Source organism: Carassius auratus, unplaced genomic scaffold, assembly GCF_003368295.1.
Source record: "Carassius auratus strain Wakin unplaced genomic scaffold, ASM336829v1 scaf_tig00018647, whole genome shotgun sequence".
In the NCBI taxonomy this organism is placed as follows: domain Eukaryota; kingdom Metazoa; phylum Chordata; class Actinopteri; order Cypriniformes; family Cyprinidae; genus Carassius; species Carassius auratus.
This window is the reverse complement of record NW_020524901.1, coordinates 1-72089: the sequence shown is the minus strand read 5'-3', so window position 1 is coordinate 72089 and position 72089 is coordinate 1. Positions and strand designations below refer to the sequence as shown.

Sequence of the window (72089 nt, the reverse complement as noted above, 5' to 3'; positions counted from 1 at the left end):
TGTTTACAACCCACCAAAATAAACGTTTGGTCCAACTCAAAGAAATTATGTAAGAAATTGCTTAGTAAAATTTACTTAAAAGATATACTAAAACGTTATTTTAAAGGAATATCACACAAGTTTTCATAGAAGTTTTAATTTAAACTTGCCAAAACAATTACACCATATTTTTCAAGAACAATTTCTAAAAGTACATTTGTATTTGTGCCTATAATGTTTAATTATTTATTATTATTGTCAGCTAATAAAACCTATGCTTCAGGGACCATATTCATATAACATCTAAATCTAAATGTAGCTCTTGACTGGTTGAGTTAGATGATGATTAACACTAAACAGCAGAAAATCAGTTGAGTCTCCCCAGCTGGAAATGTCATTGGCTGTTAAAATCTTGTGTTTCTTATAATAATTTGACATATTGATAACACTGAATCTTTTATAATGCTCTTAATTACATGTTGATGCATACTGTATGCATTAGTGAGTGTGGTGGTGCTTATGGGGTATGATCACTTATTCCTTATTGAACTGTTTCAAATACAAGACATTAATTGCATGAGAATAAGTTTGTAAATGATAGCCTGTGTCCTTTTGTAGTGTGCACATATATTTATCATCAAACTGTGATAACTGTGACTAAATTCAGTATATATACGCCTGCCATATGTTGCTACCCCTCAAAAATTCCTGCTCCCTTCTCGCCACCCCATCAATATTTTTCTAGATCCGCCCCTGGTCCCACCAAAAATCTTATAGAAAATTCTAAAGCGAAGATTTTCATTCTCTTTTTCTCCTAATTTTGATGATGCAGTTAATTGACCTGTCATGAGGAGCACTCCAGCGATTACATTTAGATTTTATTGCTTTTTCCTGAGTACCTTTCATCTCGCTCAAGTGATTCATGCTGGTGGAATCAGAAGAGGTTCGTTTTTCTTGTTTTTTTTGCGCGATGTGATCTTGGAAATCAAACACATTCATTAACTTGAAGACTGGTTTGCTACAGTGAAAATTTCAAGAAAAAGAACTCTTGAAAACTTTTCTTATGAGAGAACAGTATGAAAAAGTACAGAAATCTTAATAAACATTTTTTAAATGCTTATAAATGTACATATATTTATTATTGATGTAAGATTTATAAAGTATTCATATATAAATAAAACATATTTTCTCTTAGATTTCTGGGTTTGTAAAGTTTTTAAATCTTAATAATTTTCTTTATATAAATATAGATATCAAATCTTCAGTGAGTAAAAATGTCAGTATGAGCTCATCAAATATTTCACAGCCAAGTGATCACTAGTGGACTTTAAAAAGGTATGCACGTTTAAAATCTAATTTGTGTCACATACTTGAAGGAATTTTGAAAGAAACATGACAAAAGTGATGCATAAATGACAAATAAATTAGAATTTTTGGAATGGGCAGCATTGAAGGGAACAATTTTTGCGAGTTCTTGCTCAAAAATAAAAAATGGTTATATGTATCTAGCATTTTTAGACATCACTAATGAATATTGCTAGTTTTCGTCAGTTAGTGCAAAATCTAAGATGCCGTTTCATGACCACTTCCCCTTCAGTCGTGCAGAGCACTCTTCATATGCCAGCAAACAGACCAATTATTTCTTTTGGATTTTTATTTGATTAATGTAATCAGCTTGAGTTGTTCAAGTAGCTAGACCGTTCTGAGAAGCTCTTGAGTGCACTCCATTGACACTCACCTAATCAGGGCCTCGCTCTCTTCAGCTCTCACCTCCGGGACGCTCGCGACTCAGCAAACGCATGTGTGATTTGGGTGTTAGGTGCTAATTTAGGCCTTGTTTGAAATGCATAGAAATTATTATAGTTGGTAGGTGCTGGAAGTCTGCAATTAACTACAACAAAGTGTGAAACGTAACATTTTCAAATCAAAGTTTCAGATCAAGAATAACTACAAGCAAGCACATTCATAAAAGAGCAGGTTCGATGAGGGCGCATATATTTTCTGCAAATGTTCATTTTTGGATAAAATATTCCTTTATAATGATGCTTACATATACAGCATTACACTGGTTTTCAAGCAGATGAATGGGTGCCGTCAGAAAGATAGTTCAAACAGCTAATAAAATCATCACCATAATCAACATCTAGTATGAATATATTCACAAATTACTTTATTGATTTGGAGAAATGTAGCATTACATCACTTGTTCACCAATGGATCCTTTGCAGTGAATGGGTGCCGTCAGAATGAGAGTCCAAACAGCTGATAAAACATCATAATAATCCTCAAGTAATCTACATCACACTGCTCCAGTCCATCAGTTAACATCTTGTGAAGCAACAAACTACATGTTCATAATAAATCAATTAAGAAGTTTTAACGTTAAACTATCACTTTTGGTCAAATTATGGCAGATGCAATGGTTTGAACTTTAAAAACACCTTGATGGATTGGTTTCATACAAACATTCTCATTCTCTCATTCTGACGGCACCCATTCACTGCAGAGCATCCATTGCTGAGCAAGTGATGCAATGCTGCATTTCTCCAAATCTGTTCTGATAAAGAAACAAACTCATCTACATCTTGGATGGCCTGAGGGTGAGTACATTTTCAACAAATTTTCATTTATGGCTGAACTATTTCTTTAAGTCCACATGCCCCATTAAACGCCATTATTCATCAGAGCACCATTAAACGCCGTTCACATGCTCTTCATGCCATTTCACTAAGAAAAAAACCTGCTCTTTCCCCTTGGATAACCTAAGATTGTTTCAGAGAAACCTTACACACACTCTTACCTCCATCCTTTGTGTAAGTCAAGAAAAATATACCATATAATTAATATTTTCGTACTTTCCAAATGTATAGCAGTTCACTTTGCTGTCATTAAATCAGAGAACTGCTGACTCACTGAACCCAAAATAATGGCTGGCGAGGTCAGTGTCAGATCCTCTTCAAATGTGCCATAAGAGTGACAAGTGATAGAATATATTATAGCGGGCAGCTGAAAGCATGCTGTCAGCATTTGCCACACAGATTTGCAGGTATTATATATTATGTGAATTATAGAGCATGCTAAGCATGTCAATGAATATCACTAAGGGGATCCGTAGATTAAGAAAAAAAAGCAGTTATCTTCCAATTTGCTAAATTTCCTTTCCGAATCCATCCGTGTATCAGAGAAATCAAGTTCTAAATCCAATCTTGCACTTTCCTAATAGGAAGTTATTCTAAGCAGTCAAGTGTTAAAAAAAATGTAATTGGGTGAAAGATACAATATTAATGTGTTAACTTTGGCAGTCCTAATATTAATCTGAGAAACAAATATGAGAAGTACTTTTCCCAACATATGTCAAGTGTATTTGTCCAGGAAAAGCGCCTGGTGTCTTAGAATAGAGCATTGTGGATTTAATGATTCTGTACATTGTCTGAATTTTCAGCCTTGGCAAGCAGATGTCCAAGACTGCTGTATGAGTTCGTATTTTTGGGCCAAACAGAGACAAATTACAGCTTGGCAAGGCGTCGTGCATCTGTGATTTTGGAACAGGTGTTAACAGACCTGAAGATGCATTTTTATTCGACATCAATGTGAAAAACACAACCTGTGCAGGTTTTCTGCTGCAGACTAATGTAAATTAATGACCATGTGGCGTGAAAAAACATCCTCATTCCATTTTTCACAATACACATGCTACAATACAAAGACTTAAAGGTGTTGGTTTTAAATGTTTCTGCATCTGTATTCTAAAATGTCAACCAGTTTTCGAGACAAGGCATTAAGTATTGTGTAAAAGAGAGGAAACCTGGCCTTGTCACCATAAAATGCAAAAAAATAAATATATATTGTGGCGAGTGGGGCGGGGCCGAGAGGCGTGGGAACGAGGAGTGAGGCCAGGTGTAGTGATTGGAGATGAGCTACACCTGCGCCCCACCGCCGGTCTTGAGTCCCACGTAGGAGATGGAAGGATATAAAACTGGAGTGACGACCGTGAAGGACGAGAGAGGACCAGGCCTGGACAATAATGTTTTGGTTTTTATTTGCGCGCACCAGTCGTCCGCGAGGGGCTGGTGCGCCGTTTTGTATTTATTTTGAATATTAAAATTATGTTTTGATTGTGCGCCGGTTCCCGCCTCCTTCTTCCCGATGATTAGGGAGTTTTTATCGTTACATATATATATATACACACATTACAATTATAATAATTAAAGGGATACTCCACACCAAAATGAAAATTGTGTCAGTAATCACTTACCCTCATGTTGTTCCAAACCCGTAAAAGCTTAGTTCGTCTTCAAAACACAATTTAAGACATTTTGGATGAAAACCCGGAGGCTTGTGACTGTCCCATAGACTGCCAAGTAAATTACACTGTCAAGGTCCAGAAAAGTATGGAAGACATCATCAGAATAATCCATCTGCCATTAGTGGTTTAACCATAACGTTATGAAGTGACAAGAATACTTTTTGTACACAAATTAAACTAATATAACGATTTTATTCAACAATTTGTCTCCTCTGTGTCTCTCCCCATCAGCATAGCACCATTTTGGAGAATATGATAAACAATGCTTTTCATACCTTTCTGGATCTTGATAGTGTAAGGTTTTTTATTTTTAATTTTATTAGGTTTTTTTGTTAGTTTTTTTTTACCTTTAACCTTTAACTCATGCTGTTACTGTGAAAATATATAGTATTATTTTAATTGTAAAATTATTTAAAAATTGGTAGTATTTGTTGTAATGTTTTTTTTTTTTTTTTTTTATCACTGTAAGTGAGAATACGATGAGAATCATAGTCGAGAATAATAGGAATTACAAAAAATAAAGACATTTTAAAAAATCTGGGAACATATATTATTTGGAAATATGGTTAAATAATTTTAATAGTGCAAGAAAATCTGAAAGACACTGAAAAGTGACCTGGGCACATTTTGTTTTAAGATCATCCCTCTAATGAAATGAATTTTATCGAAATAAAGATGCAGCATTGATATGCCTTGAGAATCCAAGCTCCATATCAGTCTGTATTTACTTTTCACTTTCATGTAGTTACATTTTGAGAGCTGGACCAGGTTAATACAGCTGGGTGCTTGGGAATGACCCCTGCACAGCAGCTAGCAGTGCGAGACTGTTTGTCCCATGCTAGGCTAGGTTTTGCCCTCCAAAAGCCCTCAATTCAATCAGCTCCTCTTCCAGCAGCGGGTCCCTGCAGAGACCCGGAGCTGCGTAGGTGAGGAAGGTTAAGAGCGAGAGAGAGGAACCACTAATAATATACTGAGGCTTAGATCACCTACGCCGAGGCACTTTTTCCAGCCTGGGCAAATTAGCTTTTCATTTCCCTTTCAGAAATCAGAGCTCGTCACGGCGCAGGGACGCCACCGCCGCCGGTGAACACGCTGCATGCTAAACTGTCTCTCAATCCCTCGCTCTGTCACAGACTGTCACATTCAGAAAAACAGGTCTATAACACATGAAGATGAGAGGATGGTTTAAAACCGAAACGTTCAAGCCAACAAGAAATCCACAATTTCACTTGGATCCACGATTATCTGACGGGCAGGCCACAGTTTCAAGATTTTTTTTATCTGTCACTTTCATGGTTTATGGAGAGCATATGACCAGCAGTGAAATGTTAGTTTGTGAGATTACAGGGTTATTTGTCTGAACATCTGAGAAGTACAACATCAGGGCCCCCAGGGAACTCTTCTATCTCCTTATCTGAATTTGAAGCTCATTATTTAATATTTAAGAAGTTGCATTGAACTTGAAGCTCATTAAACTTATAAATTTTATACTTGTAAAAAAAAAAAAAAATGGACAGAAGTAATTCAGGTAATGGAAGAGAGTAAGAAATCAAATATAATAAGATACAAAATATAGTTTTGGGTATATGACCTGCTACTTAGTAAAGATGAGTTATTTATTAAGAATACTGAGATATTCATTTAGAATACTGAGATATTTATTTAGAATACTGAGATATTTATTTAGAATACTGAGATATTTATTTAGAATACTGAGATATTTATTAAGAATACTGAGATATTCATTTAGAATACTGAGATATTTATTTAGAACACTGAGATATTTATTTAGAATACTGAGATATTTATTTATTTAGAATACTGAGATATTTATTTAGAATACTGAGATATTTATTTAGAATACTGAGATATTTATTTATTTAGAATACTGAGATATTTATTAAGAATACTGAGATATTTATTTATTTAGAATACTGAGATATTTATTTATTTAGAATACTGAGATATTTATTTATTTAGAATACTGAGATATTTATTAAGAATACTGAGATATTTATTTATTTAGAATACTGAGATATTTATTTAGAATACTGAGATATTTATTAAGAATACTGAGATATTTATTTAGAATACTGAGATATTTATTTATTTAGAATACTGAGATATTTATTTATTTAGAATACTGAGATATTCATTTAGAATACTGAGATATTTATTAAGAATACTGAGATATTTATTTAGAATACTGAGATATTTATTTAGAATACTGAGATATTTATTAAGAATACTGAGATATTTATTTATTTAGAATACTGAGATATTTATTTATTTAGAATACTGAGATATTTATTTATTTAGAATACTGAGATATTTATTTAGAACACTGAGATATTTATTTAGAATACTGAGATATTTATTTATTTAGAATACTGAGATATTTATTTAGAATACTGAGATATTTATTAAGAATACTGAGATATTTATTTAGAATACTGAGATATTTATTTATTTAGAATACTGAGTTATTTATTAAGAATACTGAGATATTTATTTATTTAGAATACTGAGATATTTATTTAGAATACTGAGATATTTATTTATTTAGAATACTGAGATATTTATTTATTTAGAATACTGAGATATTTATTTAGAATACTGAGATATTTATTTATTTAGAATACTGAGATATTCATTAAGAATACTGAGATATTCATTTAGAATACTGAGATTTATTTAGAATACTGAGATATTTATTTAGAATACTGAGATATTTATTTAGAATACTGAGATATTTATTTAGAATACTGAGATATTTATTTATTTAGAATACTGAGATATTTATTAAGAATACTGAGATATTCATTTAGAATACTGATATTTATTTAGAATACTGATATATTTATTTAGAATACTGAGATTTATTTAGAATACTGAGATATTTATTTAGAATACTGATATATTTATTAAGAATACTGAGATATTTATTAAGAATAATGACATATTTATTAAGAATAATGACATATTTATTAAGAATAATGACATATTTATTAAGAATACTGAGATATTTATTTAGAATACTGAGATATGTTTTAGAATACAGAGATATTTATTTATTTAGAATACTGAGATATTTATTAAGAATAATGACATATTTATTAAGAATACTGAGATATTGATTAAGAATACTGAGATATTTTGTAGAGAGATATTTATTAAGAATAAAGAGATATTTATTTATTTAGAATACTGAGATATTTATTTATTTAGAATACTGATATATTTATTTATTTAGAATACTGAGATATTTATTTATTTAGAATACTGAGATATTTATTAAGAATACTGAGATATTTATTTATTTAGAATACTGAGATATTTATTTAGAATACTGAGATATTTATTTATTTAGAATACTGAGATATTCATTTAGAATACTGAGATTTATTTAGAATACTGAGATATTTATTTAGAACACTGAGATATTTATTTAGAATACTGAGATATTTATTTAGAATACTGAGATATTTATTAAGAATACTGAGATATTTATTTAGAATACTGAGATATTTATTTATTTAGAATACTGAGTTATTTATTAAGAATACTGAGATATTTATTTATTTAGAATACTGAGATATTTATTTAGAATACTGAGATATTTATTTATTTAGAATACTGAGATATTTATTTATTTAGAATACTGAGATATTTATTAAGAATACTGAGATATTTATTTATTTAGAATACTGAGATATTTATTTAGAATACTGAGATATTTATTTATTTAGAATACTGAGATATTCATTAAGAATACTGAGATATTCATTTAGAATACTGAGATTTATTTAGAATACTGAGATATTTATTTATTTAGAATACTGAGTTATTTATTAAGAATACTGAGATATTTATTTAGAATACTGAGATATTTATTTAGAATACTGAGATATTTATTTATTTAGAATACTGAGTTATTTATTAAGAATACTGAGATATTTATTTATTTAGAATACTGAGATATTTATTTAGAATACTGAGATATTTATTTATTTAGAATACTGAGATATTTATTTATTTAGAATACTGAGATATTTATTAAGAATACTGAGATATTTATTTATTTAGAATACTGAGATATTTATTTAGAATACTGAGATATTTATTTATTTAGAATACTGAGATATTCATTAAGAATACTGAGATATTCATTTAGAATACTGAGATATTTATTTAGAATACTGAGATATTTATTTAGAATACTGAGATATTTATTTATTTAGAATACTGAGATATTTATTAAGAATACTGAGATATTCATTTAGAATACTGAGATTTATTTAGAATACTGAGATATTTATTTAGAATACTGAGATATTTATTTAGAATACTGAGATTGATTTAGAATACTGAGATATTTATTTAGAATACTGATATATTTATTAAGAATACTGAGATATTTATTAAGAATAATGACATATTTATTAAGAATAATGACATATTTATTAAGAATAATGACATATTTATTAAGAATACTGAGATATTTATTTAGAATACTGAGATATGTTTTAGAATACAGAGATATTTATTTATTTAGAATACTGAGATATTTATTAAGAATAATGACATATTTATTAAGAATACTGAGATATTGATTAAGAATACTGAGATATTTTTTAGAGAGATATTTATTAAGAATAAAGAGATATTTATTTATTTAGAATACTGAGATATTTATTAAGAATAATGACATATTTATTAAGAATACTGAGATATTGATTAAGAATACTGAGATATTTTTTAGAGAGATATTTATTAAGAATACAGAGAATTATTTAGAATACAGAGATATTTATTACGAATACTGAGATATTTATTAAGAATACTGAGATATTTATTTAGAATACAGAGATATTTATTAAGAATACATTTTTTAAAAACAATAACACAATTTTGGAGAAGGCAAGAATCCCCAGTTTTACGTGATTGGTTAGATTTAGTTTCCAAAGTCCACTCTATGGAGAGGATATCATATGAAATGAAGAGTAAAAGTATACATTTATCAAAGTAGGGCTATATACTATAAAATAAAGGAATACATATCATATTAATGACCTTTTTATATAATTCTGCCTCTCTGTTAATTTATTCATTTATTATTTTATTAATTTAGTATTATAATTGATTGATGTTAAAGATTATTCGAGGAGTTATGTGTCAAGATAAGAGTTTGATATGAATATGTCTTTGCATTTTTCTTTTTATATAATGTTACAAAAGATTTTAAATTCTGTAATTTTGAACTTCCTGTTAATAATCAGAAATATTTCTTGAGCAATCAGCACATTATTATGATTTCTGAAGGAACATGAGATCTGTACCCCCTCGGACAACATGCAAAACCAAATCTTGCTATAAGTTTGATTGCAATATACTGTATAATCATTGGTATTGGTGCTCACCATCTGTTTGATTACATGTCATTAACTAACTGCTTGACTTTTACCATATATTTCTGCCATGTGGACATCAACTTGACCACTGATAAGCTCTTAGTAAATATAATGTAGAAACTTAAACTTTCTGTAAAGCTGCTTTGCATTGATTTGCATCATGATAAGCACTATACAAATAAACTTGAATTGAACACTAAAGACTGGAGTAATGATGCTGAAAATTCAGCTTTGATCACAGGAATAAATTACATTTTAAAATATATTGAAATAGAAAACCGCTTGTTTAAATTATAATAATATTTCACAATATTACAATCCACCCACCTCTAAACACAGTGAAGTTGTTGTGGGTTGGAAAGGGTTGAAATGCAAAGGGATTAGTGATGCAAACTGGGAAGGAAGGATGGCAAGGTGTTTTGATGAAAGATTATAAAGATGCATGCAGCGATGAATCATTCCCAATGAGACCAGGAACATGCATCACGAAAGAACATAGAGTCAGTTCTAATTTCATGCTGACATTGAGCCTTCATTAATGAGTTGAATAGACTGATTCAATGGCATTGCATGGCTTCTTTGAGATGTATGTAGAACAAGGCAATTCAAGCAGACAGCAATAGTAGAGATCATGAGTTCATGGGCTGCAGCCGGCAAAATGTTTCTGGCACCAAAAGAACGCACAAAGCTATGTAACCAAGGTGACAGTTATCAGATATTATATTAATTTCATCATAAATACCACTGTATTTAGCATATTCAGCCATGCACAGACAGATTTGCTCATCAAAGAAATATTGCAATATTGCAAACCTTAAAGAGACAATTATACTTGAGGTAAATCTCAGCCTTTGCAGAAAAAAAGCTTAATTTTTGTTGCTATAGCTGTTATGCATTATACAGGACAGAACATATAACTGTGAACAAATACAAATAGAAAATGTTATAATTTTCATTTTGACTTATATCTTGTAAACCTGCAATTCTGAAAGAGAGATCTCACATTCTTAAATCAAGATGCATTTACTTAAAGCATAAAATAGCGAGTATTATTTCCTGTAAAATAAATTAAAAGTGACTTTATGCTTATAACAAGAAAAAATAACTGCCAGTGGGGAATGTTAAATGTTAATCATGTAATACTTTCAAATTTAATTAATTTTTCTGACCCCACTGGCAGGTTTTGTTTTCTTGCCATAAGCACAAAGTCACTTAATTTTGATCTTTTTTTTTTCTTTTTCCAGTTTTTTTCTTTTTTCAGTAAAATAAGGCTTAAAATATCAAATAACTTTGCTTCACATGTAAATGTCTGTTGATTTCAGAATGTTTAGAAATTTGTAATGGAAAACAAGATAATAATACAGAGGAAGAATCATTTTTGCAGCATCTAAGTTGGTGGTTCTTAGAGGGCCATCCTCAAAAAATACTCCTCTTATATATCTCTAAGCACCTCTGTAGCATAATAATTTGTGCTTCAAAACCCGTATCACCCCGGGTGGCATATCAGCAGTCAACAAGATCCCAGACAAAGATGAAGCCCTGAGCCTCTGCTCAGTAAATAAGCTCAAGTGATTCCATCATGCTATTGTTATTTGTGCGGGTCTCCACACATGCAAACGCAGAAGAAGAAGAAGTCTGTCTGTGGAAGCACTTCAGTGGCGGCTGCCCGGGTCGAAACCATGGCAACAGCTGTCGGCCACGGCTCTGAAGGTGCCGCACATCCGTGCCGAAACAAGAGCCCTCCTGCCCTGTGAAGTGTTCAGCTCTCTGGGCAGATCGCGCGCTACGTGACTCTGGTTTCAAGTGGATTTTCAAAGAGAATAAAAAGAGGTTGTTTGCTCTTTATGGGCGTAATGACTCACGCTGTGTTCAGAAATGAAAGTTCAGTGTCTGAGTGTTGATCATGTCGCTCATCAGACCGGCTGCTAGAACTGGAGAACACCGCTGCATCTTTTACTAATTACAAATCAAACTGAAAAAGGTAGTTAGTAACTGATTTTCCCCCATTATATATTAAGTAATACATTCAGACTACTTTTCAGTTACTTTTAGATTACTTTTGACTTGGTTATCACAGATAAATAGGATTATTTTATACCATAATCATATTAGAAACTCTCTCTTTCTCTAATTAATATATATATATATATATATATATATATATATATATATATATATATACATACATACATATATATATATATATATATATATATAGATAGATAGATAGATAGATAGATATATATATATATATATATATATATATATATATATATATATATATATATATATATATATAGATATATATATATATATATATATAGATATATAGATATATATATATATATTAGAGACAATATATAATATGAACGTTTTAAAATATTAAATCTAGCATACTGGGAAGGAACTACAGAAAAAAAAAACTATACTCTTTAAAAATAAAAATCTATAAAATATAACACATAATCATAAAAAAGTAACTGCAGGGGGTTCATGAGTTGATGAAAAGCTAATAACATTTAATTAACTTTTTTTATATAAACAATCAATATTAAATTACCTGAACACTAAAAAAAGGTGAAATATCGTATTTATTTACATGCATGTCATTAACTAACATCAGATAGTCAATTATTATAAAATGTGTAAAATCATACAAAATTCAGAATAATTTAATCAATAGAAGGCTTACTGTTTGATTATGAGTATTGTAATATTTAATACTTTTTAGGGTCTGTTGCTGCAAATAATCATATTTTAAGAAATGTATTCTGACTACTTTTTGATAACTTTTAACTTATCAGATTTGAATAGGGTGTGTGTGTGTGTGTGTGTGTGTGTGTGTGTGTACATGTGTGTGTTTGTGAGCTGATGGAAAGCTAATAATATATAATGAAAATGTAAATTAAATAAATAAATACACAATTTTAAAATAATCAAAATGAAACACATGAACAGTAAGAAAGAGACATTTCATTCGTTTGCCTGCGTGTCATCAGAGAATTATAATTAAAATGAACAAATCAATAAAAAACATGACACATTTATTTCCATTTTGTGAATAATATAATACAAGTGAATCAATAAAAAAGTAAGTGTATTTAAAATATAAGTTATTTAAAATGTAATATAATCTATTTACAAGTACTTAATTTTTGGAATCTAATTACCTAATTAATATTGCATATGAGATAATGCCCAACACTGGTGGGTAAAGGCTTATTTTCAACACCCCACAGAGTTACATCCTACTTAAACGTGACTCTCGCTTTTTAATACCTCTGGAGGCTCAAGCTAAGCTAGGAAAAGAGAGCATTCACATACTGTTCAGCACTACGCCGGTTAAGCCTGTATTCAACACGTTCATCGGATTAATCTCGAGGGCATGTCAAAAATAGTAACTGGGTTATTGTTAATTATGTGGCATTCATTCAATAAAAGGAGGATGGTTTAAGTCTTTAGCACTCGTTGTGTCTACTGTCAAGGGAAGAAGTGTCAAAGTAAAATAAAAAAAGCATTAGCAAATGTCACACAATTACAGGTGACAATTAGACCTCTTTCTTTCACTCCTTCCCAGAAGCATTGATTTGGTAAAATGAGCAATCTACATTTCAACACTGACTTGAAAGTGACGTGACATATTCAAACTCATATAGTTTTGGAACAACTTCAGAGTTGTTAAGTAATGAAGGGATATTTTCTAAAAATTGGATTTAGATATCCTGTTTAATACTGTGAAACTGCTTCAGAACAATCTCTGTTATATAAAGTGGTAGTGTTTTTCTACTTTTTGTCCAGGCACTTGTCATTTCTAGGCTGGACTATTGCAATGCTCTTCTGGCTGGACTTCCATCAAGCTCAATTAAACCTCTACAAATGATTCAGAATGGAGCAGCACAACTGGTCTTCAACGAGCCCAAAAGAGCCTATGTCACACCTCTCATAAGGGCCTTTCACACCGCTTTAGTTCCAGAAATACATGTACAGTACTAAAGGACTGTTACCCGGTTTACCGGTTACCTGGTATCATTTAAAGTGTTGCATTCGCACCGACAGTGTGTACTAGGACGTGATGTAAGCCAGTCGACAGCGATGTCATTTGTGTGTGACGTTCAACAATGAAAACAAAGAAGAACAACGTTTATAACAGGTGGATGGAGGATGCTGTGATCGCAGCTGTATTTTTTGGTGTGTCTTGTGGATTACACAATAATGGACATGGAATGTCGGTGTATATAAAGTGATTGAAAGAATGGAAAGAAGGACTATGAATCTCCAAAGACAACTGGCAGTGCTGCATTTGCTACAAGTGCCTGCACTTCGCCGTTCGTCCATCTATCGGTGTTCATACTTGCGAAATAAGTTGACACAATGTTTACAGTATGTTTACATGGCATTTTAAATCATGGTAATTCCAGTTGGTTACACTCTGCTCTGGAGTATGAGCTAATTTGGTTCTCGAAAAAGGCAGTCCGGTACTAAAATCGCACTCAGTTCCAGCAGGTGAAAAAGCAAAATTAATTCTGGTACTATAAAACGTTTCTCGAGGTGCGAAAGGCCCTTTTATCTCCTTGCACTGTCTACAGGTTGTGGCTCGCATCAAGTTCAAGACATTGATACTTGCATATAGAACAGCCACAGACTCCGCACCCGTCTAATTCCACTCACTATTACAGATCTACATCTCCTCCAGAAGTCGGAAATCCGCTAGTGAGCGACGCCTCATGGTACCATCACAGAAAGGCTCAATATCACTTTCCAGAACATTCTCATTCACCATTCCTGTCTGGTGGAATGATCTTCCCACCCCTCTCCGGAATGCTGAATCCCTGACAATTTTCAAGCAACAATTGAAAACTCATCTCTTTCGAAGCTACTTGACTTCATAAAATAATTTCTCAAAAATCTCTTAAAAGCTCTTTCTAGCTTGCACTTTTTGAACGATGCCTAAAACTTGGTATTACAAGCACTTTCTTTGTCTGTTTGCCTCTTTAAGAAGAATCACTTCATGTATCCCCCAATTGTAAGTTGCTTTGGATAAAAGCATCTGCAAAATTACTAGATGTAAATGTGAATACTGAGTGGCAAAAAGATCTTGCAGGCTCTTGAGTAAGATTGTATTGGATTCGAGATAAATTGTTGATGGGGCCTGTCAAAACTTCATCAAAGAGGCCTCACTTAGCATAAACTGAACACATAATTGTCTGAATGCAATCAAGCTGCCTACAAATCTGATAAACGACAAAAAAAAAAAAAAAAAAAAAAAAACTAAGATGGATTCTGAATTCATAATCCAACCAACATTAGAGACTCTCTGGCCATTTTGTACATGCAGAAACATCTGTCATGGGTAAAATGGGAATATGTTTTCTTGATGTAAACCTTGCAATTTTCTATCTATTCATTTAATTATTCAATTTAAGATTTTAGAAACCATTTTAATTCTTTACTTTCTAAAGTTTGCTCAATATCTGTATGTGTGAATGTATTTATGTATTTGTTTATTTACTTATTTATGTGTGCATTGTGTCTTGCAGGAAATATACATATCTGAATTGTGGCCAAAGATTTGTATAGAACAGTCAATATTAAAACTATAATAGTTTCTGAATGAAACTAAGATAACTCTGATCCTATTATCTATTGATTTGAGGCCACATTTTCTTAATTAACTCTATCATTTATTGGCCACATTAAACATATTTGTTGCTAAAACAAACAAACTAAAACAAAAACAATCTAAAACAAAACAAGAAAACAAATTAAATTGCGGGATCAAATTTTTAATTCATGGCCATAATATAATTTTTTTCTCCCTCATGTCATATTTACTGGCAAACAAGAAAAAAAAACCTTTTTGTAGTGTAAAACATTTGTTGACTACTGTATTTAGCAATGATCTTTTGATCAGATCACTAAATCTATACTAAAGTCACATCATTCTCACCTGTTTTCATACTGTTTTTCTTCATGCATGAATCAATTTCAGAGCTTTTCCTGCTGCTAAACAAATGTACAACATAGCAAGAAACAAAAAGTCCCTAGTCACACAAGTTCAGAAATGAAAACAGAATGTTTCTTTGCAGTATTTTCTCCTCAACCATGACCGCTAAAGTGGTGTCTAATTCATTTTGAACACTGATCACAGCATCCAGTTTGGGTTTGTCTGGGTCCTAAGTCACATCTGTCTGATACCAATATTTTCAGATCTGACAAGCTTTTGAGGAGAACACGTTCAAAGAAAGTCACAGACCTGATCTTTCCTTCAAAGAGGGACCTTAAAGTGGCCCTCGTGTGTCTTTGAAGCTGTTTGCTGACTGAGGACATCTTCTATTGTCAAATCACATAATCTAGCGATCCATGTCCTGCTGTCAAACAGTATGCTGGTGAATATTTGTTATCACATAACTGATATAGAAAATCTTCTGTAAATCACTTTGTTCAAGGGAAATGAATAGCATTAGTGCAATAAATAATTGTATGTATTTATTCGTACAATTATTAATAATAATTATTATTATAGTTGATGTAGTTTTACATTACACCAACATTTACATTTAGCAGATGACTTTATCCAAAATGACTTACAAATGAGGACAATAGAAGCAATCAAAACCATCATAAGGGCAAAATGTAAAACAATAAAAAAATGCAAATAATTGTTTTTTTTTTAAACCATAAAATAATAAAAAAATAATAATAAAACTGGAACTTAAAAAAAAAAAAAAAAAAAAAATCATTGCTCAAAATAAAATAAATGTTAACTGAAATAAGTATTAAAATAAATGATTACAACTATTTTTGTTGTAATTTTTAGTAACCTGAAAAAACCTCTTAAAACAAACACTTGTAAAATGTTAACTAAAATATTGTTTTTGTATTTCTTCTCATATAATTAATAATAATAATAATAAAATGTAGAAAATTAACCAGTTCAGCTGTAAGGATTTCTGTGTTCCCTCTTAAACCCAGGGGTGAGTTCATTAAAGGGAAATATGCTTTTTGCATCTCTCATCCCTCCTTTATCTCGCCTCTTTAATGTCTGCTAAAAGTGACAGTATACGAAATGGGCTTTTTGTTTAGAGGTGATGTGTATGTAATTTTTGCGATGACTGAATACTTTCTGCAGCTTAATATGCAGAGACAACTATAAATAAGCCATTGCTAATGGATTCCCTGGCAAGTGTAAGATCTGTAACTCGGTGTAAACATTGCTTGGCTTGTTTGAGCATCACTATTGACCCTACTCAGTGATACGGACTAAACCTTTTGACTTTGGCCAGCAAGTAACCATACAGTATATAAATTATTTTAGTGCCATGTTAGCATGGAGTATAGAGGAACCTAATCAACTGACTGAATAATATCAAGCATGTCCAAGCTGTAAATGCCTCCAAAATGCAGAGTCACACAGCTGGACGCTTGGCAATTATTCAGCATTGACACTACGGCATTATCCGACCTGACATTACGTGTGTCCCTTATTTGTATGTGCATATGCATGCATTAGAGTCATGATGTGCAATTTAGACAATTATTTAAAAAACCTATCCCTATGCACGGTGTGAATAATAATGATGGGAGTCATTATACAGGCTTACTCCCCTCCCGAGCGGCTGAAAGTGGCTCAGCAGTGCTCAGATCATCACAGCGTTTTAATACCGTCTGACAAGACCTGAGTGGGTGATTGATGTCTGCGCTCTGTCTAGTTATGTGACCACAGCATTCATCTGAGAAAGAATACTTTGATGTATATTATGAGGATTTTTTTCTGAATACATGCATGTAAACGTCTATAAATGTATTTTTTATATCCAATTGCAAAAATGCAAATACTACACCTAGTGTGCATCCATATATTGTTTTTGAAACTACTATAAATATTATTACAATTTAAGATAAATCTTTTCTGTTTTAAAACAAATTATAATGTATCCCTGTTTTTGTTTTATTCACCTGTATTTACTCTAGATAACCTCCAAGTGGAAGATAAACCCCAACATGTCATAAAAAAAAAAAATAAAAAAAAAAAAGCAGAATCACAGAGTTCGAAAAAGAATCAACCCCTTGTGCCTGTATTTTGTTGAAGCACCTTTTACTTTAATTACACCCTTTAGTCTGTTGGGATTTGTCTCTACTAACTTTACACATCTAGACTTGGCAATATTTGCCTGCTCTTCTTTGCAGAACTGCTTAAGTTCAGTTTAATTTGATGGTGAGTGTTTGTTGACTGCAGTCTTCAAGACTTTCCACAGATTTTCAGTGGGGTTTAAGTCTGGGCTCTGACTATAGGCCATGCAAAGACATTCACCTTTTTCTCCTTCAACCAGTTGTGCTCAGTTGTGCTGTGTGCTTTGGGTCATTGTCATGATTGAAGGTAAATCTTCTTCCCATTGATAACTTCCTGGCTGAGGACAGGTATTTTGCCCCATCCATTTTTCCTTCCAGTCGCTGCTGCAGAGAAACACCCCCAGAACAGGAGATCACCCGCTCCATGCTTTACAGCAGGAATGCTGTTATTTGGTTGGTGAGCTGGATTGGATTTCCACCAGTCATATCGTTTGGTGTTGAGGAGTCATTTGCCTCAAGAGTCTTCAATGTGTGTTTTGGCAAAGCTCAGCCGTGACTGCTGTCCTTTCTTGAGGAGTGGCTTTTTTTCTTGCAACCCTCCCATACAAGCCACATTCGTGGAGAATTTGTGATTTTGTTTTCACATGCACACTATGACCACTCTTTGTCGTGAATTCCTGCAGTTGCTTCAGAGTTGTTTTCGGCCTCTCTGTCACCTCGCTGAACAGTTTTCTCCTGCTCTTTCATCCAGTTTGGAGTGACGTCCTGATCCAGGGTGGGTCTGTGCTGTACCAGGTACCTTGCATTTCTTAATAGACTTCACTGTGCTTCTAGGCATTGATAAAGCCTTTAGCATGTTTTTGTGCCTGTCCACAACTCTTGACAGTGCCTTGCCTCCTATAGTTGATTGTTTGCTTCAGTTGCACTACCGAGGACTGAAATGCTCCAGGAAAGACCTTTTCAAGCTGAGCTAGTAAAAATGAGCACAGCTGATCTCAGTTGAGAGTCAAATGATCTGTTGTGCCATTGAGAAGGTGATCAACACCTGATTGAGTTTACAAGTCATTTTTAAGAGGGGGGTGATCGTATTTCCAACTCAGTAATTCCGGGTTTTTTTTATGTTGGTGTTTTTATATTCACTTGGATGCTATCTGTTGCACTTATAAATTGTATTCAATATATGTTCCTGTAGCTCAACTGCTAGCAATGCGCTAGCAAGCAAGCAAGCGCAAGGTTGGGGGTTCGATTCCCCAGGAACACATGATATGTAAAAATTGATAGCCTGAATGCACTGTAAGTCGCTTTGGATAAAAGCGTCTGCTAAATTAAATAAATTTAATTTAATTTAATTTAATATATACAGTTGGATAAAACCAAAACTGTCCATCTTCATTTCAAATGTGATCAAAATGTGATTATATGTAACTCTGCATATGCATATACTGGTGCTATATATGTGCACAAACACACACACATAAGCTAATTTCATATAAATCAATACATACATGTAGGTTCATATGTATCGGAAAAAAAAATTGATAGATAGACCGTTTCAGTGTTTGCAGTGAGCTGGTCCTCTGAAGTTCCTCTGAAAGTCAGCATCTCAAGATAAGTGAACGGCCTTTCATTATTTTTCATCACAAACTGTCTGCACCCTTATGAAACAAAAATATATTGCAATATATTGGAAAATATCATGTAATATATTAGGCATATATTCTTATATATATTTATATTTTTGCAATATATTGCAATATATTAAAAGCGGCAATCATTTGTATATTTTGCAATATATTATATAGTATATGTATCATCAATATATTATTAAATGTATTCAAATATATTAAATATTAGAAAATAAAAAGGGAAAATAATATATTACCATATATCACAATATATTTTAAGAAATATATTGGTAAATATATTTTCCTTTCGTAAGGGCATACTCTGCATTTGACAGTTCCCAAATAAACCATACACAAGGTTTAAACCATGTTCAATATTTAACAAATTGTTTGTAAATTAATTTTACACATGCTAGTGTAGCATGAGAGATGTTATGAATTATAGATCTGACTCAATATGGATTTTACTCCAAATAAAATGTGTAAACACTAGACCTTTTATTATAATCTACACAAGGAGCTCACAATGTCATTGAGCCTGCAAGAATGTTAAACCTCCAGCCGCTTTCTCTGGTTTTGCGATTCAGTGGTATTTCCAGATTTTAGTATGGTCTTGTGTGTCAGCTGGCACAAATGGCTCTGGAGCAATGAGATCCAGCCTTTTCCTGAAAGCTGCAAGTAGTTTATAGACATTTTTACACCTCCGCTTCTATTTGTAATACATTTCAAATGGACGAAAAGCTAACTATAAAATATGTATTGTTTGTTGCTTGTGAAGTTTGAAGTAACCAGACAAAAATAAGTAAATAAAATAAAAAAAGTACAAAATTTGCATTGCTTTTTGATTATATTCAGAGCATGAAAATCATCTTGATTGCTGAGGGATGGTCACATGTGTGAATATGAGATACAAACATAGACATTTCTGCAAGCCTTTAACTCTTATTATATATTATTAGTAATGCAAAAAAAAAAAAAAAATTGTGGATGTTAAAATCATGAAGTAGATGATGATTAATAAACTGAAGTTTGATCACAGTACCAACACTGACCATAAGTACTAGTAACAGTGATATATATAGTTCAGGCATAAAACTATAGTTGTATTGTTTATTGGTTAGATTCCATATAACAATATAAGAAACCAGGCCAAAAAAGCAAACAAACAATATTTCATTTAAACTGTCATTGCGAGTGAGAGTATTGAGGAGGAATGTTCAAATGTGTGAAAATGGGGAAAAAAAATCTAAAAAATCTTTATAAGGCTTCAACATACAGTAGCATTTTACAGATGCTTTTCCATTCGTATAACATTGATACGGGCCAGTTTTGACACCAAATGGTAAGCGTGTGTGTTGCTGTTCCCAGACGTCACAATAAAGCCAAGTTTGCGGAAAAGCGAAAGAGCTGCGGTTTGCGGGGTGCTGATCTCTACGATAACTCGAGAAAGTCCCTGCTCCTTGCAAAACTCCACGGCCGTTTCGAGCAGCTGGGTTCCCAGACCTTTACATCTCTGGTTGAAGGACACGACCAACTGAAACACCTCTAGAGACGGTCCGTCGCCCGCATCTGCGTCCCATCCGTCTCTCTTCACCGCAGCCAGCAGCCCGACCACCTTTGACTTCCCGTTCACCTCCATCTCCACCACCCAGAATCCATTCGTCTGGCTGTCCATGAAGTTGGCCTGAATGTCAGCCATTTCTGCCTCTAGCTTCCTCCTGAGGAAAGCATCGTAAATCTCGTGGCAGCAATAGTAGACCAAACAAGCCCAGGCTCCTGCGAAGAGCACGGCCAGGAAGTACGAGGATCCTCCGAGCACATATCCAGCCACGGAGACGCTGAGGGTCATGCCGATGTGGTCCGGATGACTCATGGCTTTGAAGAAAGCTGGGTAGACGTGCTCCAGGATCCCAAAGCGGAAGAGAGAGACAATAGCTGACTTATCTGTGGGCTTGTAGGGCCTGATTATACTCTTCACTGCAAGAGAGGTACAAAAAAACAGGGATTCAATGACAGCTTCAGTCATGCAGAGTGACAGGCAGGAGGAAGCAAGTACAGAAAGAATGCTTATCATTAAAACCAGGGTTATTATCATTAACTTGGACCATGACAGCAGTTTCATAATTTGACAAAATTTGAAGGAGTTTAAGGTTTGTTTCTGCTATTTGTTATGGCAACATTATACATTTTCATGTAGTTTAAGTAGATGTATTAAGAAGTTACAGCAATGCAAACTATGTAGACATTTAAAAATGAATAAAAATATATAAATACAAATGACAAAGCACATAAAAAATGAAAGTGCAAATAAAAAATGTTAAATAAATAAATCTAATTCAAAATATTAACAACAACTGTTATATATAAATTAACTTTAGTAAATGAGATTAAAATAACCAAAAACTAAAGCTTAATAAACTTAATAGATTATATGTAATAAAATAATTTAAAAAACATAATGACAATCCCACAACAAAATAACAAACACAAACAAAAATTAGAATGCAAACAGAAAACATAAAAATTTGATCTACTTCAAAATTGTAACAAAAGTTATAATGCTATATTAATGAAGCTAAAATAACATAACTAAAACTTAATAAAATATGTAATAAAATAGAATAAAAAACGACAAATATACAACAAAATCACAAGTTTTAATACAAAAAAAAAAGATTGTAATTGAAAATATTAACAAAAATTATCATAGTACATCAATGATACTAAAATAACATTAAACATGAATTATCAGCATTAAAATAATGTTTGGTCATGTGTTTCACAGCTGAGAAGACCAAATGAAGCTTTAATTTACAAAGGTGAAGCATTTAAAAACTAATCTAAATAAGTAACTTGTGGTTTGTAAAAAAAATTAATATGTGTAAAATTGTATAAGATTTAATTGAAAAAAAATCACATATGAATAAAATCATAATATACTTAATTTAATAAGTTAAAAAAATAAAATAATTTATTTTCAATATATAGATTTTTTTTTTTTTTTTTTTTGAATGTCTGTATGTTTTATACGATCAACAAACTTCAGACAAACTTCAAAAAAATGTTTCACAATTGGGAAACATGACATTCAGTGTGAACCCCTCAACAGCCTTGAATTCACAATCTGAATCTGAAAAATGATGAATTGTGCCGCAGCAAACTGCAGATTTTAATAATACGCCATAGCATAAGCTATTCCAGTCCTAGCATGATAATTGCATTAGCACCTTTGAGACACCTTTCTCAACACATTCAGACAGAGAAAAAGTTGACTTACAGCTGCTTTTCTGTTCCATCGCTGCTGTTCAACGCCGCCTTACCTCCTCGCTCAATCTGTGAACTTTAGCACAGTATGAGACAAATACCCATTTACAGAGCGGCTTAGGGAAAGAAATGGAGCATGTTCAACACGCACACACACACAGAGGACCACTCATACCTGTCCCAAACACTTATTCATTTATTAGATTTCAAACTATCCATCATTTTGATGTTTTGTTTTCTCAAGATCAAAATCCACCTATTAGTAATAATTACCAGAAATTAAAACATGATTATGATAAAAAAAATAAAATCACAAATATTTGTAATTGTGAGATTTAAACTCAAAAACATTACCAATAATTTATTGCATTAGAGATTTAAAGCCACAAATATGGCAAATAACTTTGTAATTGTGAGCTATACATTCATATTGTGGAATGTTAAATAATAAAAATGAGAAATAACTTTGCAATTGCGAGATACTGTATAAGAGCATATTGTGAGATATAAACCCCAAAATATACCAGTTAACTTTGCAGTTGTGAGATATAAAGCTTATTGTGAGTAATAAAGCCAAAAATATAACAAACAACGTTGAAATTTAGATATAAACTCATATTATGAGATACAGTATATAAAATCATAAATACAAGACCAAATGTTCCAAATTGTCAGTTAAAGTGAAATTTGAAAAATATAACAAATAACTTTGTAATTGAGATATAAAATCATAAATATGAGAAGTAACTTGCAACTGAGATGTGAAATGACGAATATGAAAAATAACTTCGCAATTGTAAGATATAAACTCATATTCTGAAATATAAAGGTAGAATTTAAAGGAAGAGTTACAATTGTGAGATATACTGTAACAAACCTTTTTAAGAGATTACAAAACCATTTTAAGCGGGCATTGTTGACTGCATGGTCCTCACACTGTAGCTGATTGTTACATATGGATCGCCAGCCACACACAAACTCATATTCAGCGTCTCGCTAGTATTTCATCAATCAGCTCTATAATCTCGGCCCGACTGTGTAATGAGCTCCTCACATGCCTCGCTGGATCAGACATGGAGCTGCATATCTCCGTGACTTTGTAGGGCTGCGAAATGTGACCTGGGTTTTAATCACAAGAGTTCAGATTATCTAACTAGTGACATTTAATAAGAGCTGTTAAAGATGCATCACACCCAATACACTAGACTCAATATATGGCTTCTCGACCGAATTTATGATTTTTTTTGGCTTTTTTGTGTGTCCTATAGTAAGAATAACAATAAACAGGTTTTCAACAACATGAAGAATATTCATGTTTTTTTGGGTGAACTGTCGCTTTAAGAATAAATGATTAAATTCTGTCATTGAAAACAGTTCAGTGGAAACCCAGATAGATGATTTTTGTGAATGATGTGGCTTCAAGGGCAGTGACAATGACTCAGAAAGCACTCTGAGGCTTCTAGGACTTTCGGGCACCTTACACGAGATTTAAATTAGAAATACTTTAGTTCGTTCTGAGGTGCCATGGACCCATAAATTACACCTGATTGCTTGTCGCTCAATCACGCTGCATGCTGCAGAGCACAGACAGCTTTCCAACCCATGCACTTCATTTAGTAACCGGCTTAGTGTGCATGTTTTACGTTACAGGGGAGACCGGGGCTAGTTGTCACATAGGGAAGTTGCACCAGTGGCTGTATCTCAATAACTATAGGAGTCAAGTGATTTATGTATTTGGAATGTGCATAACAATTCCATGCATAACAAACTAATAAACGTTATGTGGTGCATGTTTTTCAATGCATAAGATTTCTGTAATAGTACTTATAAACGTAAAGTGTTTTAGATGCACAATAGCCAGGTTTATCATCAGTAAATCCAAATGGTTAAACTGTATATTGCTTATTCCACATGCAGTAACTTTTTTTTAATCACAATTAACAGATTCATGCAGATTATAGGCAATCTAAATAAATGCATTTTAATAAATGCATAGAAAATCAAATAGTTAAAACTATAATAAAACTGATTTTTGAGTGCAGAAATATATTTCTAACCTGATACATATGAAATTGAAATGTGAAATTTAAAGACATATTATGACACATAGAATCAATGTAACAAAACTTTTTATTTGTGATTTAGTCACAGCTATTACAAATAACTTTGCATTTGTAACATATAAAGTCATATTGTAAAATATAAAGACAAAAATGACGAGCAAATGTGAAGAAGTCTTATTGTGAACCTGACAAATATGCTTTGAGATTTATTAATTTATGATAAGCCTTTGTAAACTAAATGGATGTAAATATATAATGTACAATTCAAATACATTAACCCATGTAGGCCTTTTTGTGTGACAACATGCCCCAATGCACTGTTAGAAATCCCTCATTTTTACTAAACAGTTAATTTTCACTTTTTCTCGTTACATCTCTTCTGTTAATATTAGCTTAGTTTCAATTGTTCGTCAGTCGGGCCTGAGCCTGGCCAGCCCAGTGTTAAAAGATTTAACATTACCTTTCACCTCCATTTATAAGCGCATAAAATGCACTCCGATCTCAAAATCTCACTGGAATAAATACACGCAATTGCTGTTAAGCTATGATGGCATTTCACAAACCCATGTGCTTTCTGAATATGTCCCGATATATTTATGTTCAGAAATCCAGTGACCTATTTAAGGACAACCAATTTCAACAAGAGCATTGCAAATGTATCTCTTTGTGTGTGTGTGTGTGTGTGTGTGTGTGTGTGTGTGTGTGTGTGTGTGTGTGTGAGTGAGTCAGTGTGGTTACTTACAGAGCGTCTTAAAGCTCACTGCTGTTCTAACTAAATTTTAACCTCTGATTATATGGTAATGATTTATATGAAGCAACTACACAAGGATCATCCTTTATTCCTGATCTTAACATTGTCAAGGTTTTTTTATGACATTAAAGTGGTTCATTCAATACATTAATCACCCCACGTTCATTCTGTTTGTGACACTTGAATGAATTTCTTTCTTCTGGGGAACACAAAAGGAGAATCTTTTTCTATGCATTTACAGTGGAAGGGGACCAGTGATTTAATGCTTCAAAAAAGCAAAAGCTCCAACATAACAACGAACCAAATGACTCATGTGCTAAAGTTTTCTGTTGATGTATAACAGCTTAACAGACCTAAAGAGTCTCATTCACTGAAAGTCTTGACATTTGCATTTGCTCTACTTAAAGCATAAGTTCATAATTTGTTGCTGAGACAAGTAGCAATTATTATTTTGAGTCCAAGACAATCAATGAATCATTGAATTGGACCAGTCTCAATGATTAATTCAGATTTAATGTTCCAGTCAAGGAAAGGTAACTTTAATTTAGGTGTGTCCATCACATAAGGTTTTTTGTAATAATAAAAATTCTTACATGCAGTATGTAGCTCAGAAGTATGGGAGTTTCTGCCACAAAATAAAAAAAGGTAATTATGACCATATATATATTGTGTCAGAAGCCTGCTTCCATACAGAAGTCATATAGGCCACTTTTGATACTTTTATGGTCATTTTGCATCCTTTTGTAAGCTTGAAAGCTCCAGGCCCCATTAATTGTAATAGCATGGAAAAGAAAACATGAACAATGTCTGTGCAGTAAAGTCAGTCATACCGGTTTGGAACAATAGGAAAAGATGACAAAATGTTATCTTTGCATGTGACTTTCTGCATCTCTTTCTAACTTTTGCTCATGATCTCTGCTGTACTGATACACTCTCAGCTGTTCACTCAGTCCATAAATATTCCCTTTTCCTCTCTCTTCTGTTTTTGACACTTAAGTTCTTAAAATACAGAGTCTCACAATAGAAAAACTAACAAAACATTGAATGCTTAACTTTTATCCCTCTGGGGCTTCTCTTCTTTTTTTTTTTTGCCTGTAATGCTAATTATTTCTGGGGTAGTTAATGAGTTTTGCACAGAAATCTTGGGAGATAATTAAAAGCAACTTGCTGTGTACCAAATAATGATGAAACTCAGCTCCTGTAATATAAACACATTATTTTCCACAATATCTGCCCCTAAAATAAAGAATTTAGAACTTTTTGTAAAAAAAAAAAGAATCTTTAGTTAAAGTAAATAATGCTACAAATAACTAAATTACCTCATTTTTAAAGAAAATGTTATGTTAATTCATGCTGTAGAGCAATGTTAACAACAGACATTATTTTACACATAGCTATTATAAAAGCCAGAGGAATTTCCCATGGGATCCCATGATTTGAAAATGCCAATTCTCTTCTTGATTTTAGGATTACAAACTGAATGGCTCTATAGCCAAACAAGCACTTTGTTTTCCATGTACATTTCTCATAGACATCTTTTCACAGAAAATGTTTAAACTGAAATATTAAATGCCATTTGATATTTTACTATCTAATAGCATTCAGACATGTTCAAGTGTCCAAATACTTTCTGGGGCTGTTACAGCTACCGGAAAATACAGTGATGGAGTAATATTTGTTGGCGGATGACACAATGAGACTGTGAGATGGTGAATTATGTCATTTGTTTTGATATGTGAGCAGCACAGGTTGTTGTGACAGCGTCTTGAGCAATAAACCCACCGATGTCAGGTAAGATTGAATTTCCGCCGCGGTGAGACGGCTTTTCTTACACCTGCTTAAATCAATAACGGCCCTCATGAATCGCGGAGGAAGCTGAGGGTCAAGGGACTCTTGATGTTTTGAGAATAATTTAAAGCATGTCGATGAATTTGGAATTCCTCTCCAGTGACACCCTTTTTCCGTACCTTTAATCAGATCTTGAGCAAATCGTGTTAGATTTGGTGAGAGTTGTGTTATTTTTCCCTTTGCGGGACAACTATAAAACCAGACTAAAAGTATTTTTAAAACCAGTGATTAAAAGTAGTTCTAGACTAAATTGTACTGGCATAGATGGTTAAAATGTGAGAAGCTCTTCAATGCAATTCCATGCAATATCAATGCCATTTAAAAGAAACATTTGGGGTATTGAGGTCTAATCTGTCCTGTTGGTTGAAGCACTGCCGTTTTCTGTCGTTTTATTGTAAACAATGTAATACAAAAACTGTAATAATTTTCATTTCAAAAACTGACCTGCATTCAAACCCTTTTTGATTCTCAAGCTAGAGAATAATCCCTTTCTAGGTTCTTTGATCAAGAAAATGCATTTATATTAATCTTTAAACCCTCTTTGCCCATGCAACCTTGTCATTGAACAAAGAAGCAAATTTTAATAAATAATTCAGCAACCACCTTTAATAGCTGCAATATACATCTGCCATTAAATTTGATCATGTCATGATCTCATTTATTCGGAAATAAATAAATAAAGGGTTAAAATACTTTAAATAGTGTTACAGAATTTTTTTTGCGCTATTCTATTTCTTTCACTTTCCTTATAAATGTCATTTAGAGATGTAGAGGAGTTTGTTTCTTCACCAGAACAGATTCTGACAAAATTAGCATTATGTAACTTGCTCACCAATGGTTGCTCTTCAGTGAATGGGTGCCGTCAGAATGAGGGTCCAAACAGCTGATAAAAACACAATCCACACCACTCCAGTCCATCAGGTAACATCTTGTGAAGTCAAAAGCTGCGTGTTTGTAAAAGAAAAGAAAAATCCATTATTATGGTATATTTATCTTAAAATGGTTGTTTCCGGCTAAAACACGAATCATCTATAATTTTGCTTTCTTGCATTAAAAAAGTCACCTGAATAAGGAGAGAAGTCTGCACAGATCAAACACAGTTTACAAGGAAAAAAAACAGTCCAAAACAGTTCTTAACAAATATGTGGGTGGATTTTGATGTGAGAGACAATAGGAGATGGACTTTTTTACAGGAGGAAGTGTTATTATGGATCATGGAGCCAGAAGTGATGATTTACATTTAAATATATTTACATTATATTGAATACATTTATTGATGGACTGGAGTGGTGTGGATAACTTGTGGATTATTGTGATGTTTTTATCAGATGTTTGGACTCTCGTTCTGACGGCACCCATTCACTGCAGGAGGATCCATTGGTGAGCAAGGGATGCAATGCAAAATCTTTACTACAAAAACAAAATCAAAAACAATATTCTTTGCATTGAAACACCAAACATTTATCTTAATAGTGACTTAACACAGAGCAGGGTCAACAGCTCTGAGAAACCATTAATGACAGCATCAGAAAACATCCATTGCGTCCATATCTACTGGCTCAGTAGCTCTTCTGATTGGCTGAAATTCTGTAATCTCTAAACAGTCCCGCCCACTACCTCTACAGATGCACAAATCACTTTTGAACCAAATATCTCGGTGCAAAAGGGAGAGCGCGAAACTTGTCGCTTGAAAGCGAAAAAACAGTGTTTGAGCTTCATCGCAGCAGATTCAAGAAGCTGTAGTTATGTAGAAAAATATACAAGACATTCTGAGAAAATATTCTACAAGTGTGCAACTCTCATTTGATGAATTGACGTACTGATTTGCGGATGTTCAACATTTCTCCACGACTGCACATTTCTTGATGCGGGTGTGTAAATGCGTTTTGCACCACATTCACTGCAGCAATTGTTTCAAAAATGTGAGCGTACGAGTTTCTAAATGTGTGATTTGTAGAATAGGATTTGTGCACCTGCAATGAAGAATTTGAGAAGGTGTAACTGTTGTGTTGTGTTTGTGGGAGAGAAAAAAAGGCTACAGGTTTGCAACTCTTAAAACATTTCACTCTGTGACTTCAAATTTACTGATACACATGTGTGGCTTTTCTCTACAACTACAAATCGCACTGCCACAGGTGCTCAGTTAATTTGAATCAAAAATACCTTAATAATTGCGGTCCAACATAACCTTCACATCAATGTGAAAATACATAGTTTAACACACGGCAAAAGTTTTTTTTTTTTTTTTTTGATAGCCTTAGTCACCATTCACTCTTATCGTATGTGATCAAAAAAAAAAAAAGATGCAATGAAAGCGATTAGTGACTAAACGTTTACCATTTACCAACAAATTACAGGTTGCTGTAGTGTCCAGTAGAAGACTCAGATTCAGAATAGTGTCTTACTCAAACAGTGACATGAACAACATTGTCCAAGTTAAAAAGATTTACCTAAAGTTCAAGTATTGATATATTCCTTTTTCCTTCCTGACAATAACAAATGCTCTCTCTCTCTCTCTGTGTTTCTCTCTCTCTCTCTCTCTCACACACACACACACACACACACACACACACACACACACACACACACACGCACACACACACGCACACAAACTTAAAAGACCAAGAAAAATAATAATCATTAAACATACCTTTTGTCATAACCTGGCAGCTACTAAATAAATGTAAAAAATAAATACATGCATACATACACAACGACAATAAATAACGATGGAAAAAATTTAATTATGCTCTTGATTTGAATTGGAAATTTAATTAAACTATTTAAGTGATATACACAGACAAAGTTCTGTGAAAAACAATAGTATAATTTAATCCAAAAGGAAACATTCAGCACTTATAAGTGAGTAGCTGGAGGCTAAATAAGTCACAATTTGAACAGATTATAATATGCTTTAAATGTCAAACTATGGTAAAAGGTAGTGTTTTTTGTTGTTTTTTTGAACCATGTAATGATTGTACACACACACACACACACACACACACACACAGGTTGTGTCCGGGGTGAGAGGGGCCTTTGCTGATGTTACCTGCCTGTTTCTTCACTCTGGAGTTGTACAACTCCTGAAGACTGGACAGGTGCACACCAATGATCCTTTCTGCGGTCCTAACAATCCTGGGACAGGTTGAACTTTTTCATCAGATGAAGGAAGTACAACCTCTGAGAGATAGTGAGTGACTCCTGAATGAGTCTATGATGGTGAGTAGAGGGAGAGCAGGGGGGTTTCTCCTGAAGTCCACGATCATCTCCACTGTTTTGAGCGTGTTCAGCTCCAGGTTGTTGTGACCGCACCAGACAGCCAGCTCTTTAACCTCCTGTCTGTAAGCAAACTCGTCACTGTCTCGGACGAGGCCGACGACTGTAGTGTCGTCTGCAAACTTCAGCAGCTTGACAGAGGGGTCTTTAGAGGTGCAGTCATTTGTGTAGAGGGAGAAGAGCAGTGGGGAGAGAACAGAGCCCTGAGGAGCTCTGTTGTGTGTGTGAATGTGAGTTTTCCCAGCCTCAGACTATCCTGAACTACCATGTGTATTAGCCACACAGGCACACCATATGGGAAACAATTGCATGGAAAATATGTGTATTAAATTATCCAGAGGCTACATGTGTGTATGGTGAAATTCGAGATACCAATCACCTTTAAAATGCATATTTTTCATTTTCCAAATGGTGAAAATGGTGTAATATACGTGTCTCCATGAGTTGAGGGTTAAGACACCAGCTCACCAGCGGGTAAATTAGTGATGTGTTACATACATTTCAGCCTAATTCAGTCCTACAGAACCTTGTGAGACTAGCCTCTATGCAGCCTCGCAAGTGGCGGAAGATAGAGCTTTACTGGGAATAATTTTGAGCAAGAAAACACGTCTAATTTATTTGAGTAATGCGAAGTAAAGCTAGCGTTGAACAATGAAGCACTGCACTTCATCTTCAATAATCACGCGTCTCACAGGCACTATGTAGGAAGCCAATAAAAGCCTGAAACAATTGAGTCGCTGTAGATTGAGGGGAAACAAAAGCCGGCTGGAAGCATTATACTGCTATTCGATGGCAGTCTCTTCCCCTCCGGGAGAATAAGGACACAATGTGGACAGTCAAGCAGCTCCAAACTCCATCTATCATACTTAAGAAAAAAGCCAAAGGCCTATGTCTGTTCAACAACATGCAGGGATATTCGGAGGTTTACGGAAACACTCTGAAACGACACAAAGGACCAGAGCTGTCACTGTTACAGCGATCTTTCTAAAGGAGAACTGCATGTGTGTGTGTGTGTGGCACCTTGGTTTTGTTTAAGTGGAATTGTCGGCCGGGTACACTGTTGACTTTCCGTGAACGGAGACCTCAGGTGATGCTGTATTAATAATTGATGGAGGAAAGTGAAAGTACACTCTGAGGATCAGAGTGCACAGGTGCTCACTGAAGTTTGTGAGTGGATCTTCTCCGCTAAAGCACAACAAACCTGATGTTTTTGCTATTTCTGGATACGGTAAAAGCTACAAACCTCTGCGGCTTACGCTGAAGTGGACACTCAGCAGGACTGCACTTACACCCACCCTAAAATGCATTCAGAATCAGTTTAGTCCGTAAGGTAATTAACTTGCATGAATAGATGCAAGGGGCAGCGCTCTAGCAAGTACTGAAAAATTATGCATAATTATAGGTTATGTGTCAAAATTTGACTTAATTAAAAGTCCTAACCAAAACCATTTGGCCTACTTGAGTGAAAAGTAAAAGAGGCTCCATTTAACTGTACTTAAAAGTAAAACAGTAGGCCAAAAAAGACTGTTTTAATGCACAAACTTTGAAAAACATTTTTTCCTAGTGTCTTAATTATAAATACAGAAATCTGTCACCTGAAACTGCAATCATACTCAAATTAAATGTTAAATTGAGTGCTGCAGGTATGATATGTTTTTGTAGGCCAAAAGTGCATTCGAGCACTTCCAGTTCCAAAATGAATGCGTTTTTGGTTTAATGCCCATAATAAGATCTGTGGTTAGCAAGGGTGTAAAATTTAGTAGAAATGCTAGGGACATGTCCCAACCAATATTCAGCAACTATACTATTGTCTGTGACGAGTGGGCCGGTGGAGTAAATGATAATGAGCGAGGAGCTCCAGAAGATTAAAAGGAGGAGTGACGACAGTGAAGGACGAGAGAGGACCAGGCCTGGGACATTTTAGTTGTGTTTTTGTTTGTTTGTGTGGCAGTCATCCGTCAGGGGCTGCTGCTTAAGGCTTGAATACACTACACAATTTTTGCCCTGATTTTCCGCCAATTTAATGTCCGGAGAAGTTGACGCTAGTTGCCGAAATTCAGAGCCAGTCTGGAGATTTGAGTAGGATGCTAAAACATGTCCCTACATGGTTGCATGGTTTTAAAATCGGTTAAGTTTCATGTGCAGCCAGCTTAAACTATTTAGCAGCAACTGTAATGAAGTGTTAGCATGTTGACACTTGCAGCGAATGCTAATTTACAAACTCCTGATCTGTGCAGGCCCTGAAATTGTTTCCGAATAAATTCCTAGTTTCATAATTTTCCTTCAGTTCCCTAATGACCCAGAACAGGTATTATGCACTAAAAATGAATACTAACCACACTCTTCTACGATCTCATCTCCGAAATGAATTATGAACATGTTTCTCTAGAGGGAATTAGGCTTGGAATATTTAGTTCAAGCTGCATTTAAAGGAAGGCATTCACTGGTAAATGAGAAATGATGCTTGGCTCTAACTACCTTCTCACTTTTAAATGCACTCAATGGGAGGCCCGTGTGAGATCCAGGCAGCCTTTTTATAAAACGCTTTGCCAATGTTGACAACAGCTCTCAGAAACTCACATTACAACCCACAACTATTGTCAGCCAGGTCTATAAGAGGTGCAACGCACGGAGACTAATAATCAGAGGCCGGGTCAAACTGGAGTGCCTATTCAAATGTTTGTTTTACTCTCGCTGGATCCATTTCTAAATGGCACAGCATGCTTTTAAAGCAACCTGGGCTTTGCATTCCTTGAACAACAGCCACAAATCAAATACTGTTTTTTAGTTAGTCAATATGCACACTTTGGTAATTACTGTGGCTGTTGCATGCATACACGTATGTCATGTCTTCCTCAAACCGACATAGTCTACACAGAATTTGGTTTCTGAAGGCACATTTAATCCTTAATAATCAGGTATTACACAAAGACCGAACAGTCTCTTTGAAATGCACTTTTCAGTTGCAGGTAGAAATGGCTTCTCGTTTCATTCCCTTATCAACTTAATCAACAGAAACGAAAGAACATCCAAGGTTTTACCTCTAATCAAGTTGGAAATGTATTACCGGTGGAGACTTTAGGGAGATGCGGACTTTTCTCTCTATGCAAGTCATTTGTATTTCCATTAAAGTCTGTCGGCCATGCAGAAGAGAGCAGAAGTACAGGGAGACAAGTTTCAGATAGATTCACTCAATTATACAAGACAATTTCATGGAAATGAATCAATAAACTTGGCATTACAGGAATAGTTTGTCTAAGAATTTAACTTTTGACTTTACTTGTTAGCTCTCGTGTCATTCCAAACTTGACAAAAAGTGAATTCTATTAAAATATCTTGGCTGCTCTTTAAAATGAATGTGAAGTAGGATGAAAAAGTGGTCCATCAGAGTGTAGAGATGATGTATTTTTGCTGGCAAAAACCCAGAAACAAGTGCATTTTAGCACTTCTGGTTCCATTGTCACAAAGGTCAGTGGGTTTTTTGATTAAATGCCTGAAATATGCGCTCTTGCTAAACATTGTAAAAATCTCTTGTTTTCTAAAGCTTAGAGACAGTGATGTTGAAATCATGAGATTATATTTAATTTATAGCTTATATTTAGTTTTTTACTTCTAGTGATACAATAATACAGTGGGGATCGAAAGTTTGGGCACCCCTTGCAGAATCTGTGAAAATATGAGTAATTTTCAAAAAATAAGAGAGATCATACTAAATGCATATTATTTTTTATTTAGTACTGTCCTGAGTAAGATATTGTATATAAAATATGTTAACATTTAGTCCACAAGACAAAAGAATTGCTGAAATTATTAAAATAACCCCACTCAAAAGTTTGGGAACCCTTGGTTCTTAATACTGTGTTCTGTTACCTGATGATCCTCGACTGTCTTTCTGTTTTGTGATGGTTGTGCATGAGTCCCTTGTTTGTTCTGAACAGTTAAACTGAGCAGCATTCTTCAGAAAAATCTTTAAGGTCCTGCAGATTCTTCAGTTTTCCAGCATCTTTGCATATTTGAACCCTTTCCAGCAGTGACTTTATGATTTTTGAGATACATCTTATCACACTGAGGACATTTGAGGGACTCAAACACAACTATTTAAAAAGATTCAAACATTCACTGATGCTCCAGAAGGAAACAAGATGCATTAAGAGCTGGGGGGTGAAAACTTTTGAACACAATGAAGATGGCCAAATTTTTCTTATTTTGTTGAAATATTAAGTTACAATTTACCTTGATCTTCAAATTCCAAAAGTTTTCACCCCCCAGCTCTTAATGCATATATTAATACAATATGCTTTTAATACAATATCTTACTCAGGACAGTACTAAATAAAAAATAACATGCATTTAGTATGATCTCTCTTATGTTTTTAAAATTACTCATATTTTCACAGATTCTGCAAGGGGTGCCCAAACTTTCGATCCCCACTGTACATTGTTTTGATTTATTTGTGATTGAATAATTCGTTTTCAGTCAAATCTTTTAACGAATCAATTGATCCAGTTCACAAAGCCAGTCTGAATGATTAATTCATAAATCAAACTGACCTGATTCTCAAAATCAATTCTTACTGATGAGTATTAATTAATTTTAGTGTTGTTGGTCTGTTTTGCACAAAAGGCTACTTCAAAATAAATTGAATAATGCATTATACTTTATTATTTGTCTCCTAAATTCTCTGGTCTACATTTTTTTTTGTCATTGGAAAAAATTTTAATATTGAAAAACGTTTTTTCAAAATTTGTCCCATCTGTGAATGAATAAAACTTTAGAGAATGTTTTTTTTTTTTTTTAATCAGCAAATCAGTATCCGTTTTTAAAAGTAAATCAGTTTATAGTGCAAAGCTTAAGAACTCTGATCTACATTTATTGTTTTGGGGGGAAAACACAAATATTTAATAAAATGTATCCAATTTGTGATTGAATGATTCTTTTGAGTTAAATCTTTTCAGTGAATCAATTGATCCAGTTCACAAAGCCGGTCTGAATGTTTAGTTCACAAATCCGACTGATCTGATTCTCAAAATCAACTCTTATTCATTTAGTTTTAGTGAATTTTAGTGGTTTCAGTCTGTTTCTCACACAAAGCTACAAATGTAGCTCAAAATTCGGAAGATCTCTGTGAATTTCTTTTTTGGAGTTAACAAAAAAGTAAATGATGACTGAATTTCCTTTTGTTGGGTGAACTATCCCTTTAAATTTCTCTGGGTATGAAATTAAATATAACTATGAACATTAGTTAAACTCTTTGTCAGTAAGCGTCCCTGAGCAATGACCTCTGTGAGATGTGACCGTAAATATTTCCGAAAACAACTCTTGAAAAAGTATGTTGCAATTGGAGTCAATTAGAGCGCTCTCTCCCAGTTCCAGGCGCGATGGGAATTGAATTAGAACGGCAAATGAGACAGCAGATGTTACAGCCGACCATCAGATGCTCAGGGATATTGGGGTGACAAACAAGTCAACCTTCTCAAAGCGGTCATCTACTACAACTGACTCTGGGATTGTGTGTTTATTAGAAGGAGTAATGCTGCTTTCCACTAGACAGAAGAAAGAAACAAATGAAAACAGAGGCCACCTTTTACAGCCTGACATGAACATGCCTTTGCAGGGATGCAATTTACAGTTAGTCACTTGGCTATACAGTAAATGGCTATAAGTATAAAAGCATTGTGATCAGATCACTGAAATGCATCTAAGTAATTGTTTAAACAAGCTGACACTTACTGGCACATGAAAATAGAATCAAATTAGACTTAAATTCAACAGAAAGGAGACTTAAATTAAATATAAAATGTTAATAGATATGAAAAAATCTAATAAAATATAAAAAGACTTAAAATAAATAAAATATAATAATAAAATAATATATACAAATAAAATATCAAGTTAATAAAAAAAAAATAAAGAATAAAATAAATTTGCAAATTGATGCAAAATGTGAATTAAACATTAATGCCAAGTGTAAAGGGGCCCTTAATGACATCCATTTATCATGATATATCTCTCCATTTCTAAGTAGCCTACTGTATGTCTATTGTTCCCCTGTCTTTCACATGAATACTGGATATACAGAAATGTCTGTGACAAATTTGGGAGTATCCTGGGCATCAGAAGCAATTTTTTGATGCAAATTTGGTTGTGTGTGAAGGATGCCTGAGTAAATTAACTGTTAACTGTGCAGAAAACAGCATTTGTTGCATATTGTTGATTACCACAATAAATAAATAAATAAATAAATATCAGCTTTGCAACTGAAGTGAACAGAGCCGTTTTTGAAGAGTTACACACAGAAATGTGAAGCTTAGAATTTTATGCTCTTTAAAAAAAAAAAAAAAAAAAAAAAAAAAAACCTATGTATTACTTGAGCAGATTTAGGGTTTTATTGTTTATTATGTTAAACTGTCATAGTGACAAAGTAGTAAACATGGACATCAATAATACATACGAAGTGATATTTCAATTAAAAGGACAGTTTGCCGCCCCCCAAAAATAAAAATTTACCCTCATGTATATCTAAACCGGTATGTGCATTTTTTTTTTTGTTGTTGTTGTTGTTGTTGTTATTCTTCTGCTAAAAACACATAATAATATATTTTAAAGAATGTGAGTAGCTAAACATTTTCAGGTCCAACTGACTTCCATAATATGCACCAAAAATATAATGGAAGTCAATAGGACCCAAAAATGTTTGGTTAACAAAATTCTTCAAAATATCTTATTCTACAGAATAAATGAATAACTGCATGTTTGGAATGACATGAGGTGAGGAGCAAATGATGACAGAATATTCATTTTTGGGTGAACTATCCCGTTAAGAGTGTGCTAAATATATAAGTGTATTTTTAATGGATTGATTGAGTCTTTTATTTATATAGTAAGTGTAACTGTAACTCCATTCATTCATTCATTTATAAGACAGAGGGACAACTGAAGTTTTATTTCATTTCATATTTCTTTGGTTTAAGGCTATGTCTTACTGCTCTCATTGCTAACTAAGGAAACCTGTTCTAAATCTACACTGAGCAGGATCTAATATTTACTTTTCCATTAAGGGGCAATATTTGCCCCTGGAACTGATTTCCAAAACTGGCCAGAAGAAAAACGCAGTTTTCAACATTGACTAATTTAAACACCTCTGATTGGCCAGTTTTCAGGACTGACTAATCAAAAATGCCTCTGATTGCCCATCACGTTCTTATCCTAAAAAGAAAAGTGTGTGATTGGTTATTATACTTAACACATAAAAACAATGCATAAAGAAGTGATCTGATGCAATATGCACAGATCTAGATAATTTTTATCACGACAGCCGTTATAGATGTAATATAAGTGTGCATTGGCAATATTTGCCCCTTCACCTTGAATTTGTGGATCATTTTTGCCACAAGGCCCCATTACCTTCTGACTCTGATACTGAGTAACTAAACACACTCATACATCTGTAATACATTAATATGTGAAGATGAAATTCTGGGCCCATTGTGCCCTGCAGTACAAGCCGAAAACATATTTGGAGGAAGCAGTCGCCCAGGCAGCCGCCGGCCAGCTCACGGGAAGAAAGCAGTTACCACACTTACTAAAAGAAGATTAATGTTTTATCCCTCACCCAATAGTGCTCTGTCTCAGAGCGCTGCAGATGGGAGAGAACGTTCTCCGTGCTTCCCCTCTAATCAGTTTAGCCCATTTCTAATAGCAATGGATGACTGATACAAAGAGGAACTTTGATTGATTACATGCCGCAGATGTTCTCGAAATGCATTTGCTTCCTCGCTCACAGCATCATGAGGCGCCCGTGAGTCATCACAGGAGGATGAGCCGGTAAAACGGCACAGGAGAGAGGAAAACCCTCGACTCAAATTCAAGTGTGATATCAGACCTAGTCAGGCACAACTAAGTTTGGCAGGTTAACATGTAGAGGTTCTCATTTATAGAGTGTTATTACTGTTAATTAACTAAAGCTATTATTATTTCCTGATATAAACATAACATAGAAATATTAGATGAAAACTTGCTTTGGACTCAAGATTTCGAAACTAGTACTTTGTTGATTGATTATCAAGTTGCTGAACAATGCTCAGTGGCTCTGGATGCAGTGATCCTCATTATTGAGAAGAGGGCACACAGAAAACTGTGTTTGTTGAGAAGTGGACACAGATGACAAAGTTTCCTGTTGTAGAACTCATGATGTGACTGGACTGAGTGGAAGCCGGTGTCTGTCATGTTATGCTGAGAATGAATCAAATGCGGGCGGCAGCAAATTATCAGTGACTCTGTAATCAGGGAATCTTTGGAGAGTTGCCCTTGAGAGACGGAGGGAAGGCTGGTGGGGTTCACACATGGATGTGGTCCAATCTGAAAACAATGGTCATTGATGAAAGAAGACAGAGCCAAAAATACATTATTTAAAGCAACAGTTTACAAAAAAAAAAAAAAAAAAACAGAACATACAAAAAGTAAAGAAAGAAAATTCTGTAATTTGATACCCGTCAAATAACATTTCTTTTTTTTTCCGAGGTTTTTTTTTTTTTTTTTTTTTTTTTTTTTTGGAGTTGAAAATGTTTCAGAGAAAATAAAGAAATTTGAAATTTTCAGGAGATCTGAAGATTATTAAAAATTTGATTGGAGGAAAAAAAGGGTCTAAGATTATCTGACCAGAATATGGAGAAGATACATAATAATGCAATACATAAAGTAACCCTAACCCTAACCCGGTTCAAACAGTTTGTTCCCTGCAAAGTTCAAACACACATTAATATGACTTCATTCAGCAAGCCCTCAGCATCCTAGCAGAGCGTCCCGAGCCACAGTGATTGAAATATAATTATTGGCAAATGAATTCATCTCCAAGTCCCTGCCAGTGATTGGTTCCTCACTGCAAGTCCATCTGGGCCAACATAGCGTCTCTTTCACGCCGAATCCTCAATGAGTTCTCTTACACGGCCCACGCTGTGCGTCGTATCACGTGTCCCTGAGCTCTTTTCCATGCCACATCCAGCAGTGGGCAAAGGTTTATAATCTGCCACAAATCCCCTGGTGCTCCAGTACATGTCAGGCTGTCATAATCTCTTCTACATGGGCTGTCAAGTGAAGGCGCTTGTTTTCCATCAAGTGCACGGAGGATGTTGGATTTGCCATTTTGTGAGCGCATTCTGCACTGTCAGTCTGAATGTCCTAGATGCAGAGAAGTCATCTTAAGAGAGCCGAACCATGCTACACACCTGTCTGAAATATCAAGTGTCTGTGTCAACTCACTGAAGATACTACATATTTAAATGTGTATACACCGGTGATGGGAACAGTACTGAGGAGGTTTGTGCTAACAGATAGCTGGCCTTTGAACTTTGAGCTGTAATGTCAAATGCAATATAGTCCAAAAAAGTCACTTATATAACTCTAGTTACTGTTCAGATGTTTGGGGTCAGTAGGCTACAATTATTTATTTTATTTCAAATGTGATGTATTCCTGTGTATTTTCAGCATCATTCCTCCAGTCTTAAGTGTCACAAGATTCTTCAGAAGTCTTTCTAATATGCTGATTTGCTGCTCAAAACAATCTCTGATTATTAACAATGTTGTAAAACATTCTTAGAACAATTTTTTTGTAAACTGGGCTCGTACTTGATATCCTACTAGAAACAAAACTTGGCAAATGTTTTGATGATTGTTTATAAAGACGTCTCTTAGCAACTAAACTGCAGAAGATAAACAACGCTAACAACATTAGCATTTGTTAGACAGACGTACAATTAACAGCATTGAAGATGGTGTACTGTTTTACACACCTGTCTTTGCAAACATTTGCTGAACAGGTATTATCATGTGTTTGTAGAAACTTTGACTCATTGAAGCATTTTATTTGTTTAGAAGTCAATTAGCTGTGTACATCATACATCTAGGTTTCCCCATTCATTTTAAGTGACATTCGATTGCACAGGTGTTTTTTTTTTTTTTTTTTTTTGTGGAAAGCCGGGAATTCCAGCACAAACTCTGCAGGGAGATGCATCTCCAGGACTTCAAACCCCTGCTGAATGCATTAGATATTTAAAAGATGAGGATCATTTTGCAGCCTATCAGATTTGGGCTTTGAGATGGATTGCTGCAGTATATCTTCCACAAAATATTTCTTATAAGTGTCTGGATTTAAAAAGAATTTAAAAAGTCTGTTTCATATTTCAGAGTGAGTAATATAATACATCCAGATACCAGACAGCAGACAAGGATAGAAGGCAACACTAGGAAAGTGCAGCTGTTTCAGACCAGGGATTCTCATACTCCTAAATAATCCACAAGTAGCAGCATGCAGCATAAAAGAGCATTAAAAATTAGTGATGTTTGTTCCTGGGCAGTTGTGATTACCTCTGACACAAGAAGGAGTGTGATAGGTCTCTGTGGAGATTTATGTTTTATAGGGCTTGAGGGAGATATTGAGCGATGACTATGAGCTCCCCAGAGGAAAGGAGAGAGTACTGGGAGACAGATTTGTGCTTGTTCTCCCATGGGCGGCACAGCGCACCGTGTGTTTGCAATCTGTTTCGTAGCTAATTACACTGCATGGTGATCAAAACGTATAAACAAGACACGTTTCAGTGGCTTGTTAGAATGAGAGATTCAATCAGAAATCTTGATTTGCTGGTGGTGACCTTTCCATGCAAACCCCCATAGACGATCTGGTGTGAAAATTGGGCGGAAGTGTCTAAAGTACTGCGCCAAGCATGGAATTACTTGAGAAACAGAGACCCCTAGTGGAAGGATTGTGGAAGTGCATGTCAAGTCATGGATCATAACTATGGATCATACCTTACAGTGGACATTTGTAATTACTAATTCTGACATCACAACCGGCATCAATATGAACTTAAAAATGTGGATCCCATAAAGCAATTAAGTCTCTTTAAAGCAATAGTTAGCCCAAAATTAACATTTTCTGAAAAAGTACTCCCTATAAGACCATATAAGATGTTGATGAGTTTGTTTCTAATAAAAGAGACATGCAAAATGTTTCATAGCCAATAACACTGTGTGGTGATCAAAATGTATAAAAACGGCACGTTTCAGTGGCTTGTTAGAGTGAGAGATTGAATTGAGAAACACTGTCTTAATGTACAGAAGTTTTGACCACTCAGTGAAAGTCTATGGGACTTTCCATAGATTTAGTAAAAAAAAAAAAAAGATATGCATAGCCAGAGTCAGACCAGTCTGAAGATCTCACCTGAGTTTGGTGGTTGTGGCTTGAAAGCTGTGTGAAGACACATTTTAAAATTTAGTCTCAGAAGAAGAAGCTCAAATTGTAGATCAGTCTGTGGGCTTTCTCAAGACAATAAATGAACAGAATGAAGGATGAAAAGAAATGTAGAGATGGGGAAAAAAGGAAGGAAATAAAAGTTCAACGAGAAAATGAAGGAAAGAAAGGAAAGAAAATGAAGAAAGGAATTTAATATAATGAAGAATGTAACAACTGAAATGTAGGAAGGATGGAAAAAAGGAAGGAAAAAAGACAGAAAGCAGAAAAAAGGAAAATGAAGGAAGAGAGGAAACAAGTAAAGGATTTTTTTTTAAGAGTGGAAAGGATGAAGGAAGGAACAGTGAAAATTAAGAAAAAGAAATTAAATAAAGTAAGAAAAAGGAAAATTAAGGATGTGGAAGAAAATAAAGAAAGGAAAGCGTGGAAGAAGCAAGGTTGGAAATGAAGAAAAAGTCAGAAGGGACTTTATAAAATGGAAGCAGAAAACACAGGAAGTAAAGAAATGAATAAAGCATGAAATTATTGTTGTGTGTGAAGTAAGATCTCTGATGTCCTCAGATTCAGGATTTAGGCTGATGATGCTGGATGAGAGTGGGCGGAGCTTCTCTTTAGGATCTTCTTAATTGAGATCTGGATCCTCAAGAGGTCGGCTGCCGGATCCTTTAACTCCATTTATGTATGTGCTGTTTTATTAGGAGGAGCATGCTCACTTTAATAAGGCCAGTGCAATCACAGCTGCTCCAGCAGGACCAGACCAGCATTAGATCAAGCAGATGAAGAAATCACAACAGCTGGAATTCAGCACTCACTTCTTCTAGGCCAATTAGCACGGTTCTGACACCATGTAGTGATGTGTTTACTCTGTAATGATGCAATTACAAAATAATAATTATATTTCTTGCTCAGAAGAATAAACTATGAAAGTGATTACATATGATGATATCTTGTGAAAATAATGCATGAGGGTCACAGCTTTTTAATGCTCAATCTGGCTGTTTGTATTTACTCTAAAATATAAAATACTGTCTTCCCTACCAGAGTCAAGCCAATGCGTTTTTCAATGCTTCCTGATGAAAATCAGTACAACATATGCAGGGGCGGATCTAGAAAAATATTGATGGGGTGGCGAGAAGGGGGCAGGAATTTTTGAGGGGTGGCAACATATGACAGAAGTATACATATTGAATTTAAGTCACAGTTATCACAGTTTGATGATAAATATATGTGCACACTACAAAAGGACACAGGCTGCCATTTAAAAACTTAATCTCATGCAATCAATGTCTTGTATTTGAAACAGTTCATATAAGGAATAAGTGACCATACCCCATAAGCACCACCACACTCACTAATGCATACAGTATGCATCGACATGTAATTAAGAGCATTACATTATAAAAGATTCAGTGTTATCAATATGTCAGTTTATTATAAGAAACACAAGATTTTAAGAGCCAATGACATTTCCAGCTGGGGAGACTCAACTGATTTTCTACTGTTTAGTGTTAATCACCATCTAACTCAACCAGTCAAGAGCTACATTTAACCTTAGATGTTATATGAATATGGTCCCTGAAGCATAGGCTTTATTAGCTGACAATAATAATAAATAAATAAACATTATAGGCACAAATACAAATGTACTTTTAGAAATTGTTCTTGAAAAATATGGTGTTATTGTTTTGGCAAGTTTAAATTAAAACATATATGAAAACTTGTGCGATATTCCTTTAAAATAATGTTTTAGTATATCTTTTTTTAAAGTATAGGCTATATTTTACCAAGCAATTTCTTACATAATTTCTTTGAGTTAGACCAAACTTTTATTTTGGTGAGTTGTAGACCGAGTTTATGTGTTTTTTTTAAATAAACTATTATTATTAGCTAATAGGCCTACTTGAAGTATAGCATACTCTACTGTGCAATAGTACTATATTTCTGTTTAAATTTCTTCAAGTTACACCAAAATTTTATTTTGACAGATTGTGGTAAAGACATTGCCGTTTCTGTCAGTCTGTGTATACGATATGAATGAATGATGATAGTTTTATCAAATGAAATGGTGAAATCCTCTCATAGCGCGCTGACGTGCACATGTGTAGCATACATCATGCATTAATATAGTGAAGAGCTGAAAACACCACGCGTGCTTCAGTGTGTGTGTGTGTGTGTGTGTGTGTGTGTGTATGTAGTAGAGCACACATTCCCAGAGACGTGTATAACAACACCTTAAGGGTTCCCATTAGCAGGATTTATTATTGTGCCCCCCTTCCTCAAATATGATGATGGAAAAAAAAAATACTATGGGGGTCAAAAAATAACTTTAATCAAATAAAAAACTAAATGAATAAATTTTATTATTTACAAATCACAATTTTAGCTCTCGACATTTACCTATGGCTATAACTTTATTATGATTCTTATTTATTTTATAGTCTCAAGCAATCATGCAAAAGGAAACTAAGCAGCTTTACTATGATAAAACCATGGTTTATTTTTGTAAGGGTTGTGATATGCAGTTTTTCGCGAATCATTTGAGTCAGTTATGGGGATTGCGAATCATTTGAGTCTGTTTGGGAGTTCGGAGCGGGATCGCGAATCATTTGAGTCAGTTCGGGAGTTCAAAGCGGGTTCGCGAATCATTTGAGTCAGGATCGCAAACCATTTGAATCAGTTCGGGAGTTCGGAGTAGGTTCGCGAATCATTTGAGTCAGTTCGGGAGTTCAAAGCGGGTTCGCGAATCATTTGAGTCAGTTTGGGGATCGCGAATCATTTGAATCAGTTCGGGAGTTTGAAGCGGGTTCGCGAATCATTTGAGTCAGTTATGGGGATAGCGAATCATTTGAGTCCGTTTGGGAGTTCGGAGCGGGATCGCGAATCATTTGAGTCAGTTTGGGAGTTCGGAGCGGGATCGCGAATCATTTGAGTCAGTTTGGGAGATCGGAGTGGGTTCGCGAATCATTTGAATCAGTTCGAGAGTTCGGAGCGGCTTCGCGGATCAATTTTAATTAATTCGAGGGTTTGGAGCACTGATCTATACTGATCTATATTATAGATCAGTATAGATCTATATTATAGATCAGTGGTTCGGAGCGGGTTCGTGAATCATTTGAGTCAGTTCGGGAGTTCAAAGCGGGTTCGCGAATCATTTTGAGTCAGTTCGGGAGTTCGGAGCGGGATCACGAATCATGAAAGATTCACGCTCTTAAATTTTCAAATTGGCCATAACCTTTAATTCATTGCTGCCAACTGCCAACCTATGCCACCCCGGTAGATCCGCCCCATATGAATAACTTGTTATTCATCTCTGATTTTGAGATGAAATGCAGGCTTTTTGGAAACCTTCTGGATTCTGAATGCTTCTCACCATTTGTGTCCCATGTTAACAGCCCATAGTGTATGTTATATAAAGGTAATAATTTGTTAAGAGTTGGTAAATATATATATATATATAATTGCTGGTGATTTGCATAGACTGTCTAGGAGGCATTAGAGGAGCACTGTCATTGAAAATGTAAACAAAAGAAAAGAACACATCGACTGGCTTCATAGCTCAGTGGTTAGAGCACTGGTCTTGTAAACCAGGGGTTGCGAGTTCAATCCTCGCTGGGGCCTCTGGGTAAAAGTGAGCATTTAGCTTCACAACTCTAAAAAGAAAAAAACCTTGTTGTATCATAACACTATTCTAGTACCCCTGTCCTCCTTTGGAGAATAATCTGTAGACTCCATTTCATGTATCCAAATATTTCAGATGTAAAAATTATTCACATTTAAAAAAGCCATTTTGACTATATTTAAAAACGTAATTTATTCCTGCTATATTTTCAGCATCATTCCTCCAGTCTTCAGAGTCACATGATCTTCAGAAATCATTCTAATATGCTGATTTGCTGCTCAAGAAATATTTCTTATTATTATCAATGTTGAAACAGTTGATGCTTCTTGTTGTGGAAATCATGATGCATTTTTCAAGGATTCTATGATTAATACAAAGTTCAAAAGAACAGAATTTATTTCAAGTAGATAAATCTTTTTTTAACATTATAAATGTCCTTAGTGTCACTTTTGGTCAATTTAATTTACCCTTGCTGAATATAAGTATTAATTTCTTTACAAAATGACCTTAAACTTTTAAATGATAGTGTAACTTTAAATAAATATTAAATAACTTGCATTACACAAATCCTTTAGCTGACACTTTTATCCAAAGCGACTCACTTAATACACTATTATGCTAAGCATACATCATTGCACCAATCACACAACAAAAGTGAATAAGAAAATTGAAACAAAGGAATATTTAGCTTTTTATTTTTTTAACATCAGTGCCTCTCATTCTCTCTTGTTGGATGCTTCATGCAGCTGGCCCCAAAACCACCTGTATGCAACAGCTCAATTCATTCACTAAACATAACGACATGTGAAATGCAACAAACAACACTAGTTTAAACAGGGCGAGAACTTGCTGTCAGAGTAGAAATGCCATTTCCTGTTGGAGACTGATAGTCTATGAGGTCATGCTCCAGGTCTCAGCTCTCATCTGCCTCTAGATTGATGTTGTTTCCGAACTTGGCATATAACTGAACCTTCAAATCTCCGAGGAGCTCCTGTATGGACGACACACGACCCTCCAGAGCTTTGATCTCATCCTGCAGAGCTTCCTGTGGATAGCAGAATACAAGAATGGAAATGTTGAGCAGTACAACAAGGGCTCAAAACAAACACTCGGCAAGCAAGAAACACTGGCTAGATGCCAGTTGGCCGGTAACTTTTCTTTTCTTAGAGATTGAAAAAATTAGATACAAAAAGTCCAACAAAGAAAACCTTTTTTTTTTTTACATCTAACAATTCTGAGAAAAATCCAACAACGTTAAGATGCTGTGCGGTTTTACGTTAGGTTGCTTTGTACATGATGTGCAGCAACTCAATTTGTGCTGATACTAGTAAAATCTATATATTGAATAATGTGTGTTAGATATTACAACCATCTGCAATAAACACCTTAACGCAAAACAGTCGCAAAATCTAAGATCTCTTAAAATGATTATTAAGATGTTTGTAATACACTTTTAAATTTCTGCAGGGAATATATTTGCATTTGCTCCTAAATACATTTTTAAATGTATTATACATTTATATTATTTTTTATACAAAGTTAGCGTGTGTTAGACATGCAAAATGCACAACACCGATGTATGCTGCTTAAAAGAGCATGTTGCTCTGATGTAAACAATCACGCATGAGAAGCACATGGAGGAACACGTGAGAGACGTGCTGAATGAAAGCACATTCACTCTCTGACAGAAGATGGCGCTAAACTGCTGAAAATGCTGCCCAGAAACCCCATAAATAAAGCACTACTTTCTAAAACATATTAAAATAATTTTAAATAGCCATTCAGGTTTGTGTATTCACCATGATGTTCATCACAGCACCAACTACTTAAATATTTAGACTTATTAGGCTATTTCGTTTCTTCTGTGGCAAATGTAGCTGTTGCTCATTGTGGATGTTAATGGTTAATTAATGAGGTCTTATCGTAAAGTGATACATATGGGTCTTTATAGTTCTTTTGCACTTTAATCTGTCTAAAGCTTTATAAATATTTTCTGTATTGCTTTATTGTATTTAAATGTTCAGTTATTTTTGTTATAAGAAAAAAGTTAACCTGTTATACTGTATTATGACCATGTATTTTTTTTTTATTTTTTTTTTTACAAAATTTCAATACTGTGTTAATACCGTGTACCGTGATAAGATGAGCAATTAATTGCAACAAGAAAATTTGATACCGGGATATCCCTAGTGCAAGTATGCTCATGCACACACACACACACAAACACTCACACAAAAACTGCTATTCGAGCAAAAAAATAAAAAATAAAAATAAAAGTCGTGTGCAAAGACCACAATGATTACACGACTCTTGTGAGATTTGAACCTACAAACTTTCCAGCCTAGATGTTCAACCTTTAGCCTACAATGTGTTCCAGATTCAGGCACAACACACATAAACACACAGGGTTTGGTTTGGTTTGTGTGGCTCACGTCACCTTGGCTGCCTCCAGCATTTCCTGCGTCTCTTCCTGCGAGTGACTGATGAACACGTCTCCGATCTGATACGGGATCAGCATTGCATCGTCCTCACACATCATGAGGTCATCACTGGCATCCTCGAGATTCTGTAAGGATTTCTACAAAAAAAAAAAAAAGAGAAAAAGAGTTAGATCAGCGTCTGCCTGAACAAAATACAACCCAAAATGTAGACTAATCAAAACAATTATTTACCTTTTTGGCCTCGATTTCGTCTTTAAGTTCAGACATCCGATTTGTGTTCCTGGCAAACTTGTTGATCTTTTGCTGGTCCTCAAATGTTACATTGACATCTTCAGCTGCCTGTTATGATTTGAGCAAGATTTATAATTAAACAATGCATTTATAACAATATAAACAACTAATTTTGCTCTCTATTTTTTTTAAATGCTGCTTGATATAAAAATGCTCAGCAATTAATATTTAATGTCATATAATAAGGTTACTTTCTGTGGTGCACTTTGAGAATATATAGCTGTATTCTTATGAAATAATCACACAGTGACAAAAACAGGTATTTACTTGCACATGATCTGAAGGCAAATGGCCTACTGTAGAACGATAAACGTAAAATGTAAATAAGAATTAAATGTCAATGGCAGAAAAATCCCGATTCATGTGACGTTAGCTATTTAGCTGCTCTCGGAAACAATGAAAACAAATACTCTCCGGAGTCACTCATCGCTATTTCTCTCGTGCACTGTTTCACATCTTTCAGCCTCACTTACAGGTTACTGAAAAAACAGCAAAAACACGACGTGAATCTGGACAGAAAGACGTTTATGTAAACACATACCACTCCTTTCTTCATGGTGGCTGCCATCTTGAACAGGAAACGGACCTCGTGCACGCGCGTGAACTGCGGCGGAATGGAGCACGTGGGTATTCATGAGTTTGTTGTTGCCATTTCGGAAATGTGCTGCCTTTGTAAGAGGGAGAATGACACGGTTTAGACTTGAGCACTTAAGTTGTGCATTTTTTATTATTATTATTATCCGCAGTGTTCGTTGTGGTCAGGATTTTCACAGTACTTAGCCTACTGACATCTTCTGGACAATAGTAGATTTGTTTCCACATAGACACATATACATTTCATGATGATGATTTAAACCAGTATATCTATACTTTTATGTCCCCAGAGACTGATTTCCAAATTCCTTTCCAAAGAACTTTATACTTGTAGATATAGCTTTGTCAAAGAACCAGAAATAAAAAATAATAATAATAAACATCTTGAAAATATGAAAAATGTTTACCTTCTAAAACTCCATAGGGCTGATATGAAGAAAAACCCATGCACTTGAATTCAGCTTGGCCAACTGACTTGTTGGATTATTTTAAGATCTATTGTAGATATTTTGGTTGTTCCTATGCCTATATTGCATAGCTATTTATGCAATTTGTGATTTATAATGTGCTTTTATCTGATGCATTTTCTGTTGCAATATAGTCTTTGTATTGCTAAGTGAAAAAATGACCTTCAAGACATTTCAAACTAAATTATTTAAGGTTTTTAATAAATGCATGATAGAAAATGAAGACCAAATCTAAATTTTTGGGTGAACCAGGTCTTTCAGCTTCATGATAGCCATGTGAGCGGGACACAAGCTGTTGAATATTTAGTTAACATAATGACAGCGGACACAACCTGACTGAACAAACTCACTCTGGTTGCTAGTACTAGTTTCTTAAACATCCTCTTTGTAAACAGCGTTACACCCAAAGACAAATATTCGGATGATATGCAATTTACCCCCCTTTTCCCAACATTACCATTCAAATGATTATTTTTAAAAGCTATCTTTAATTTCCATGTGTGCATATTTGAGCATCAGTGACAAATATTAATTTAATATATATAAAAACTATAATTGCAACTTGTTTGCATTCTGTGCGTCTTAAATCTTATTGAAAACATGCTTCATTTGGATGATTTAGTGGAATGCCTTCAAGGTTTTTCACCGTTAGCATGTTGCAAGAATTCCTCATGGTGGCAGATTGAGTTCACAGTGACCACGGAGGAATTTGATTGTTCGCCCCCAGTGTGTGCATTTACAATGTGTCTCTGTATACGGAGCTTACATGGCAAAATCTGCTCCTTTGTTCGTTGTCATGCTTTCTGACGAACAGGAAAACACAGCGCACTTTAAATATTACAGTGTTCTGTTTGACATTCATTTAATGAGACATTAAAGACGAGTTTACTGTACGTTTTGGCAAAGCGAGAGGATTCCTCCGCTCAAACATCCATTGAATAGTTGCATTTAGTGGGAATGGACAATGACTGAAACGGCTGAGCTGGGCCTGTGGGAGACAATCGGCATGTGTTTAGCCTGTATTTATGCATGTCGTGCAGTAAGAAGAATTATATTATGTCGAGAAAATATCGTAAAGGTCAAGTAGATTGATAATTTATGCTAAAACGGTCAAGAAAAGGGAGGGCCAGATCACAATGAGATGCATTTTACATCAATTATGCTGTGATTACATCACAAGATTAATGCAGGAGAACAGTCAGCTTTATGTTAGCCTACATTTGCTGTCAATGATAGTATTGTGTCATATTAAAGCATTTTTTTTTCTATATTAATGTTCCATTATTTAGCTAATAGTCTAATAATGACAGAAGAATCATTGTTAAAGTCAAAAGGAGATCTGTTGATCGATTTAATTTTTCAGTCAAATTATTATTTAAATAATATACTGATTAATTAATCAAATTAATTGCAAAGCATCTCATGTGTCAATATTTGATTCAAAGAATTCAAAATCTAGTTTCTGTATTATTGAGCGTACTCTAAGCCTACCACAGCAGTGTATTGTACTAATACTTTGAATTTAGATGTAGTTTGCTGTAGGATTTATTTTACAATCTGGAGCTGATGATCAAAACACGGGTCCATCAGGATTCCCAAACACATCTACACAAATGTTTGATGATGAGCTTAAACTGATCAGTTTAACAGGCTGGAAAGATGAAACGGTCTGGACAATGAGTGTGCTCTGAAGTCCAGAGCAGGGGTTTATAGTTAATACAAATGAAACCTTTTAAAGAAAGATATTTTATAGAACATAAATCAGAGTTTATTTTTTTTATTGTGACTTTTCAACAAAAAAAAAAGACACAAATACGAAATAAAATAAGTAAAAGCTTGAACTAAAATGACAACGGAAAGTACGAAAAATGAATAAAATCTGACTCAAAATATAAATAAAAAGCATGATATTATCTCACATTGAAAATGTAGGTTTTTGAATCTATTTTAGACTTTAAAGTGAACAATTTTTTGGATGTTTCTTACTTCAGTTGAAGCGCTAGATGCTCTTTGAAACATCTCTGGAAAATATTCTTAAAAATATACATTTTTAAGGCAACTTGCAGTACCTTTTAAAAGTGTATTTATTTATTATAAATAAATATAACATATAATAATATAATATAATATTAAATAACTTTTCTTTATTTTGATACATTTTAAAATGTAATTTATTCCTGTGATACAAAGTTACATTTCAGCATCATTCCTCCAGTCTTCAGTGTCACATGATTTATCAGAAATCATTCTAATATGCTGATTTGCTGCTCGAGAAACATTTCTGATATGATCAATGTGGAAAACTGTTGTCCTGCTTCATATTTTTGTTCTTTCAGCATTCTTTGATGCATAGAAAGTTCAAAACCATTCCTAATTGTTTTGCATGTACCTTTCCATGTATTCTGCAATTAAATCATTAAATAAATAAAGACTTAGGTTGGAAAGCTTGATGTCATGTACTCTGTACTCAAGCCCTGGATGAGAGTCATGCTGCGCAAATAAACTTGTGCTATATATCCTCTACACACATCCTGTTTGGGCTCAACCACACCTACAAAACGAGAGCTGTTCTCAGATCAGTCCTGACACTTTCTCTGCTTCGGCACTGTGACTGAAGCAATGGATGATACTGTCTGATGCTTATCTGTGATGTGGGTGATAATCGTATCTTCTGTATTTAGGTGGAAAAGCTCATCAGTGAGAAACAATAGCACACGATCATGAGTTCATCAGTGATAACAGGTTTACAGGCCATGTCTCATCCACAGTTTATCTCTCAAGTATCTTCAGGTTATACGTTTTGAGCCCCACCCTCTCTTAGGACAGGTATATGTGTACACACGCGGGCTCACACACAGCAGACTTGCTTTCATCGAGCTTTGGAAACTGTACACAGACGAAAAATTGTCAGTTTGGGGCAGAAGACAGTGGAAAGGTAAATACAAATATTTTGAATTCATTTAGTTTTTATTAATTCCAGTATTTTTTATCAAATCTGTATATGCAATTTTCTGTAAGTTTTATAGTAGTCAGAAATATTAATGGAAAATGTAATTTTCATCTGTGCATGGGACTGAAGCGATCTGTTTTTTTCTTATTAGGACTTTTAGTGATATGATTAAATGTAACTCTTGTAACGGACTTTTTTTTGCATATTTTTCATCATATTTATGTTTAATAATTATCAATGTCAATGCCGATATTTAGTTGCTGACTTGAAGTGAACATGGGAAACGAGCAATCAACTCCGAAAAAACGGCAGAAGGTGAATTTTTTTCCTCTTTATATATAAATATATATATATATATATATATATATATATATATATATATATATATATATATATATATATATATATATATATATATATATATATATATATATATATATATATATATATATATATATACATATATATATATGTATATATATATATATATATCGACCTAGCTTTATTTAGCAACATCTATATTATAAGTTAATTATACAAGAAAATCTATAGTAAATTTTCAAACATTTTAGCAATATCATTATTATATTGTTAAAAGTACAAATATTCTGTGTAGTTCTAAAAAATACTATTTTGTTCAAATTAGTCGTAGATTATAGCAAATGTTATCAATGTAGCAAGTCATTTTATGGCAGCTATGTGTTTGTTTTGGAAGATATTTGTCTATTATCTTGATTCAGAAAAGGCATATTATAAATTATTATACATTATGCATTATAAATTATATATATACATTAGTTAAAATTGTTAAATAAATACATGGAAAATACAAAAATATTAGCAAATTTTATATAATCATATTTTTATGTAAAATAACAACAGATTATAAAACTAATCAGTATAATTCACCAGGCAAATGCTGAGAAAAAAGTCCAAAATGGAGAGCTGAATGGACATGCAGCAGCAGCTCCAGAAGAAACTGAACCTGGTATGTATATGATATACTCCACGTTTATTCTGTACATGTAATTTAATTTCTCTCATTTTATAATTTCAAAGTCAGCATATAAAGGAGTAAAGCTAAACTGGCTGGCATGTAGATTGTTTGGATTAACTCAGCAAGTCAGCCAACAATCGAGAACATGACTCAAAGCTCTGTATAAACTTTGGGTGTTGTAGTCAGGTGCATGGTGGATAAAGCTATGTTTAATTTGCATTTGGTGTGCAATGCTAGTTTGTACTTTCACAAAGCCTTTATTAAAACAAAATGTACTCATAAGTACATTTTCCTTGAATGCTGATGCATGCATTTATTCATGCACATATTAAGAGAGAATGAAAGTTGTACAATGCACATAAAAATAAGGCCAGAAACTTTATGCTAGTATGCAAACGCATTCTTGTTGAATATAATTGTACTCTTGTGTCATTTTGGCTGTAACCTCAACTGTTCTTTAAAATGTCGAGTGTGTAGAAGAAGTGGGTGTGTATTATGATTTATAACTGGTCAATTCTATTATCATATTGATAAGGCAATAGATATTATTTGTCCCTGTACATTGCATTCATAATAAAAAAAAAATATATATATATATTTCCAGAGACAAGCAAAGAAGCAGCAGTGGAGCAAAAGAGTGAAACCCCACCAGCCCCTGTCACAAATCAACCAAAACCACCAGAAAAAGAGGAGGTAGACAGCAGCAAAGCCAATGGACCCACACATGTGGAAACGACCCCTGAGCAAAAAACAACTAAATCATCAGATGCTGAACCACACAAAAAAGCTGCAAAGCCCAGTGGAGATGAGATGTCTAGCTTCATTGGTAAAATGTTCAAAAAGAAAAGCGAACCTGTGAAACCTGCAGCAGAAAACAACGATTCAGTGGACGCACCGGTCAAAGCAGTGGATCTGAAAATCGACATGAAGCCTGTAAGTAGAAGTTGCACAAATTTAAACTTACACTTCCTCAGGCCATACAAGATGTAGAGGAGTGTGTTTCTTCATCAGAAGAACAGATTTTGAGAAATTTAGCAATCCATCTTTTGTTCAGCAATGGCTGGACTCTCATTCTGACGGCACCCATTCACTGCAGAGCATCCATTGCTGAGGAACTGATGCAATGCCACATTTCTGATAAACAAACTTTTGAAAGGGTAACATTTTTCAGCAAATTTTCATTTTTTGTTGAACTATTTTCCTGGCCACTTGATTTCCCTGGCCTCGTCTACAGTGAAACATAGCTGTATTTTAAACATCAAATATCGCAAATTAGCTATGATTTGTTAGTTTTTTCACTGTTAGTTTGGACTGAAACATTATTTGACAAAAAATTTGGGTCACAATTTATTTAAGGGTCCAATTGTCACTATTAACTAACCATTAACTATGACTTTTGCCTCAATTAACCCCTTATCTGCTGCTTATTAATAGTTTATAAGGTAGTTGTTAAGTTTAGGGTATTGGGTAGGATTATGGATGCCATGCATTATGTGTACTTTATAAGCACTAATAAACAGACAATATGTTAATAATAGAAATGCTAATAAGCAAGTAGTTATTAGTGTGAATTGGACACTATACTAAAGTGTTACCAAAATTTGGAATGCAAAACAATCTTAAAGTACCAAGAATGCTTTAGCACGTTTAGCTGGTTTTAACCTGAATGTTTTCTACAGAGCATCTACCAGGTAAAAAACAAATCCAAATAAATGCACTTTGACTCTGACCAATTTCTCATTACAAAAGGATAAAGTATTAATTAACGCAGACCAAAAGGAGATTCTTGAGGAAGTCGCGGAGAAGATCAAATTGCAATTGGTTGACTCCATTCCTGTACAACCCATAAGTTCAGGTTTTCTGACAAAGCACGTCCCGTTGGAGTCCTCAAACACAGATGAGATATTTCCAGACCGGTCTGCTACACAAGAACCAGTATCTGTTAGAGAAGAACAAGTAGCTGAAGAGCCAGTTAAAAGAAAAGCCAGGGAGTTACATACAGGACATCTGAAGTCTGAAGAGGAACTATTGGTTGATGCCCAGGCTGTAGAAGATGAAGAACCTAAGACTGAGGATGCTGAAAAGGCCTTGAAAGAAGACACAGAACTCATACAACTTGTTGAAGGCATAACGTCAGAAGAAAAGAAACAAGCATGTGAGAACAACGTCGATGTTGAGGAACCAGTCGTTGGAGCTGAAGAGCCATTGCTGGTTGCTGAAGAAATTGCAGACAGTGTTGAGGAAATCTTCCACATCACTCAGGAGCAAGAAAGCCTTGATGCAGAAGAGTCAGAGGAACATCAAGGGAACATGTGCAAGGAGACATTGGTGGTTACAGAAGAACCATCTGTGGAAGCAGCGCTGATTGGCGGAGAAGAAATCGTTCCTGCCACTTCTGAGTTCATCTTAGCTGTTAATAGATCGATGACTGTAGATGAGGACAGTTGGGTGATCATTCAAAAACCGGCTCGACTGCTAAACACCTCTGGACTTTTAGAAGAACCTGCACTCACTAGAACTAAATGGTATTCAGAAGATTCTTCTCAATTGCTTTCCCAACTGAGGTCCACATGCACTAAAGTTTTAGAAGATGCTTCATATAAGCCGCTCAGTGTCGATGTATGTGCTGATGAAAGCACTATTCACATCACAGTTGAGCTTTGCCCGGATGAGCTCACATGTCTGAATAAGGTCAGTTAATACCGATGATGTTTCGAGAAGAAAACCGCTGCATGGACAAACTCACCGCATGCGATTCACTCGGCGTGGAAACTCACCAGCTGCTTTACTCAAGATGCTTGTCATTTCACTTGATGCTTGTTGATTAACACAAAATTAACATCAATTACTTTGTTCCCGAAAGTGACGTCGATACTTCATATAATTAAAAAATCCCGTAAATGATTCTTAGCATGTTGGTTTATTGTTTGGTCTCTGTATAATGTACACTTCCAGACAGATTTTGAAATCATTTATTAGACTTATTTTATTTTTTTAACCAAAATACAGTAAAAGCAGTAATATTGTAAAACATTATTAGAATTTAAAATGACTTTGTGTTTGAATATATTTCATATTTGTGATCCTGGACAACAAAATCAGTCTTATATGTCAATTTTGAAGAAGTAAAAAAATCTGAAAAGCTGAATAAATAAGCTTTCCATTAATATATAGTTGGTTTGGATAGAACAATATTTGGAAAACTATTTGAATATCTGGAGTCTCAAAATTTCTAAATATTGAGAAAATTGCATTTAAAGTTGTAAGTTGTCCAAATGAAGTTCTTAGCAATGCATATTTCTAATCAAAAATTAAGTTTTTATATATTTACGGTAGCAAATTTGCTAAATATCTTCATGGGGCATGATCTTTACATAATATCCTAATGATTTTTGGCATAAAAGAAAAATCTATAGTTTTGACCCATAAAATCTATTTTTTGGCTATTGCTACAAATATACTTAAGACTGCTTTTGTGCTCCAGAATAACATTTAGTGCTTAATTATTGTCAATTATCATTAGTCCTTAATTATTAATAATAATGGACCTATTATAAATATTGAAAGCTGCCTAATATGTAAACAAAAACACAATATTTCAAGTTTTTGTAGATGAGTAGAATCTTAAATGAACAGCATTTATTTCATATTTTCATTCTTACTAATAATAATATCTAAAACCTTATAATAATCGTATATGCTTCAATTTATCAATATTACATTGTAATAATATTTCACAAAATTCATGTTTTACTGTATTTTTGATCATAAGAGGCTTCTATAACAATATATTCTAATATTATTCCAAACATTTGACTGGTAGTTTAACGCTCTCAGACATTTAAAGTGTTTGTTTTGTCTTTATAATTAATTCATTAAAAATAAATAAATGTTTATTCATTTATTAATTCATTAATTCATTCCAAACATTAGTACTTTAGCTGTCTTAGAGGTAAGTGTTTCTTTTGTCCTTTTCTTGTGCATTTTAACATTTGCATGCAATCTAACAACTAACGAAGAGCTACTGTAACTCTACTGTACACCAGTCATCACCAACCAGATGTTGTTGAGTTACACCTTTCACATGTTCAACTTTTCACAAAAATATAACAAGCAAATCACATACTGTACATTCTAAATATGACACACTTTACTGCCATATAAGACACATGCAGACTTTAAATCCAGCACATTGCTGAATATCAATGAGTGAGGGGGGGAAACAGGCGTTAATAAAAGGATGATTGTTGCTGCTGGCTGGAGTAGGCAGAGGCATGGATGGAATTGTGCCTCTATTTCAATGCATCTATTGCACATCAGCTGTAAGGCTTGTAACACATTCCCAAGGGCTTATTCTCTGGATTTGTCTATAGGATCCAGTGGACATAAAGAGCAGCACAGAGCCGGAGCCGGAGGCTGAAGCTCTCAAACCCAGTCCAGTGGAAGCTGCAGAAGAAAATAACCCGTCAGAGGAGGCCAAAGCAGCAGAAAAGACAGTTATGAACTTTTTCAAAACATTTGTGAGTACATTTTCATTGCTTTGGGTGATTCGAATGCTGTTCGAATTCTCTTTCAAACTACATTTCTGTTGTAATTGCACCTCATTGGTGTTTAAAGCTAAGCAGCAATCAGAAGTTTCAATATTATTGAGAAACACAAGCATGCAGTGTTTATAGAAAATCATTTATAAGAATAACAAGTGTGTATTTGTCTATAACTGAACTATCTAGACTTGTTGTTCCAGACTAAAATTATGCATTTTTACTCTATCTTTGAGGTATTTGTTACACTGCTGTATTTTTTTATCTGTTAAACTCTGTTTGGCACTCTGTTGAATCAATCTTCTGGACGTGTCAAACTGTGGCAGGCTTTTGTTTGCTGCATAATGTGAGCTCACAAGGGAGGCCTGTGCGTTTGGGGTTGTGATAAAGCACGGGAAGGCCTACGCCATCTCCAGAGGACAATGACTCACTCAACACCAGAAACATGCTCAGATCGGCTCCTGCCAGCCAGATCTTTGTGTGCCTGTGGCAAAGCAAGCCCGGCTAAACTGTGTCTGGATTTGACAGACAGGCTTTATCCTCACAAAAGATGCTTTTTGATATCTCTGTCTTAGAGTAGGTCCAGTTTGGAGAGATGGAGTACCTGAAGGAGCAGTATATGATGGTGTTTCAAAGTCACTCTAATGTTTACGTGTCTCCGTTCTCTTTTCTGCATGTGAAGGTCACTCCGACCAAAACAAGCAAAGAAGCCAAAGCCACTCCTGATGCTTCTAAAGAGCAGGTAATAAAACCTTAAATTATATTATATTATATTATATTATATTATATTATATTATATTATATTATATTATATTATATTATATTATATTATATTATATTATATTATATTATATTATATTATATATTTTCTTATCTTATAATATAATTTTTAGTAATAGCAATCTACAGTACCTATTTCATACTTTCTGCTTAAGATTTTTATTTCTGCATAGGATTGCTTTTAATGTTTATTATAGGGATGAACATTTTTCTCCTATAGGGCTTCAGCTTCATTCATTCATTCATTCATTTGTCCATTCATTCATTCGTTCATTCATTCATTCATTCATTCATTTTTTCATTCGTCCGTACATTCATTTGTTTGTTTCTTCATTCTTTAATTCAAGACAGTTTTATTGATACATTTATAAATAAATATAAAATAATGTAATATATATATATATATATATATATATTTTTTTTTTTCTCTGCAGGCTTTATTTATACATTTATGAACAAGTAAATTTTTTCTTTTTTTTTTTTTTTTTTTACAAATGCATGAATGAACAAATAAAATTTATATGTATTTACTTATTTATTTGTTTAAGCATGCATTATTTATTTAAGCATACTTTATACATTTATGAATAAATAAATATAAAAATATATTAATTTATTAAATTGTTTATCTATCTAAGCTTTATTTTTAAATGTGTATATATAAATGAATTAAATATAAAATGCATTTATTATTTATTTATCATCTAAGGATGGTTAGTTCATTACATTTATGAATAAATAATAAAAAATTAGGAAATACAATGTATTTATTTGTTTATTGATTGATTGAGTGATTTATGTATGTATTAACATAAGCATGCTTTATTTTTAATTATTTATAAATAAACATAAAGAAATACAAAAAAATAAATAAATATATATATATAATAATTCAGACTTAGGTTTATTTGCAAAAAAAAACAAAAAACATGTCAGATTATTGTCCTAAATACAGATGATGCTTGGTATTTATTGTCTTAATGTTTGTTCTTAAGTCACAGAAAGAGACCCCACCAGCACCATCTACTAATGTGAGCCATTTAATTTGCATTACATATTTTATTGCTTTTATAATATTTCTACCTTTTGCATCATTTCATTTCATTCATAAGCAAAAAGTTGGTTTTGAGGTGTGATTAGTTGACAATAAAGCATTATAGAATAATAATTAAAAAAAGTATACTCGCCTGCTGTTTTGTGATTGAAATGAAACAAACTGCACTCTTTTCTGAGGTACAGGAAGCACCCAAGGCACCCCCTCCTCCTCCCCCAGCGCCACCTAAGATGGAAAGCAAAGCAGAGCCGGCGGTGAAGAAAGAGGACACGTCTGCAACAAAAGCAGCCGCGGCAGCTGCAACAAAAGCAGAGGGATCTGCCAAGAGCAAAACTAAAGACAGTGCATTAGGCAAACTCTTCCGTTCAAAGGTAAGCTCAAACCTGACAGCAGCAACAATAAAGCACATTAATACAACTTCATTTAAATAAATAAACACATTAATTAATTAAAGCATCCTCAACAAATTAAGGAAACACAACCAATTGCAATTATTATTATTATTTAATCAAATGATAAAAAAATTTACTCTAAACTACATCTATAAAGAAGTCGCTATATTACTATTGAATTGTAAAGTATTTCATAATTATATTTATTCCTTGTATATAATAATAATACATTTATATTATTGTAATTGTTTATTATTATTATTATTATTATTATTAAATCAAATTATTAAAAAAAATTAAAACACTTTAGGTAACAACTAATGGTTCATTAGGTAATGTTAGTTAATTCATTAATTAACATAAACAAACAATGAACAATACACCTATTACTGTATTTATTCATCTTTGTTAATGTCAGTTAATGAAAATACAGTTATTCATTGTTAGTTCATGTTATTCACAGTGCACTAATTCACTAATGTTAACAAGCACAACTTTTGATCTGAATAATGCATTAGTAAATGTTGAAATTAACATAAACTAAGATTAATAAATGCTGTAGAAAAATTGTTCTTGTTTAGATCATTAACTAAAATAGTTAACTAACATTAACTAATGGAACCTTATTCTAAAGTATTACCAAAAACTTTGTAAAGAAATATCACTATATTATTGAATTGTAAAGTGTTATTATTATTGCTGTTATTATCTTCATTATTATTATTATTATTATTATTATTATTTTTATTATTATTATTATTATTAATAATAAAATTTAAATTAAACAAATCAGTAATATATATATATATATATAATAATTATAACACCATTGAATTGTAACATAGAATTTAATATTTTAACGTAAATAATAATAATAATTATTATTAAAAGAAGTATTGATTAAAATGTGCATTTTCAAGCTTTTTCAGCACTTTTATGGTTCAGAATGTATTACCTGTCTGAATTGCATATAACATTGCATAATCTAAATAGCCAACATAAAATATATAATTAAAAAAAGAAAGATTTTATCATAGGATAGCGCTGCAATATTATGAGATAATCATTATTTTTTGATCGCTCTTGATATTGTAATACAGGGTATCTGTAGGATTTTTTAACCCAAATCGGTCACACTTTATTTTAGGGTCCAATTCTCACTATTAACTAACCATTAACTATGACTCCTTATTTGCTGCTTATTAATAGTTTATAAGGTAGTTGTTAAGTTTAGGGTATTGGGTAGGATTATGGATGTCATGCATTATATGTACTTTATAAGCACTAATAAACAGCCAATATGTTAATAATAGACATGCTAATAAGAAACTAGTTATTAGTGTGAATTGGACCCTATACTTAAGTGTTACCCTCAAATGTAAGGCTTTTAAGATCATTTTAAAACAAATAAAATGAATATTGTATAAGGGGGGCAGGGCAATGTCTATGGTAGCATATTAAACTGTGAAATGACTGCAGAAAAGCAGGATGTACAGTTCAGAGACCGGTTTTCACCACAACAAAAAGAGTTATAAAATTATAATTTCCCCATTTCAGCCTATAAACCATTTTTTTTTCAATAGAAATAAAAAACATGTGACTGGTTCTAATGCTCAGCGCTAAAAAAAAAAAAAAAAACCGTCAGCAGATCAAAATGTAATGCCACAGTCAACATCTTCATTCATGTTTACATTTAACTTAATAACGACAGCCTTCTTAGATTTAGTTTACTGAGCTGGGGCAACCCTGCACCCTTATCTTGAATTTGGAGGGCATTGGTGGCAACACTGACTGAAGCAGGAACCTCCCGATATGTTTTTATCTCCCTTCAAAAAAGACTGACAGATTACACCACAGCCACACACGAGTTGTTCTCGTTTCATATAAACGGCGAAAGCAATTAGGCTTATTTCATCTAAAAAGTGAAGTTAATAAGTAAAATACACTACATTGAATTTCAAGCATTCAAAAGCATTATAAACCCTAAGCAGTACTACTATTTATGTTTTTTTTGGTCACACTTTATTTTAGGGTCCAATTCTCACTATTAACTAACCATTAACTATGACTTTTGCCTCAATTAACCCCTTATCTGCTGCTTATTAATAGTTTATAAGGTAGTTGTTAAGTTTAGGGTATTGGGTAGGATTATGGATGTCATGCATTATATGTACTTTATAAGCACTAATAAACAACCAATATGCTAATAATAGACATGCTAATAAGCAACTAGTTATTAGTGTGAATTGGAACCTATACTAAAGTGTTACCTTTTTTTTGTTGTTGTTTTTTTGTTTGCTTTCCAATGTTAAACCATAGGGCTTTTATTTTGGTGGAAAACAGCAGAGAAATGTTTCTTTTGAAATGCATTTCTTTCGTTAACAACGTATTTATAAACCATTGTCATTACGAGTTTGGGAAGATTTTTTATGCATGTTGCATTTAAACTCACAGTTTATGTGGAGCAGCATTTACTGCAGAATCAGATTACATATTTCTACCCAGTCTTTGCAGTGTTTTCACACAAAGGCATTATACCATGTAGCATTTATTTAATTAGTGGAAAACTCATTGGAAATAATGAATGAATCAGTGAAGGTCCATTATGGTGATATCATGACATCACAGCTGCCAGACAAACCATGTGACTCACCGATTCATAACTGACATCAGATTTATTCAGCGACTGGAGGCTCTTGTAAAGGCTTTGTGTAACCGGTGACTTAGTATTTGTCCCTGCTAGAATAAATGGCCAGCGTAAAGTGCCGTAGGAATTGTAGATTATTGCAAAATTTAATGCCAATATGTGCTTGCCTGCAGCCTGTTGTGGTGGAAGAGAAAAAGCCGGTTGAGGTGCAGGTAAATACATTCAGCTGATCGATTGTCTCTTTGTGGGCTTCACGGTGGTGGGACTGTCTTCCTGAATAAAACCATTCATCTACTATTTACACTTCTGTGCATGGCACTTTCTATGAACAGGTTATAAAACAGTGTTGCATTACTGAAGATATATCGGATGAACTATACTCTAACGTAGCATGATCATTTGTCTTTTAATTTTTTGTTAATATCTATCAAATATTTTAATTATGTGACAGTGTCCGAACCTTGGTGGAGTGTAAATTTTCACACAAATTATGGTTTTGATTGTTTTCATAAAGATGAACCATTCAAACAAGTTTATGGGTTTATTTTACTTGTAACATATATTCAATTATATTTTTAAATATTTTAAAAAATCTAAACGTAAATATATTTTTAACCAAGATATTGGCCATTTTTTGCATGTTTTATATATTTTTTGCATGTTAAAAATGCATTTACATTTGAAGAAAAGCTGAATCTGTTAACACATGCAAACATTTAAAACATTTGAATAAAAATCAGCGAGCAAAATAATTTAAAACGCTCCAAAAAATGCAATATTGCAATATATATAAAATATTAAACATTATTAATAAATAATAAACATTTTCTTTTTAAACTCTAGAAGACCATCCACCTTTGTATTTAGCCTAAATGTAGACTTCTGTGAGACTGGAAATGTATTTTCTTGCTCCAAAATAAATTTAGAAATATATTTTAGAAATATATAAATATATGAAATAAAAAACGAAATATATTTTATATTTTAAAAATATATTTCATTGATCTTTGCAACATATATATAGCAAATATTTATGCCATATGGGTTTACATGCAACTTAACAATTAATTTTGTTAACAGGGTTGCAAACTAGAGCAAAGGAGAGGGAAAGAGAGACTGAGCGTCTTCTTCAGTCAATCACTGTTCTGTGTATATCTCACACAGAGTCTTCTCTGATCTTTCTCTGACACATCAGGTCGACGCGTCTAAGAGCAGCACTCTCGAGGCCGCTGCAAAACCTGAAGATCCTCCAGCACCAAAACCAGAGGAGAAGAAACCAGAGAAGAAATCCACTTTTGGAAGCATGTTTAAACCCAAGGTAAAGCCCAGATGAGTGTGAGTGTATCAGATGTGTTTCTGCGTGCTTTGAGGTCCTGCTCGGTCAGGTGAGCAGCGTCCAGCATCTTTACCAGGCCCTTTATACACTCACCAGCTGTGTGTGTGTGTGTGTGTGTGTGTGTGTCTGTACTCTCACACTACAAGTGCAATAGAGTCAAAACACACACAGGGTCAGTGGCACAGTTATTAATCACATTAATATTTCAGTAGTGGAATATAGACTGTTTTCTGAATAAATAAATTACACTAAAATCCTTTACTTTCATATGACATTCTTTTTCTTTCTCTTTATTATTTCTTTCAAACTGTCAAACTTTCAAACTTCCTTTTTTCTTTCTTTCTTTGAAACTTTATTTCACACTTCCTTCCTTTTCTATCTTTATTTTAAACTCCCTTTTCTTTCCTCCTTCAAATTTCCTTCCTTTTCTTTCTTTCTTTCTTTCTTTCTTTCTTTCTTTCTTTCTTTCTTTCTGTCTTTCGTTCTTTCTTTCTCTTTTCTTTCTTTCTTTTTCTTTTCATTTGAAACTTTTTCAAAATTCCTTTTCTTTCTTTCTTTCTTTCTTTCTTTCTTTCTTTCTTTCTTTCTTTCTTTCTTTTTCTTTGAAACTATTTCAAACTTCCTTCCTTTTCTTTCTTTCTTTTTCTTTTTATTTGAAACTTTTTCAAAATTCCCTTTCTTCTTTCTTTCTTTCTTTCTTTCTTCCTTTCTTTTTCTTTGAAACTTTATTTCAAAACTTCCTTTTCTTTTTCTTTCTATCTTTCTTTATTTCTTTCTTTCTTTTTCTTTGAAACTTTCTTTCTTTCTTTCTTTCTTCCTTTCTTTTTCTTTGACACTTTATTTCAAACGTCCTTCCTTTTCTTTCTTTCTTTCTTTCTTTCTTTTTCTTTGAAACTTTCTTTCTTTCTTTTCTAATTTAGTGCCATTTTATTTGAGATTTGTGTTAATTTATTGTACTTTAATTTTGTGTGTGTGTGACTTCCTTAATATATTGATATATTAAAAGTTTATGTGTGTGTGTGTGTGTTGTTTTATAAATGTTATACATTTTTATTAAAAATAATATAAGATAATACAGTATATAATATATACACTACCTTTCAAAAGTCAAAATTTGAAGTCAAAGTTTTTATAATATTTTTTAAAGTCTCTTATGCTCAACCTTACAGTAATATTGTGAAATTTATAACAACTGAAATCATTTAATATGCTGCTCAAACTAAATCTTTAAATATTAGAATTGTTTAATTATTAAAGGGTTAGTTTATATAATTTTAATCATAATTTTGATTATTGGGTGAACTAACCCTTTAAGTTGCAAACAGCTGTGCTGCTGTTATAGTTTGTGAGGATTCTCTGATCAATTTTTATATTACATTACATTATTAATTGTAATACCATCTATTTTGATAATTTTAAATGCTAAATAAAAGCATTAATTTCTATGTTTTTTTTTTTTTAAACGTACTAACCTCAAATTTTTTAACAAAAGTGTACAAGATATAAAATATAATGTGCACAAGAATAAAATATTCATCTCATTAAGCCCCATTTATTTCTATCAACATAAGGCACCAGAGCCCAAGAAGGAGACTCCAGCTGCTCCTCCTGCGGCAGAAGCTGCTCCACCTGCGAAGGCCAAAGAAGAGTCACCGCAAGCGACCCCGGACAACAAATCAGCCGAAAGCACAGAGAACGCCTCCCCAAACATGCCCACAAGCTGGAGAAGAGGAACTCCTTCCAGCTGTTCTTCAAAAACCTGGCTAAGTAGAAACGCAGAGATTCTCCAGGGCTAGGGATCCCACTCAAACCTGTGAGCATTTGCAATCTGTGTAGTTTAACTCTTCAGCTGTATGTAGTTTTCCCGGTTAAATGCTGTCGAGAAACATTTCGTAATTCTGTCCGATGTCTAACCATCCGGAGTATTTTGATATTGCTGGCTATTAATCTTAAAACAGTGATCTGTGAGGTGATGAAATGATTAATTGCATCCAAACAAGTGTTTTATTATGTAAACAAAAACTTTTATTTTGGATGCGATTAATCGGCAATAATTACAATACAAAAATCAACATTCACAGGGTGTGAACACCATATGGCATCAATTGCCAACCTATCTAGATTATTAAATTAATTCCACATCAGTTTATTTGAATTTTAATAAAATGCTGATTTAAAAAAAAAGTGATAATATTTAATTAAATTGGGCGCAAATATATTGCATGTACATTTTTTTTATTGCATGGAATCTAATAATATTGGCATTAAATTTAATTATCTAAATATGTAATTCTAATCTTTGTTTGGCAATGTATAACTTCTCCATAAATAAACTATTTTTTTTTGTCATGTAATATGAATATAATTGTCCCCAATTATTGTTATTTCAAGTGGGATCGTCCCTGTCAGTTTTCCTCAGAAAAAAACATGACAACTAAATTAGCGCAGATAATAAAGCACAGAAATTGTCCAAAGTTGCTCTGGATTCGCTTAGTAAATAAAAGCCCAGTTGTCAGGTGGGTTGCAAAGGGTTTTTGCCTTCAGACACCATTATGGACGAGTGGTAAAAAACACACACTTTCTTGCTAAGTTAGGATCTCTAATGTTGCGTTATGCGTTGGTGTGTCTCACAAAAACGCCATTCTGATGGCGGAGTGCAAACGGAGCCTGCGGCACCCGAGAAGGCCAAATAAAACCCCACCTTTGTTTTGATCGCTCATCTCTGCCAAAACCATTGCGCATAAGAACATATTTGCCATAGATGGGAGGTATTATGCTGATTTACGAGGCCCAAATTTGAAAGTAACTATCAAATAATTAATCCCCATGCATTTAGTGAGAGCAGAAGCAAGTGTAATGATATACACTGTTAAGCAAGTGGCCACATGTGTTTTCGACTGGAGGGAGGAACTTGTTTGTTTCCTGCAGAGAACCGTGTCAGAGTTGTGTGTTGTGGCATGAGATGGAAAAGTGAAAGTGAAAATGCAATCCTGCATTTCAGAATAAACTCCCTTTTCTGTGCATGATAAAATGTCAAATATGTTAACTGAACTAACACTATTGTCGTATTGCAATTGCAATTCACATGCATTATGCATTAAAAGCATTGCATTTTCACCTGGACAAAGCAAACATCATGCATGTTTACATGTGAAAAGAAATTATTTATGTAATCATACACTATCTGATCTGAAAACAATGACCTGTTGTCTGCTATTTCAATCACTGAAACCTACAAAGCCAACTTGAATTCCACTTAAAGCGCAAAACTTCTGAATCACCATAGAAATCAAAATAGTTTATTTAACATAATGTCAATCAAACTGAGCACCGTATATTATAAACAACTTACTTGGTCATTTAAGTTTTCAACAAAAAAAAACCTACACTTTGTTTTCATTTCCACTTAGAAGATTTATTTATTTATTAATCATGACTTACTAACTAAACCACATTGCAATTATTGTCTTGTTATTTGCTTGGCCGTCCGGTTCTGATCAGGGGAGACTAAAAAGAAATTAATCTAGTTAAATATTTTATTGTATTTCTTATTTTTATGAACAGTACAGTTTGAGATAAATTTGTGGTATACAGTTAGGCCATATACAATGTACATTCAACTCTGCAGTCGCATTTACTTTAATGATTTTCTTCCTAATTTTCTCTACATTTGTAAAGAGTAGAAGGGCCATATTCAGAATTCAGACTATATGCATGAATCTTATACTGTCTGTATCTTCTTTGTTGCATATTTCTCTATTTAACCAATGTATAAAAATAAAATAATAATTTCTCTCCTCTGTAAAATGACTCATTCTGTATTTAAAACTATGAAGAAATATATATATAAATTTGATTTCTACATTTTCTGAAAAAAAAGGTGTAAAACCACTATGCCAAAGAAAAACAAATCTACTAATATATTTATTTAACCTTTATTTTTATTTTATTTTAATATTAGCTATTTAAGGCCATATTTAAATAGGCTATATTTTACCCTCTATTATACTTTAGGTTAATAAAAGACATTCACATATCACATTTAAAGAAAAACTTTATTCAGCCTAAATGTTGAATACTCTATTAGAAAGTTGTTGTTTTTTTTAAAAAAAATAAGTTTCTGAAATAAGTTTTGAAATATTTTTGCTATCTGCTTTTTTATTATATTTCTGGTATATTGAGCACTGAGCTTCTCTGTTTGCAACACACACACACACACACACACACACATATATAATAGTTTACTTTTACAGTAGCGGAAGCCACAATTGCATAATTGACATTTGTTTGATACTACAGAAAAGCAGTAAAACGTTTTTTTCAGCTAGTGTTTTCAGCTTGGTAGTTTACATATAAAAATATGACATGCAGTTGCTTCAAACAACATTGCAAACATCATGCAAAATAAATTGTGATAATCGTTACTAGTAATCGCAATGAAAATTTCAAGAGAATAATCACAATTATGATTTGTTCATAATCGTGCAGCCCTACAAAAATGCATTATTGAGAATGCAGTGTGCTGCTGCATGCCTGGTGTTTTCCCACGCATACGCACTTTCCCAGCTGTGTGTGTGTGTGTGTGTGTGTGTGTGTGTGGGGGATCACGGGTTTGGGGCTGGAGAGGGGTTTGCTGGAGGACCCCTGTCAGCACTAATGTGGGTCACAGCCGACAGACAGAAAGATCAGAGTCTGGATCAGATTCAAGAGCCTCAGGGGCTGAGACCTTCCCAGAATCTTAACTCTTCATTATTCTTCCACAGTTATCTGATTTCTCCAAAGCGCACTTATATATTTATAAACCCAAGAATTTGGGGTTGGTATGTGTCTGAAAGAATACTCTTCTGCTCACCAAGGCTGCATTTATTTGATTAAAAATACAGTAAAAGACACACTTACAGTTTTTACAGATTGTAGTATATTTTAAAATGTAATTCATTCCTGTATTTTCAGCATCATTCCTCCAGTCTTCAGAGTCACATGATCCTTCAGAAATCATTCTAATGTGAAACATTTAGACACATACACACTCTCAGACAGATATGTGCGTTCTTGGGAAGAAAATGTCGTTCTGTTATAGTGTTCCTGCATTAGTGGTAGTGCTTGAGGACGATTTGTTAGTGTGCTATCTTGAACTTTTTGTATATTAAAGAGAGCTGCTGACAGAGAGAGGTCCTGCAGACTCATGACCGCTCTCATAACGGTCACAGACGCTTCTCTAAAAGAGATGTAACACTAACCTTACACAAATGAGCATGAGGCCTGCTAAAGACCATTAAAGACACAGCTCACCACGAAATGAACCATGTGCCATCATTTACCCAACCTGGTCACTTTTGAGACTCAGATGAAAGATAGTCATAATAGTGAGCAAGGGTGTAGAGTTTTTTAGCGATGTTAGGGACATGTCAAACAATGAAATATATGTGTAACCACAGTTGTTCATAATTTTTGCCCTCGTCTGAAATAAGTCATAATATTGATACTGCCTGAGAAGTTAAATGCAAGAAAACGGTACGCCTTCAAGGATGTGCATTTAATACATGTGCGGAGTAAGAACAAGGAAGCAGAAGTGTTTAAAACACACAAGCACAATGATGACGTTTACACTCTTGAACTGTATGTTGTTAAACTGAATGCACAAAGCAAACTGTTTAGATTATATGTCCACAAAATATAAATAAATAATAATGATAAGAGAGAAAGAATATAAAATCACTGAAATCAGAGTGTGTGGTTTATCTGTGAATCAGCTGTGGTTATGTTTTGCCTAATAAAGACACCCAGTGCTCTGATGCTACTGAAATATATGTGTGTGTGTGGTGTGTGTGTGTGCGTGTGTGTGTGTGTGTGTGTGTGTGTGTGTGTAAACTGCTTATTATCGCTTATTTAACTTATGCATATTTTTTATTTAGTTGATAATGATGGCATTTAATTGATCAAACTCTTATTAACTCTTTAGTTCTAACATATTGCATATATTTTCAATAAAGAATATTCTTCTTCTTCATCACTTTTTCATTATATTTTTATTTTTATTTGAGATAAAAAAGCATCTGTAAAAAGCCTTGCTCTACCACAAGGTGTCTCTACAACAGTGACCCTCAGCTGGTGTTCTCCACAGGACTCAGATTTCACATTAGACCATGTTTTCTAACCTCTTTTTTCTTTCTTTTTTCTTGAATACTCTCACAGCTCCATGTGTAAGTCTCTGTTACTCCTTCTTCAACACCAAACCAGAGATATGTTCATTTTTACTCACATTCTGATGGATATTATTTAGCATTTATCTTTAAAATGATAATCAAAAAGAAAAGACAGTGTGGCTTAAAACTCCCCGAGCAGCATATTTAATCTTCTAACAGTTTCATCCACATTACACACATCATACTGTGTCGTTTGCTTTCCTTTAAAAGGAACTGAAACAAAGCTAAAAACTTTCCAACAACCCTCTTTAACCTTTTTATTTTATTTCAATCTAGTTTTTTGATATACATGATTAGTTATGATAATGGTGTTGATCGATAAGCAGCACATCCGGTTGAATTATTTCTTGTGCAGGCAGATCATTTCACTTACAGACATATTTTTCATTTCTCAAGTCCCACCACTGGGGAAACTCTATTCTGAACAGGAAGTTATATTTCAAAGGTGTTTTCCAGACTTCTGTCACTTTGCGTACGGGAGTAGATTTCAGTAGAATCCACCCTCACAAAAACTCCAATTCTTCAAAAGCGTCGTCGTCAGCAGGATGAGGTGTGAAGCGTACTCAGTGAGGCTGAAAGCTGTGTCACATCACGGACACAAGCCTTGTGTTTCCATCTCAAAAGATCCAAGATATTCACTCTCAGTGGGGCGTTTGCAGGACAAAAGAGCACTAACCTGCCCAGAGTCTTCACTGGAAAAACCCACCACCTTCAAAATCTATTTGTTTACCTTGGCAAAATAGAAACCAAAGACTGAATGCTTGCTTTACATAAGATGATTTTTAGAGAGATTCAACTTGATGGTAAATATGATCTGATGGTTTGCCAGTCTTTATTAAATTTCTTCTTTTCAGCGAGCCCCCATAACTATACCAAAAAATAAAAATAAAACAAATTAATTAAATGTATAAAAAAGTATCAATTATATTATAAATAGTCAATTATCAATTAGTTTATAATTGGTTATACATATATATATAAATTTATTAATTTATTATTGTTGTTGTTATTATTATTGTAAATGTATGAATAAATACATGTAAATTTATTAATAAAACAAATCAATAAATCGTGGTTTATGTTAGGAGTAGAGGTGTTTTTGTTTTTGTTTTTTTTTATTAAATGTATTCCTTTGCCAAGAAGAACAGCAGAGTAAGTAATATCAAATGTAATTTATTTATCATTTAAGCAACAGTTTAAATTATTTGCTTATAATTTATTTTATTTTATTATTTTAGCATGGGGTTTTTTTTTTTTCAAACAATGGTTTAAACAAATAAAATCAAATTGATTAAGGATAATAACTTAGCATTAATATTATAATATTTCTATAAAATAAAAGATAAGAGCTATAATGTCTTTAAAAAAATTTTTTTACTATTTGTTTGTAACTTAAACGATGTTTATACCCTAAAATCAATAATAATAACACCACACACACACACAAAAAACACAAAATGATATAAAAATAATATTGCTCTAAAAATGAATCAAATACAGATTATTTGCTATAAAAATAAAAGATTTACAGCTAGATTATTTTATTTTATTTTACTCCAAAATCTTCATGATATTCTTGTCCCCCCTCCAATGTATTCGCCGTTTACAAGTGAAAAGTCTTTAATTATTTTTTACATGTGCTTATATATATATATATATATATTATATATCTTGTTTTTTTCCACATCCTCTGTTTAGTATGAAATATGAATCATAGCAAACATGGCAGACCATATATAATCTCCCATATCTATCTTTGCATTAATGGAAGAAACACATTTGTGTAGAACAATGAAGTCAGCTGCTCCTGACACATCGAGGACAAAACCAGGCTTCAGCAAACTTTCACAATCCACTCAGAGCATCACACGTGTGTGCCGTCAGCTCAATACACACACACACACACACACACACACACACACACACACACACAAT

The 72089-nt window shown here is 33.6% G+C and overlaps 3 protein-coding genes and 1 non-coding gene across 6 annotated transcripts; 2 read left to right on the top strand and 2 right to left on the bottom strand.

Annotated features, from left to right (window-relative positions):
* Nucleotides 1-20481: 20481 nt before the first annotated feature.
* LOC113076083 (N-acetyltransferase family 8 member 7-like) lies at nt 20482-22800 on the bottom strand. The gene is made up of 2 exons (XM_026248755.1): nt 22669-22800; nt 20482-21368 (listed from the first exon to the last, which is right to left on the bottom strand). Exons 1-2 carry the CDS (start codon nt 22685-22687, stop codon nt 20677-20679), a joined length of 711 nt encoding a protein of 236 aa, XP_026104540.1. The 5' UTR covers nt 22688-22800; the 3' UTR covers nt 20482-20676.
* Nucleotides 22801-45384: 22584 nt separating this feature from the next.
* trnat-ugu (transfer RNA threonine (anticodon UGU)) lies at nt 45385-45457 on the top strand. Its single transcript has one exon. It is a non-coding gene; the product is annotated as a tRNA-Thr (tRNA).
* Nucleotides 45458-46136: 679 nt separating this feature from the next.
* On the bottom strand, nt 46137-48828 carry LOC113076081 (prefoldin subunit 4-like). Its single transcript, XM_026248753.1, has 4 exons — nt 48732-48828; nt 48131-48238; nt 47896-48036; nt 46137-46503 (listed from the first exon to the last, which is right to left on the bottom strand). The coding sequence occupies exons 1-4, from the start codon at nt 48756-48758 to the stop codon at nt 46372-46374; spliced, it is 408 nt and encodes a 135-aa protein (XP_026104538.1). The 5' UTR covers nt 48759-48828; the 3' UTR covers nt 46137-46371.
* Nucleotides 48829-52040: 3212 nt separating this feature from the next.
* LOC113076080 (proteoglycan 4-like) lies at nt 52041-66137 on the top strand. 3 transcript variants are annotated; one of them, XM_026248749.1, is made up of 12 exons: nt 52041-52186; nt 52459-52516; nt 53114-53189; nt 53803-54131; nt 54948-55889; nt 57572-57718; nt 58422-58481; nt 59515-59550; nt 59759-59944; nt 62786-62824; nt 63808-63930; nt 65520-66137. In XM_026248749.1, the coding sequence occupies exons 2-12, from the start codon at nt 52478-52480 to the stop codon at nt 65742-65744; spliced, it is 2202 nt and encodes a 733-aa protein (XP_026104534.1). In that variant the 5' UTR covers nt 52041-52186; nt 52459-52477; the 3' UTR covers nt 65745-66137. The 3 variants fall into 3 exon arrangements, with proteins under 3 accessions (XP_026104534.1, XP_026104535.1, XP_026104536.1); XM_026248750.1 differs by lacking the exon at nt 59515-59550; XM_026248751.1 differs by lacking the exon at nt 62786-62824.
* Nucleotides 66138-72089: the final 5952 nt, after the last annotated feature.

Bases quoted from the DNA above. Each gene is read 5' to 3' on its own strand.
- LOC113076080 (XM_026248749.1), top strand. From the start codon at position 52,478: ATGGGAAACGAGCAATCAACTCCGAAAAAACGGCAGAAG. The intron at 53,190-53,802 runs GTATGTATATGA...ATATATTTCCAG, and splicing joins TCCAGAAGAAACTGAACCTG to AGACAAGCAAAGAAGCAGCA. The intron at 54,132-54,947 runs GTAAGTAGAAGT...TCATTACAAAAG, and splicing joins TGAAAATCGACATGAAGCCT to GATAAAGTATTAATTAACGC.
- LOC113076081 (XM_026248753.1), bottom strand. From the start codon at position 48,758: ATGGCAGCCACCATGAAGAAAGGAGTG. The intron at 48,239-48,731 runs GTATGTGTTTAC...AAATCATAACAG, and splicing joins CCACCATGAAGAAAGGAGTG to GCAGCTGAAGATGTCAATGT. The intron at 46,504-47,895 runs GTGACGTGAGCC...TGCTATCCACAG, and splicing joins AAATGCTGGAGGCAGCCAAG to GAAGCTCTGCAGGATGAGAT.